At 36.0% G+C, this 72,089-nt stretch overlaps 2 protein-coding genes across 6 annotated transcripts; both read left to right on the forward strand.

The window, feature by feature from the left end:
- The first annotated feature begins 19,521 nt into the window (after nucleotides 1-19,521).
- On the forward strand, nucleotides 19,522-34,855 carry LOC121969842 (probable E3 ubiquitin-protein ligase HIP1). 5 transcript variants are annotated; one of them, XM_042520114.1, is made up of 8 exons: nucleotides 19,529-19,870; nucleotides 20,505-20,616; nucleotides 26,744-27,559; nucleotides 27,640-28,538; nucleotides 32,253-32,303; nucleotides 34,201-34,299; nucleotides 34,374-34,517; nucleotides 34,588-34,855. In XM_042520114.1, the coding sequence occupies exons 3-8, from the start codon at nucleotides 26,833-26,835 to the stop codon at nucleotides 34,717-34,719; spliced, it is 2,052 nt and encodes a 683-aa protein (XP_042376048.1). In that variant the 5' UTR covers nucleotides 19,529-19,870; nucleotides 20,505-20,616; nucleotides 26,744-26,832; the 3' UTR covers nucleotides 34,720-34,855. The 5 variants fall into 5 exon arrangements, with proteins under 5 accessions (XP_042376051.1, XP_042376048.1, XP_042376047.1 ...); XM_042520113.1 differs by having other exon boundaries at nucleotides 26,782-27,559; XM_042520116.1 differs by having other exon boundaries at nucleotides 26,839-27,559.
- Nucleotides 34,856-36,833: 1,978 nt separating this feature from the next.
- LOC121969843 (protein OS-9 homolog) lies at nucleotides 36,834-49,418 on the forward strand. The gene is made up of 8 exons (XM_042520119.1): nucleotides 36,834-37,045; nucleotides 43,067-43,143; nucleotides 44,481-44,690; nucleotides 44,767-44,838; nucleotides 48,548-48,663; nucleotides 48,790-48,856; nucleotides 48,938-49,044; nucleotides 49,195-49,418. Exons 1-8 carry the CDS (start codon nucleotides 36,835-36,837, stop codon nucleotides 49,307-49,309), a joined length of 975 nt encoding a protein of 324 aa, XP_042376053.1. The 5' UTR covers nucleotide 36,834; the 3' UTR covers nucleotides 49,310-49,418.
- Nucleotides 49,419-72,089: the final 22,671 nt, after the last annotated feature.

The raw sequence follows: 72,089 nt of genomic DNA on the forward strand, positions 1-72,089 counted from the left end.
TGAAAGTCCTAATGAGTGAAGCCAGACAGGTGGAAAGTCATAGTGAGTGAAGCTAGGCAGAAGAAAAGACCTAGTGAGTGAAACTAGGTGAAAGTCCTTGTGAGTGAAGCCAGGTAGATGGAAAGCCCTAGTTAGTGAAGGTAGACAGAAGGAAAGATCTGGTGAGTGAAGAAGACACGTGGAGATCCAGGTGGGTCAAGGTTGACCGAACACCTGGTGTTGGGAAGCCCAAGTAGGTCAAAGGATTAACCGGACACTTGCCACATGGAAATTTAGATGGGTCAAGGTTGACCGGACATCTGGTGGAAGTTCAAGTGGGTCATGGAGAATTAGACACTTGGCACGAGACGGTAAGTCCAAGTGGGTCAAGGTTAACCGGACACTTGGTATGAGGAGAAAAGTCTAAGTGGGTCAAAGGATTGACCGGACACTTGGCGAAGAAGTCCCAGCACGTCAAGGTTGACCGGATGCTAGGCATGAGGAGTTCCAACAGGTCACGGTTGACCGGATGTTGGAATTGGGGACCCTAGACTTGAGTTAAGCAAGTTAAAGAGAAGTCAATAGATCAATTGAACTGTGGTTCAATCGATCAGCTGATCGGTTAAAGGTGTGCTGCAAGAAGGTTGGCCAAATCGATCAATCGATCGATTGGGAAGTGAAATCGGAAGCACAAAATGCTCCCCAATCGATTGGTCAATCGATTGGGACAAGTTTTCTCGTGTAGACACGAGAGCACATAAGAAAGTTGAATCGATCAACTGATCGATTTAGTCTCCTCAATCGATCAGCCGATCGATTGGGAGACGACTGCTACGCAGGATAAAGCCGTTGGCGAGCGTCTTCCTCCGCATTTTGTTGGACCCCGTGATTGTTTTGATATGATCAACCAAGTTAGGTTAGGTCATGTTTGGTTTTGACCCATGTGTCTAAGTGTGTAGGAGCTTAGGAGCACAGGAAGTCGAGCAAAAAACGTAGCTAGCGAGAAGGATGGCACGGGAAGGGAGTCGACAGGCTCGGTGCATCTGAGGGACGAAAGGGCTGCGGAAGAGTACACCGGTGGATGAGAAGAGCGTATGTGATGTTCGAGGGATGAGAAGCTGGAGCGGAAGCCTGCTCGAGGAAAAGGCCAGAAATTAAGTTCGGGTGAGCCCTATTTTGGTTGGCCACAATCACCCAAGCGATCGGAGCAGCAGGAGAGCGAAAGGAGCTGAGCAAACCTACTGGAGGCGCCCTCAATAGAGGTTGAAGGCGCCTCCGAGGCGCCCCATGCGCCTCCGCTATCTTCAGGCAGAGGGTGCCCTCCATAAGCAAGGGAGGTGCCCTCCATGCCTATGGAGGGCGCCCTCGACCTGGCCAAAGTAGCCGTTGGCAGTGAATAAAGCTTTATTCGCTGCTGTCTTGTTGGAGGCGCCCTCCATCCACATTAGAGGCACCCTCAAGCTATGGATAGGATTTCCAGGAGCTATAAAAAGGCTCCTGGACCTAGGAAATAGGACAACAACTGATATAATCAATTTCCTAGTCTTTTCTAAGCTTTTCATATTGTAAGAGGATTCTCCGCCTACACGAAGGAGAAATTTCTAGTGGAGCTTTGCAACCATCTTGGATTAACAATCACCTAGGTTGTAACCAAGTTAAACCTGTTAGCCTCTTTTAATTGTATCAGTTGTTCATTTGATTAGTTGTTCATTTGAGTTTATAATTATTGTGATAGTGCTACTAATCTTGGTTGGAAAAATAGAGAAAGATTTTATTATTTTTTTAATAGACGTTGCGCCTGTTGGTGCAATCGACCTCCAAGGTTTTAATGTCAGACAAATATGTTTAAGTATGTTTAAGTATGGAGCTTGATCTAGGGAAGTCCTAGTTGTAGGCTAAGCAAGGGAAGTCCTAGTTGGAGGCTAGGCAAGGAGAGAAATCTTGGTATATCGTGGAAGCCAGGTGGATAGGTCTGGAGGACTTGATCTCTGGGTAGCCGAATACTAAGTCCTAGTTGTAGGCTAGGTAAGGGAAATCTCAGTATATCGTGGAAGACAGGTGGATAGGTCTGGAGGACTTGATCCCTGGGTAGCCGAATACTGAGTCTTGGTGAGTGAAGCCAAGTAGAGAAAATTCTAGGGGGTGGTAACCTTAGGTAACGAGAAGTCTTGGAGGAGTGAACTCTAAGCAAGGTTGATCGGATGGTTTCCGGTCGACTGGACCAGCGGATCTCGGTAAATCTAGGTTTAGGTTTAACATACTAGTCTGTGTTACTATTATTGTTGTTGGCTATTATGGTATTGCAGGAAAAGTCTTAGTGGATCGGGCGATCATACACTGAGCAGGCAAAAGTCCAAACAGGTCTGGAGGACTATGTTTGGCAGGTAAGTTGAGGTAAGCAACTGGAGGAGCGACAGTGAGATCGAGTTCCCGAAGGGAACAACCTAAGGTCGTTGATCCAACTGAAGCAACCGGGAAGGTTTCCAAGTTGAGATCAAGACAGTTCTACTGTCTAATATTACTAATGCATAATATATTATTACTGTTCTAACCTTTGTTTTGCAGGAATATTGTTTAACTCTGTTTTACATATTTGGCCTAATCGGTCGACCGAACAGGAGGATCAGTCGACCGAACTAGCTTGACTCAGACCAGAGATCAGTCCGGTCAAAGCTTGATCGGTCGATCGAACCATGGAGACTCAGCACTGGACAGCTCATCAGCAGCGATCAGCAGAAAAGGGAAAAAGGGTTGATCGGTCGACCGAACCGGAGGACCGGTCGACCGATCCAATCAGAATTAATTGCAGCATTAATGAAGATCTCGGCTGATTTCGACGAACAGGGAAATAAACTGTTCGATCGACCGAAAAATAGGTTCGGTCGACCGAACCATTTATGAGCATTTACTACAAAAGATCGAGCAAGCTTCTGTTTTCGGCGAGGAAGGAATGGAGCCGGGTTCGGTCGACCGAACAGAGGGATCGGTCGACCGAACGCTTAAGGAACTTATAAAAAGTGTTTGAAGTCAGAGGCTATGATAAGACTTTCTGATCAACTCAAGTTCTATTCTGCAAGCTGTTCGTGCTTCATCAACTCTACAAGTCATTCCGATAGTGTCGACCGAGCTTCGACTTTCAAATCTATTGTCCGTATCTTTTATTTTGTATTGCACTTAAATTCATTTAAGATAGTAGGAGTATTACTATCTTAAACATCTTTGTATTTGTACGATCTGCTTCTTTCCGAGGGTTTCGAAAAGAAGGATTATAGTGCTTTGCCCATCGGTGCGGTCAAGGACCGCGGGCTTTCGAGTAGGAGTCGAGCTAGGTTCCGAACGAAGTAAATAACCTTGTCTCGTTTTCTTATTTCCGCTGCACGACTTTGGTTTCAAAAGGTTAAAGAAAAAGTTTTAAACACGCGATATTCACCCCCCCTCTATCGTTCCAAACGATCTATTAATTGGTATCAGAGCCTCGTTAGCTCTGAAATAACTTAACCGTTTTTCAGAGCATTTTTTAAAAAACTTTTTCTTTTCTTTAATTCTCTTTTAGAATATTCTTTTCTTATTATTATTCAAGCACTACTAATCCCAAGATGAAAGTCTTAGAAATTGGTTTGTAATTTTCTTTCTTGCAAGAATGTCAATGACATATCAAAAAGGGCGAAGTACCTATGAACTTCCGTCGTACGACAAAACTTACTTCAACTCCTGGAGGCAAATGATGGAATGCTTCGTTGGAAGCAACAATTTCGACAACTAGATTGTGCTAAGACAACCTTCTCGAAACTCAGAACCTAAAACAAAACTTTTGTAAACTTAATTATAATCATGTACCTTTTAATTATGAAACTAATCAATAATAATAATAATAATAATAATAATAATAATAATAATAATAACAACAACAAAGTAATACTAATAAATAATAGCAATAATAATAAATATTAAATAATAACAATAATAAAACAACAACACTAAATAATAATAATAATAATAATAAATAAATAATAATAATAGTAATATTAAATAATAACAATTTAAATAAAACAACAATAACAATAATAATAAAACAACAATAACAAAACAAGAATATTAATAAACAATTTGTATCATGCATGACTTGTTTGAATTGCCATGATCATACTTATCTGTTATATACCATATCATGCATCTTCTATTAATTTAGAACGGTTAGTTAAAAAGGTTTACCAAACCCTACAACATAATATCGGAATGGATTAGGATGATAGTACGTCAAGGAAACTTTGTCGAAGGCATGTCTAGGCTGAATATGGAATTCTACCTGGTGCACTAGACTTAGTGGATCTGACCGAATCTACCCCAGTCAAATATGGGCTAATTAGATCAAAATTTAATATTAAGTTTTTTAGGCGGGAACAGTTTGGAAAGTCTTCAACAAGTGGTCTAATGATACACAAGTAGGTCATATGCCTCGCCACTGAACCGAAAGTTTATCCTTAGGACGCCTGCTTGATTAACTCAAAGCTAAGTTTGAATCTAACATGGGTTCAATAACCTTTCTCGAATAATTAAATTAAAACTTTAATTCAAACTTAATTCAAACCCAATTAAATTCAAACTTAATTCAAACCTAATTAAATTCAAACTTAATTAAATTCAAACTTAATTTAAACCTAACTTAATTCAAACCCAATTAAATTCAAACTTATTTCAAACCTAACTTAATTCAAACCTAATTTAATTCAAACTTTTTAAAAAACTTTTAAAAACTTATTTTTTAAAAAAAAATCTTTTAAAAACTTAATTAAAATTATTTTTAAAAAAACTTAATTATTTTAACTTTAATTAAAAAAATTATTTTTAAAACTTAATTAAAACTTAATTAATTATTTTAAAACTCTAATTATAATTTAATTCAAACTTCATTAAAACTCAAATTAAATTAATAAAACTAAAATAAAATTAACCTAGTTTAAAACTTAAACTTATACTAACTCAAGTGTTCTTCAAAAGCAAACAAAATCAACTATAAATTAATCTTTAATAACTTTAATAAATAAATAAATTAATCATTAACTTTACAATTTAACTTAATACACTTAATTAATAAATCTCAACTTGAAATCTTAATTTTAATCAACAAATAAATACTTTAACCTCAAACAAAATTAATTTTTCAAAACTAATTCTAAAATATTCCTAACTATTAATTGTAACACTTAATATGCAATAATTAATCAACTTTTTAATTCTTAATTAGCTAATAACTGTAAAATCTTTAAACTAAACATTAATAATGTTACCATTAATCCTAATAATTCATTTTAACTCAAAATTAACTTAACATAATGGAAGTTCAACTAAAATTCAATTTCAACATATTCAAAATCAATAAAGTCATCTCACAAAATTATAGGATTACCATACTTGAAAATTTAGAATGAGTGAGATGCTAAGAATGTCACAATTTAAAATATTTTCTTAAAAAGGATTTTGAAAACTTATAAATATATTTTTTTATGAAATATTTTTCAAATCTTGATTGATGATTGATTGGGTGTATTATATATAAATTATTATTCACCATCTAAGTCTTTAGATCTTTAAGTAAACCATGATTCATCCTTAGACACATCTAGGAATATCTTCCTTGTGGGTAACAAGGATATCTAACAAGAGTGTCTAGTTAAGGGGGAGAGACTTGATTGAAGGACATATTTTTTAAATTTGAAAACATATTTTCAAAATATTTTTTTATAAATACTTCTTTACAAATCCTTTTGAAAATTATCTTTAAAATCTATTAATCAAATACATTTTTGAAAATTACAAAACTCAAAATATTTTGAAATTAACTTAAAAATATTTTTGAAAAATTACTTACAAAACTCAAAATACTATCTTTCAAACATAGCTCAAGCATTATCTTTTCAAAATCATATTCTTCAAACTCATACTTGTTGAAACCTTTTTGAAAAATCATAGTTTAGAAAAATACTTTGAAAATTCCTTTATGCAAATCATTTTGGAAATTATTTTTATGAAACTCATATTTGATGCATGTTTGATTTGAAAACTCAATTACATCTTATTTTTCAAAAGAGTGAGGGAATACCTTAAGACCTATCCTGAAAATGTTTAAAAATATTCTATTATTGTTGGTGCAAAACTTAGGGATCCTTAGCAATTAAAGTCATTTATGAAAGGTCTTTTTGTCGTATGACAAAAGGGGGGGAAGAAGAATTTAAGTTAAATATATAGTAACCCCTAACTTAAACATATTTGTCAAACATCAAAAAGGAGAAGATTGTTGGTGCAATCGACCTCCAAGGTTTTAATGTCAGACAAATATGTTTAAGTATGTTTAAGTATGAAGCTTGATCTAGGGAAGTCCTAGTTGGAGGCTAGGCAAGGAGAGAAATCTTGGTATATCGTGGAAGCCAGGTGGATAGGTCTTGAGGACTTGATCCCTGGGTAGCCGAATACTGAGTCCTAGTTGTAGGCTAGGTAAGGGAAATCTCAGTATATCGTGGAAGTCAGGTGGATAGGTCTGGAGGACTTGATCCCTGGGTAGCCGAATACTGAGTCTTGGTGAGTGAAGCCAAGTAGAGAAAATTCTAGGGGGTGGTAACCTTAGGTAACGAGAAGTCTTGGAGGAGTGAACTCTAAGCAAGGTTGATCGGATGGTTTCCGGTCGACTGGACCAGCGGATCTCGGTAAATCTAGGTTTAGGTTTACCATACTAGTCTGTGTTACTATTATTGTTGTTGGCTATTATGGTATTGCAGGAAAAGTCTTAGTGGATCGGGCGATCATACACTGAGCAGGCAAAAGTCCAAACAGGTCTGGAGGACTATGTTTGGCAGGTAAGTTGAGGTAAGCAACTGGAGGAGCGACAGTGAGGTCGAGTTCCCGAAGGGAACAACCTAAGGTCGCTGATCCAACTGAAGAAACCGGGAAGGTTTCCAAGTTGAGATCAAGACAGTTCTACTGTCTAATATTACTCATGCATAATATATTATTACTGTTTTAACCTTTGTTTTGCAGGAATATTGTTTGACTCTGTTTTGCACATTCGGCCTGATCGGTCGACCGAACAGGAGGATCAGTCGACCGAACCAGCTTGACTCAGATCAGAGATCAGTTCAGATCAGGCAAAACAGAGTTCAGTCCGGTCAAAGCTTGATCGGTCGACCGAACCAGAGGATCGGTCGACCGAACCATGGAGACTCAGCACTGGACAGCTCATCAGCAGCGATCAGCAGAAAAGGGAAAAGGGGCTGATCGGTCAACCGAACCGGAGGACCGGTCGACTGATCCAATCAGAATTAATTGTAGCATTAATGAAGATCTCGGCTGATTTCGACGAACAGGGAAATGGACTGTTCGGTCGATCGAAAAATAGGTTCGGTCGACCGAACCATTTATGAGCATTTACTACAAAAGATCGAGCAAGCTTCTGTTTTCGGCGAGGAAGGAATGGAGCCGGGTTCGGTCGACCGAACAGAGGGATTGGTCAACCGAACGCTCAAGGAACTTATAAAAAGTGCTCGAAGTCGGAGGCTACGATAAGACTTTCTGATCAACTCAAGTTCTATTCTGTAATCTGGTCGTGCTTCATCAACTCTGCAAGTCATTCCGATAGTGCCGACCGAACTTCGACTTTCAAATCTATTGTCGGTATCTTTTATTTTGTATTGCACTTAAATTCATTTAAGATAGTAGGAGTGTTACTATCTTAAACATTTTTGTATCTGTACGATCTGCTTCTTTCCGAAAGTTTCGGAAAGAAGGATTATAGTGCTTTGCCCATCGGTGCGGTCAAGGACCGCGGGCCTTCGAGTAGGAGTCGAGCTAGGCTCCGAACGAAGTAAATAACCTTGTCTCATTTTCTTATTTTCGCTGCACGACTTTGGTTTCAAAAGGTTAAAGAAAAAGTTTTAAATGCGTGATATTCACCCCCCCCCCTCTATCGCTCCAAACGATCTATCAGCGCCCTCTTATCGGTCCCGTTGCGCCAACAAGTGGTATCAGCGCCCAATTGCCTCAGACGGACTAACCGTCGACTGAAGCATTAAGATCAAGACGATGGCCGGTACAAGCATTCACCCACCAAAGTTCGAGGGAGACTTCGCACAATGGAAACGCCGGATGGAGGTATTCTTCAAAATAGATTTCGAAATTCTATTAATAATGAAATATGATTTTATAGTGCCAAAAGACAAAGAAGAATATCAGTGGACGAAGAAGGAACAAGTCGAATTCGTGGCGAACGGTAAAGTAGAATTCCATCTGCTCAACATTCTTCCGCCCAGGAAGTCAATCGAATTGTCAGCTATGACTCCGTCAAAAATCTCTGGGAGAAGTTTCTAGAACTTCACGAAGGTACCTCGGAAGCAAAGTTAGCAAGGCGAGACATTCTCCGAACCCAACTAACAAACCTGAGGATGAATAATGGAGAAAAGGTAGCGCAACTCTAAGCATGAATCAAGGAACTGATTACTCAGTTAAACAATCTTGGAGAATCGGTAACAAATCAAAATTTAATCTGTTATGCGTTCAACGCCTTCCTGAGAACTTCAAAATGAGCGCCCTTAGTTGATGCATACTATCTTTCTAAGGATCTTGAGGTAAGTACGCTAGAGAATTTGTTTTCCACTTTTCAACTTCACGAATCTCGAATTGTAGATCCTAAAGAAATAGAAAAGATAAATCTCAATGTTGCCCTAAAAGCAAAGACAGAAGATCAAGACTCCGAAGCATCCATCGATAAAGTCGAAGTGACTCTTATGATAAAAAAAAATTCAATAAATTTATTAAATCTAATAAATTTAAATCGCAGACAAGAAATCATCTTCGAAATAGAAGGATTGTCCGATGCTATAATTGCAACGAAGAAGGGCACATCAAAGATGATTGCCCGAAATTGAAGAACAAAGACAAGGAAAAAAAAAAGAAGTCAGCTCGGCCCAAACATAATCTCAAAGCCACGTGGGACGAGTCGTCATCCTCCGAATCTGAAATCGAAGCATACGCTAGACTAGCCCTAACGGTGATCCATCATGAAGAAGATGAGACCAGCTCAAAGATGAGTATAGATGAAGGGGGAGGATCATCAGAAGAAAGCAGCGATAAAAGGGGGGGCATCAAAACTTAAGGTAAGTGAGGTATGTGCTCTTTCACCCGAGTATTCTTTTCAGTTCATTAAGAACTTTCGAAAGATTTAGTAAAATTGGAAAAAGAGAACATTGATTTAAAAAGATAGTTAGATAATTTAAAATCACAAAATGATAATTTAAAATTCAAATCAAAAGCTTGAATGACCATGCATGCTTGAAATTTAACCGTTGTCAAAAATCAAAGTATGGAAAGTATAGTAGATTAAATTGATATGTTAGACATCACCAAGAACAACTTAGAAGAATTCCCAGAAGATATATACCCCCAAATTCTTAATTAACCCAGTAGGAAGGAACCTATATTGGGTTCCAAAATCTTATTTAGATTAAACATTTTTTTGGATTTAAGGCTTTCAGAAAAATTAAATGTTTAAATTCTTTAAAAGACTTTGTCTAGAAGTGGTTGATGATCCAATAACAAAAAAGGTCTAGCACCTCGCCACAGCCTAGAAGCCAGTTACTGAATTGAATATTTAATTGACAAACTGATAAACTTTTGAAATTAATTAAGATAATGTTTTAAATTTTTATAAATTATTTGAAAATCTTCACAAACTTAGTAATTGTTTGAAATTTCTTTTACTTGTTTTATTAAATCAAGTTTTTCCCCCTAAAATTTAATTTAAAAATTTTTAATTTTTTTTACCTTCTTTTTGATATGATCAAAGGAGGGAATATGTATACGTTTACGGGGAGTAGGGGGAGTTAGGATTTTATTAAAATTCTAAATTTTTGCTAACTCTATTTTATAAGTCTGAATTTTGATAAATCAGTTTATTTCATACTTAGTGTTGTAATTTTTTTATTGCAAACTTTATACTTAAAATGTTTTATTTGTAAATTCTTTTATTACTATTTGTTTGTTATTACCCTAACTTGAACTTGGTTTGATACACATCAAAAAGGAGAAAATTGTTGGACCCCGTGATTATTTTGATATGATCAACCAAGTTAAGTTAGGTCCTATTTGGTTTTGATCCATGTGTCTAAGTGTGCAGGAGCTTAGGAGCACAGGAAGTCGAACAAAAAACGTAGTTAGGCAGAAGGATGGCGCGGGAAGGGAGCCGACATGCTTGGTGCATCCGAGGGGCGAAAGGGCTGCGGAAGAGTACACCGGTGGATGAGAAGAACGTATGCGATGTTCGAGGGACGAGAAGCTGGAGCGGAAGCCTGCTCGAGGAGAAGGCCAGAAATTAAGTTCGGGTGAGCCCTATTTTGGTTGGCCATAATCACCCAAGCGATCGGAGCAGCAGGAGAGCGAAAGGAGCTGAGCAAACCTACTGGAGGCACCCTCAATAGAGGTTGAAGGCGCCTCCGAGGCGCCCCATCCGCCTCCGCTATCTTCAGGCGGAGGGTGCCCTCCATAAGCAAGGGAGGCACCCTCCATGCCTATGGAGGGCGCCCTCGACCTGGTTAAAGTAGCCGTTGGCAGCGGATAAAGCTTTATTCGCTGCTGCCTTGCTGGAGGCGCCCTCCATCCACATTGGAGGCGCCCTCAAGTTACGGATAGGATTTTCAGGAGCTATAAAAAGGCCCCCGGAGCTAGGAAATAGGACAACAACTGTTGTAATCAATTTCATAGTCTTTTCTGAGCATTTCATAGATTGTAAGAGGCTTCTCCACCTACATGAAGGAGAAATTTCTAGTGGAGCTTTGCAATCGCCTTGGATTAACAACCACCTAGGTTGTAACTAAGTTAAACCTGTTAGCCTCTTTTAATTGTATTAGTTGTTCATTTGAGTTTATAATTATTGTGATAGTGCTACTAATCTTAGTTGAAAAAATAGAGAAAAGTTTTATTTTTTTAATAGACATTGTGCCCTCTTACCGGCCCCGCTGCACCAACACTTCTCTTCCTCTCCACTTCTTGCGACGATTTCTCATAGGTTCATGCCAGATCTTGAAGCTTCTTGGAGTAAAGTGTTGCTACACTTCCAAAGTCAAGAGGTGTTCCGCACAAGGAGAAGCAAGCTAGGATTTTGTAAATCTTATAAGATTTGTATTGTATAAGCTTATTTTTCTTTCTTCTTGTATTGAGAGGTTGTACAAGGCTTCTCTGCCTTCGGTAGTTACCGAGAAGGAGTGTTTTATTAATGGATGAGTGAGTGAGGGTCGGATTCTTGGATTAGTCACCTCTTGAGGTGGATACCAAGTAAATGTTAGCGTTAGCGCTGTGAGTGTGCTTTGTGTGTATTTTCGCTGCATATCATCATCATCAAAGCAAGACAACGAAGCGCGATGAGCTATTCACCACCCCCCCCTCTAGCTACAAATCGACCCTAACAATTGTAAGTACCCTGTGATAGTTTTGATGTAATCAACCAAGCCAGGTTAGGTCCTGTTATGTTTTAATGTCTTGTGTCTAAGTGTGCAGGAACTTATGAGCACAGGAAGTCGAGCAAAAGATTCAGCTAGCAAGAAGGATGATACAGGAGAGAGTTGACGGGCTCAGTGCGTCCGAGAGATGAGGTGCTGCGGAAGAGTACGCTAGCAAACAAGATGGGAGCGCGCGGTGTTTCTGAGGGACGAGAAGCTAGAGCAGAAGCTTGCTCGAGGAGAAGGTTGGAAGATGAGTCCGAGTGAGTCCAATTTCGGATGGAAGAAATCACCCAGGCAATCAGCACAGCGGAAGAGCTAACGAGGAGCTGCGAAGCTGCTGGAGGCGCCCTCAATGTGGTTGGAGGTGCCTCTGGGCCTTTCTGTGGGAAGACGCCTTCAACATGGTTGAAGGCACCTTCAATGACCCATGGAAGACACCTTCAACCCTTTGAAGGTGCGTTAGACTGGGCAAAAATAACCGTTAGTGAAGATAAAATCTTATCTTCGCTTGCCTTGTTGAAGGCGCCTTCCAGCCTCAGATAAAATTTTTCAAGGGTTATAAAAAGACTCCTGGACCTAGGAAATATAGAATAACACTTGTAATCAATTTTCTTTCTGTTTAGCTTTGTAATTGAGTACTTCAACTGCTGTAAGAAGCTTCTCCGCCTGAAGGAGATTTTTTAGTGAGCTTTACTTGCCTTGGATTAATAATCACCTAAGTTGTAACTAAGTAAACGATCTGCATCTCTCTTTCTTTAATTAAGTTTCTTTTTATGCAAGTATTTCTTAATTTAGCTTGAAAAGATGAGAAATGTTTTATTTTTATTTCAGGCTATTCACCCCCCTCTAGTCGGTCGACAAGTGACCAACATATTCTTCCTAATGGACAATTGCATCTGCAATCTCCATATATTGTCAAATATCAAAACTCAAGCTTGAGTCAAATTGGTCAACTTTGACCCAGGGACAATTGCACCAACAATCTTCTCCTTTTTGATATTTGACAATACATTTAAGTTAGACTCATCCAATAGCGTCAACTTCTTCTTCATGCCAAAACATGGATGAGGATTTTACATTCTCCTCCTTTGAATATGGAGAATTTTCTAACTTAAACCCTACATTCTCTCCCTTTGACATACATCAAAACTCTTCCCTTTAAGGATCCATCTTGTCACCGGTACACAATAAAAGTCTCATACATTTCATTGTATCCTATGCTCATCCTTGATCATATATCACATGCTCAACCTTGAGCCTATGCTCACCTTGAGCATATGTCATATGCTCACCCTAGAGCACCTATACATCGACAATGAAGATTTCCTATCTTCCATTGTTTCCAATGCTTATCTTTAAACACTCATAACAATGAAGGTTCTCAACCTTCCATTGTTTCCTTGTCTAAATAAAAACAATTAAAAACATGTCTTTTTAATGAAAACTCCCCCTCAAAACATGCACCAAACCTCTATCATTTCACCAACAATGACTTAGAATTCGTAAACCTTTAGGAAACTCAAAATTTGAAGTTTTGATATTCAAAATTCAACATTGAAACTAAGTCTCCTCTTAAACTCCAAGTTAGTCTTCTTTAATCATTCCATTCTTGTTTTTATCAAGAAAAGTTTCCTTAAATATTTATAAATATATTTCAGAGGGTTAAGGATGGTTAACTTGACTAAACGTAGTTTAATGGATCGAAATCAGACTATTTTAGCCAAAATCATCATTCTGAATTGATTGGTTTTAGCTACCAATCAATTACAAATTCTCTTAATCGATTGAAGTTGGGATTCAATCGATCACTGTGTGCTAATCGATTGTCCTAATTGATTACGACGTTGGTAATCAATCACCTGATCGATTCCGTGAGCCTCTATACTCGTGTAAATTCACTCCAACTGATTGCCCTAATCGATTGCTATGTGGTAATCGATTGATCTAATCGATACCACATCCTAATCGATTACCATAACTGAATTTCTAATTTTGATTTCAGACTGATTTTCAGAAATACATAAATAATTCTACAAAATTTTAGAAATCATAAAATATTATGTAGACATTACTTAGTCATATACTATTAGAGAAAAATAATTTTCTATGAAAATAACCCCCATTTTCAAAGATTAACACGCAATTGAAAATCATTAAAAACTTCAATGTTTCTCTTAAGTTTGTGTCCAACTATTTAATAGTGATTATTGCTATCAACAAATATTCTTCACTAAGGTTTTTAAAATTATTTTTCAAAATTAATTTCCAACCATGATCTTTTGGCTAAATGCACTTGACTTATATACTTGCTTTTTCCATGATTGGATAACACATAATTTATATATTTTGATGAAACTAAAACTCGAATAGATGTACTAAATCAACATCTTTAGTTTTGTTCATCCTCTTAACATCTCACTTATATCTATATGCATCAAAACACATATAAACCAACTTATTATCCTTGTGAGATTTAGATATTGGGTTTTCTTAATCTAAATGATTATGCATTTCTAACTAGGCATTTTAAATTTTGATCATCCACATAGGATGTTATTTGACAATTCATATCATTGTTCTTAATTATAAGAAATTAAAAAATATATATATGAAAATGATTATGACATACATCACATGCATACTTTTCAAAAATGCACTATAAATACATCATAAATAAAATGAGTCAGGTATGAGATGTATCAAAAATCATAGCATTTTTCATAATAAAATATGAATGTCAAATATGGTGTCATGATAACATGACATGTGATAGAGCAAATAAAGCATAAAAATTTAGCATAAATAAAATACCTATATTTTTATTTAAGTTTTGTCCTTAATCTATTTTTGCTAAGTTAAACCTAATTTAACCTAAAAGCCCCCTTTTTCTTTAAATGTGCAAAAATCCCAACTTAACTCATTTTTCCTTTTATCCTAGTTGTGTCAATTTAATTAAGCTCAATTCTTCAAATATTTTAATTGACACATACTTACTCTTCAAGAATAAAAATCAAGTTTTCATTTTCAAAGTGTCCCAACACCTTGAAAATATCCTAAGATGTCAACTTTTTCATGATTAGGTTAACTGCCCTTTCAATTAAGGTTGACATCCTTTAAACCCATCTAGGGTGTAGAGAACACAATCTTAGGAATCCAAAATCTATTGGTACTCCTTTGGTGTTATAGGTATTCATTAGAGATAACTCCCCTTAATACCTTCTTGATGACCTTCGTAGGCTTCTTAGAACCCTTGGTTACACTAGACTTTTCATGGTCAACTTTAGGGATAACTTCCCTTGTAACTTTCTTAGTGGCTTTCTTAGGCTTCTTAGAAACCTTAGTCACACTAGTCTTCTCAAAGTCAACCCTAGGGTTTGCTTTCCTTGTAACTTTGACTTAATTCCTAGACCTAGGGTTAATTCCATAAGTATATGGAACTCTATGATATGTGGGCACATTCTCCTTACTTTTGGTTTGTATCTCAAACCTCTCTTGCCATTGAATGAGTCTTCCCTATCTACCATTTGATCTTGTTCATTTGATCCCTTAAAGATATTTTTCATTTTTTAAAGGGTATTTTCTAATTTATCAAGTGTTGACCTCAATATTTGATTTTTTTCTCCTTAAATCTTTAGATTTGAAATTTTCTTAATTTCCTTAGACATTTTTATTTTTAGACATATAACTAAAATCCTTAGAGTACTTGCCTAAATTGTTATCCACCTTCTTAGCCTTAGGTGAGGTAGTCTTAACATGATACACTACATATTTTTCCTTAATCCTATCACGCTTCTTATTTTCATGATAAATAGTATTAAAATGATATAAATTATTTCTAACATGCTTTTTATCATTTCTTAAAGGAATTGCATCAATAAATGATACCTTGGGTTTACTCTTAAGAGCTCCCCCTTGAATTGACCTTCCTTCTTGGCTCTTGATTGAAATCCTCCCCCTTGAATTGACCTTCCTTCTTGGCTCTTGATTGGAATTCTCCCCCTTGGACATTGATTCTAGTAGTGACCCTTTTGATTGCAAGAGAAGCATCTAATATGCTCCTTGCTTATACACACCAAGGCTTGTATCTTCTTTGACTTCTCCTTTGCCTTGAGTGTTATTTAACTCTTCCTCTTGGTCAATTTAGGACACTTACTCTTATAATGTCCTTTTCCCTACTCTCAAAGTAAATAATATGATCTTTATTTTTACAAGTTGAAATTGTTATACCTTTGCTTATAGGAGTAACACATGATCTTCTTTAACTTGTAGAGGTGACACTTTCTTCATTAGATTTGAATGTAGATGCTTCTTGTTGCTCCAGTGCCAATGATCTATGCTCCCCCTTCAATTCTTGAGGTGGATGCCTTTTCATCTTCATCCTTAGATGTTGAGCATCTCTCAACCTCTAAATGCTCATGTACATAACACAAAGAGTTTCCCTCTTTGCCTTTGTCTTTGCTCTTACTTGAGGATGGATCTTCATGGAGCTTCACCAATTTGCTCTATAGCTCTTTGACATCTTCATAACCTCTAATTTTGCACAAAATGTTGCTTGGCAATAAATTGACCAATAATTTGGTCACTTTGTCATTGACCTCACATCTCTTAATTTATTCCTCGTTCCAATTGCTCTTCTTTAGGATTTTTCCTTTGTCATCCGTTGGAGCTTGAAACCCCTCCATTAGAACAAACTATTTCTCTATCTCCATCATTAAGAAATTTGCGATCCTTAATTTTCAAAGACCAAAGGTTGTCAATATGAATGGTGGAAGCACTCTAGTATCATATCCGAGTCCATCTTAGAAATCTATCTTAAAATTGAGCTCTTTAGATGAAATCTTTGACTTGTTAACTTTAGGGCTTAAAATTCTTATTCTTCCTGTAACTCGTTGCCCTTTCCAGCAATGAGTCTGGTGAAGAGTGGTCTCACTTTGATACCACATGTTAGGACTAAGGGGAGATGAATAGCTCACTCGCTTCAATGAAGATGATTTTGCAGCGGAATACTTAAAGCAAAGAACTTTCCAATACTAACATAAAGATTTACTTGGTATCCACCTCCTTGAGATGGTTGATCCAAGAGTCCGGTCCTTTATCACATATACACTATGAAAGAGCTCCTTCTCGTAATAATCTGGAGGCGAAAAAGCCTCATATAAGCTCACATATGAAGAAATACAAGAAGAAGAGGATGAGAAGCTAATACAAATGAAATCTGATAAGATTACAACAATGAAACCCTAACTTGCTCTCTTCTTGCTTGAAATCACTTCTTGATCAACTTGGAAATGCACCAGACTTCACTCTAAGTCTCCAAGAACTTGTCATATATAGTTGAGTTGTTGTGAACGAGAGTCTTGTTCGAAAATGTCCACGAAAACTCTTTTCTAGGGTTCTTCGACGCCTCCCAATCGATTCAATTTTTCCCTAATCAATTGTCACGTCATCCGATCGTCCAACACTTGGAGAACGACTCTTTTTTCAACCCCTAATCGATTGGTGAACCATCCCAATCGATTTAGAAAGCCTTAATCGATTACCCAATCGATTCCGTAACTCTCTATTCACTCACAAAAAGATTTTAATCGATTAACCCAATTGATTAAGCCTTCTTAATTGATTTCCTCAATCGATTCCCTCTTCTTATGATAAAACACTGCCTAATCGATTGACCTAATCAATTAACAGTAATTGAATCGATTTAGCCTTGTTTTTACAAATTTCTTCTTTGCAAATCTCTAACTTTAATCTATTGATCCAATCGATTAGGCTCGGCCCAATTGATTAACCAATCGATTCAGACCCTTTCTGTTTCTCACAAAAACCTCCTAATTGATTACCTAATCAAGTAGCTTTGGGCCAATCGATTGCTCAATCCTAACTTGCTTCATCCAAGTTTAGGATTCTCTTACCCAACATCCGGTCAACTGTGATTTGTTGGAACTTCTCCACCAAGTGTTCGGTCAATCCTTTGACCCACTTAGACTTTTCTCCTCATACCAAGTGTCTGATTTTTTTCCTACCTTGCTTTACTCACCATGACCTAACTTCACTTACCAGGTTTTCCTCACTACCTAGCTTCACTCATTAGGGTTTTCCAATTGGCTAGATTCACTTATCAGAACTTTCTCATTGTCCGATTTTACTCATCGGGACTTCTCATCTGTCTGGCTTTACTCACCAGAACTTTCCAACTGCTTGACTTCACCCACTAGAACTTTCCATTTGCCTAGCTTCACTCACCAAGACTTTCCACACCTAGTGTCCGGTCAACATTAATCCACTTGAATTTTCTTCTTCTGCCAACCATCCCATTGGTCTTGTCCTTACCTAACCTCCAATTAGGACTTTCCCAGTCAAGTATTCAGTTAACCTTGACCTACTTGAGTTTTCTCTCACTTCAAACTGATCAACCTTTGACCAAAGGAGACTTGCATCAACATTCTCCCTAATTGACAATTGTACCTACAATCTCTATATATTGTCAAACATCAAAACTCAAGCTTGAGTCAAATGGGTCAACTTTGACTCAGGAGTAATTGTACCAACAGGTTCAAGCTTGAATTGAGCTTGGTTTATTTAGATGTTATCGAACTCACAATTCAAGCTTATTTAATTGTTTGGAATTTTTACATTTTAAACTTATTTGACTGGTTATTGAGCTTGATAATATAAATTTATCTATTCATTTTAAATTTTTTATTTATGTAGCATGTTGATAAGAGTTTTATTAATAATTTACAAATATTGTTTATAAATATTATTTACGAATATTATTCACAAGCATTGTTCATGAATATTAATGAGCTAAACATATATGTATTCAACCTTTAACATTGTTCAAGCTTATTCAATTAGTTGATCTTGTGTGTATTGAATGAATATAAACAATCTCTTACCAAATTAAATATCAATCTTTTTCATGAACATTTGGTTCATTTTATCGCCTAGTTGTAAAGAATGCAAGGATCCAATTTGACCTCATGAGAACTAAATATGTTGGTGAAAGATTCTCATTGTATTCAAATTTGGGGTATACGAGAAGCAAATATGTTAATGAATTTATTTTATTATAATTTCATATAGGAGGTGAAGAATCAAACATGATGGTAAAAAATAAATACGTTCATCCCTGTCAATCTGTCTCTCTCTGGATTAACAAGGAGGAAGATCAACATCCAAACATGAATTTACCTTAACAAGCATCCACAATTAACTGGTGATCTACTGTTGGGCGACGCTTGCATTGGGATTAATTCGGTTTGTAAAAAAAAAAGTTTACATTCAATTAATATTTAATTAAAATTCAGTTTAATGTCACTAAGCCAAATGCTATTTTTTTAATATATTTAATGGATAATTGGAACCATCTAAATAGATGCCAAAAGATAAATAATTAAATTATCCACTTTACTTTCTCATACTTTATTTAATACTTACCATATAGTGTTATCAACGTCAGCTATGACTATTATTGATTTCACACTTAAAAATGTACATATATAAGTCTTAATCCTAAAATATATTAGAATAAAATACTTAACTATTAATTTATAAAAAAATGTCTTTTAAGGAGGCAAAAATTAAAAATAAAATCAAATAAGGATTCCTTTTAATGTAATTGTGTTTTTTTTTTTTAACTTTATTGTTTCATTTTCATTTTAATGAATTTACCAAATTTAATTAATAGAAAATACAAAATGCTTTCCATTATACATATCACAAATATATATATATATTTATTTATAAAAAAATATTAAAATATTATTATACTTTTGGAGATTAAAACTGTTCTAAGATGGTATAATTTTAAGTAAAAAAATTATCTGTATCTTTTAAAATAATATATCTTTTAGATAGAGTTTTTGGGTAAAAGTTATTCCAAGGTAGTATAATTTTGATTAAAAATATTCTAAAATAAAGAATAAAAAATATTTTAGATATTAAATTATGAATAAAATATTATTTAATTGTTGTAGGTGAAGAAAATGAATGCAAATATGCCATACCTCTCTATATCACACACCCCTTGGCATTTACGTCAGAGCGCTCATCACTTTGTTCTCCACATTTTTTTTTAATTTTTAATTTGTTTTTTTATCTTGTAAAATTGGTAGTGGGAAAAGCCATCGAATTCTGCCCCCAATCCTCTCTTGCTCTGGTCCTCCCCCTTTTCCACCCCAATCCGCAGTTCCGCACCGCTTTCGTTTGCTTCCCAATCTGATTCCTTCCCTTCGTGGTTGCTCGCCTGCTCTTCCAAGGGCGTCCACTGCCTTGTTGTTTTCGCTGCGAGGCAGGCAGCGAACGGAGGCGGCGGCGTGGTTTGTGTGATATTCCGGAGGGGAAGCGCAAAGAGAGCTTCTTGCTGGCCGATCTTTGAGATTTCTAGATCGGTTGGTGTTCCAAAGGTGAGGCCTTTAGGATCGCCGCGTTCCGAACTTCTGACAAGTTTCAGTTTCTGAGAAAAAAGAATGATTTTGTGGTTTATTTATGAGGTCTGTTGGGTCGTGATTCAGCGTTATTTCTTGTTGTGTTCTACCTGTTTTCCTTTTTTTTTCCCCTTGTGTTCTTAGTTGATTTGTTTCTGATATTCTGAGGTAATTAGCTCATGCCAATTTGTATGCTAACTTTGACCTAAGGCTCTTGATTTTCGGGACTTATTTTGCAGAAGATGAATCGTTGAAGCCAGGGGACTGTCGATGTTTAGATATTGTCTTTTTTGTTTTTTGTTTTTTTGGTGCTCTTTTATATACGAATGGAGGTTCTATCTTCCATCCATTAATTTTTTTAACATGATTGTTTGCCTTGCTGTCTTTCCATTTAGCGAAATGTTCCACCAATGAAAATTGCTGGTTTAACCTGTTGCATGACGGTGTTTTCTGGAGTTCCTGACCACTGTTGTAGATCTCATCCTTACAAGGCATGTTAGATAAAAATACTTCTTGTTTGAGCACTCACCATTTTATGTGAGAAAAATGTTTGACTAGCTGCCTTGATGGTTAGCATAGATGAAAACCAACACTTACATTATCTTCATCTCAGGGAGGATGCATGGTCAACCTTAGTATTCTCTGATTTACCCATATCAATTATGTGATGTATAGAAGTAGAAGATAGAAGCTATACACTTGATGAATCGGGGAAAAGCAAACAGGTGAACTGGCTTTCTTAGGCTTTGGCTGGTAAATTAGAATGATTGATTTTGCTATTAAAAGTAGGATTATCTAAAATAAAGTTTTTATCACATTTCTGGCCTGGAATAGTAATAATGCACATGTGATGATTCATATTGACACACGATACAAGTTGATGACATGCATTTTTATTAGTGTTCACAATATATGAATTCCTATGGGTGTAATTTCTTGACTCTCCCATCAACCATACTCTCATCTCTCTTAAAAATTTACTTTCTTGTGTTAATCTACCTTCAATTAGATTATATTATTGAGCTTTTATTATTTATTCTTTATCTACACTATTAAATTGCCACAATCATCTAACAACTTAAGATATCTGGCTGCCAACCTCACTGATTTTCCACAGGAAGAGCCTTGCACAATACTATCTTAATTTGTTTTATAGTTGTTGCAAATAAATTTATATTACATCTGCATAATAAAGTAATTAGACAACCTCTTTGTTTTTATTGAATATTGCTATAAACAAATAATCGAGAATTCTTATTATGATGTTGACAACCTTGTAGAGATCCTGAAATGTGAGATTATTTCATGCTTTTGTCATAATTTCTCTAATTTAATGCAATGAAAGATTGTTATGTAATCAAATTGGAGATTGTTAAAGAATCTTCTTCTAATACTTTTCTCTCTTTTAGTTGATTTGACTACAATAATTTATAATTGACCCAAATAAGTTGATCGTTGTTAGGGCAATGGACTTGTACTCTGGGTTTGCACTTGATCTACCTACAATAATTTACTTTTCACAATTTCAAAAAATCAGAAACCTAGAACCTCCTAAAAAGAACACAATAGCATGATGTGAATCATCTATCCATAGGAGAAGTTGCCCAATCTACATTAGTGCACCTCACAATCTAAAGATAACTTCAATTACAAAATAAGGGTTCTTTAAAGAATTGTGGTATCATAGAATTCTCAAGGTCACTTTCCAATCATCATATGGGATGTTTATAAGCAGGTTGATCACTCTAATTGCAAATAAGATGTTCTATCTAGTAACTATAGGGTAGTTTAGCTTTACCAATCTTCATTTTTTGTACTTTCCAAGATTAGATGGTGGCTCTTTTAGTCCATATACATTTAAGATTTATTAGACCATCAACTGGTTTGGTCCACTATCCAACTATCTTACTAATCTTGGGGTGACCGGCTTGGTCCCACGAAAGTTTCCCAAAGGCCACCAAAGTAAATCGGGAAACGCTCATGGAGGCACATCCAAGCGGTCAGTGTTCTTAGGTTCGCTTCTCATTGGATGAGAAATCCCCTGCAGTGCGAGACTCGAATCTTAGATCCCTTGGTTATCCGTTGGAGGGTCAAACCATTGTACCATTGCCTCGGGGGCAAACATATCACGTTTATGCTTATATAGAAAGATGTAGATATCTCCCATTGAGCTAGCAATCTTTATATTAAAGAAGTATTTGAGGTCACTGAAGTTTATAATTTCAAAATGTTGACAAAAGTGCTCCTTCAATAATATGATCTCAATGCAATCATCATCGGTGATGATATTGTTATTCATATAGCCAATAAAAAGCACCACCCTTTTTAACTGAGAGATAAGGTGAAATCTTGAGTGATTTACTACATTCCTTGTCATGCCATATTGAAGAAGAGTAGTGCTAAATTTTTCGTGCGAGCCCTTAGAGTTTGAGACTTCTTCAACTTGTCTAATGATTTCTTTAGCTTGCACACCAATTGATCTCCCCATGAGCTGAAGATAATCTTAGTAAGATTTCTAACAAAAGATAGTGACAAGACTGAGAAAAATATAAATTGAAGTGATTTCATCCATTGGGGAAAATGTATCATATGAGTGTACCCACTAAGCTACTTGGCGAGCTTTTAATTAGGCTACGATACCATTCGGTGAATATTTAATGATGGAGAAATGTGTCAAGGTAGTATGTATCTTTAATATGTGTACCACTTAAGTCATTATGAGAGCTTTTAATTGGTCTATCGTATTACTAGGTGAGCATTTACTGATGCAAACTCATGTAAAACATAGTGTAGACTTTCCTTGTAGGGGAAGAGGAATTAATTCCCAAGTGTTATCGAAGTGGAGAACATCCTCTCTTTGAAATAGTAGGATCTGAGATGACTGTAGGCAATTGAAGTGCAAAGAATTTCTAGAAGATGCCAGGGCATGCTTATATCTCATTCTTTAGTTGTACACCCATAGAGGTGGGTCATCAGGAACATGTAAAGTGACAGTAAGATAGAAACAAGAAAAATCACCTAGACTAATTGAGATAGAGAAGGTCTAGAGTTGAAGAATAATCAACTCAAAGAAGGCCACTCAATAGAGTTAAAGACTCGAGAGTAGCAATGGTAGTCCTTTAGAGATGAAAATAGTAAAAGAAAACACTTGATAAAATGTGAGGATAACTTATCTTATCTAGGAAATGCTAAATAGACAAATAGATTTGTCTAAATATATGTCGTTAGAGAGAACACAAATTATTTATGGAAAGAAAAATGTTAAAGGAATGTAGAAAGAGAAACATTAAAGGGTTCTAACCATTGAAACTAAAGGATGATATGTGATTTACAAGATAAGTTACTTTAAGAAGTGTGTCACTCCATAGAAAAAAGGATCTTAGATATATAAGACTGGATGTTGGGATTGTGAGGTTTACATGGACAGAAGGTCGAGAGGGCGGAGGGGGGTGAATAGTTATTTATTTTTCATGGTTAGCTTACCACAAAGAATATGTAGCGAAAATAAAAACTAAATGACATTACCAAGCAAACACATTTATTTACGTGGTTCAACTGTCCCAAGACATTGCCTATGATCTTTTGATGGATTACTTTTGAAAGCTCTATATTTCCTCCTTCTCGGTCAAGTTTTGAAAGCTCTACATTGCCTATGATCTGACCAATGTTTTGCAGCCTTTTCCCATTAATAGCTCTTTTTAGCTTTTCTATTGTAACATTAATCTGATATCAGATTAGTCAACTCGTTTGTCAACTGGGCTGCAAACAAAAACATTATGTATGCTAGATGTCAAGCTTGAGTTAATTGACCAGTTGACTCAACCATTGCTAGTCTATTTGACTCAATTATTACTAGTTGATTGATGTCCATTATTAGATTTCAGAGTATCAATTTTTTTCGCCACGAAACAATTGAGTCCATCACTAATCAATTAGATGGCCATTACTAGTCTGTTTGACTCAATCATTACTAGTAGTTGATTGATGTCCATTATTAGATTTTAGAGTATCAGATTTATTTAGCCACCAAACAATTGATGTCCATCACTAATCAATTAGATGCCCGATTACGATCAATTCTAAGGACTGAGTCTGTTTAGGTTGAAATCTACCTTCTCTCCTTGAGTACAAGTCTCTTAACACTCAACTCACAAAAAGGTTAGCTATGCAACTTCTCTGCCATATGGCTATCTCCTATTAGTCTTCTCGTTCCTTAGATGTATCCGAGCCTCAACTTGCTCTGTGTGCCATCTTTCACACTTCGATTACATAGTTTGCCTCCCATTGGTCCCCTGGATGACCTACACCATCTTTCTTTGATCTCCATTGACCTCAAGCCATCAAGTATTCATCGACCTAGGCCATATCAAGTCCTCTCCATTTGTATTTCTCTATACCTTGTATGACTCAAATATTTGCCCACACATCATACAAAAAGTAATATTAACTTAAATTATTTTCCAAACATCAAAACCCATGATCGATCCTTATCACCAAAAAGGCTGATTGCACCAACACTAGAGTACAAGCAATCTTGATTAAATGCATAGAAAGATTGCTGAAATATATTGTGGCTCAAAAGAAATGTCTGAAAGGTATAAGAAATTTATTCTTTAGCATTATCAATGTAAAGGACTGTAATAGTAAGACTAAATTAGGTTTAATGTCAATATAGAAAGAAGAAAATACTGGGAAAAACTCAATTGTCTTTCATTAGGAAATACCATGTTACTTGAGAATAGCCATGAACGAAACTTTTAAAGTATTCAAACCTAAGAGTGTAATTAGAAGGAATTAAAGCAAAGGGAACAAATGCTCTTTTGTAGACACTATTAGAGAACGAGGGCCTACTATATTTACCTATGTGACCAGACCTACATTAAAAATAAATGAAAGACACGACATACTAGGAACAATTTATTTTAAACACTTAGGTGATCAAAATAACTGTGTATCTAAAGAGGTATGGAGTCATTGGAAAAGCTGAAGATGATGGAGATAAGTGTATTTGGTACAATCTGTAAGACTTGTACCCTAAGATAATTAGCTTGCTCGTCCTCAAGTCTAAATGAAAATAGAAGTGACATCAAAAGTGACATGCAAAAACAATGATTTTGTGAGACTACAAATTGGTAACAAAGTCAATCGAAATTAAGGATATAAAACACAAAAGATAGATGCAATGAGGATGTAAGTAAGAGAAATGCTTCATATATTGACTTTGTCACATTGAAAGGACATAGTGGCTTAAGAGTAAAGAAAGAGTATGTGTTACCTAAAATGTGCTCTGAAGCTCCTGAAATCTCAAATATAAAAGATTTATTTTTATGAGCTAATGAGGTAGGTAAGGCAATGATTATAGTTGTAGTTTGTAATTGAGGAACCACATATATTCTTAAGAAATGCAATACTCGAACCAAACTTACTTGATGGATCCTCTTGTGAAGTAGCATACATATGACGTATTTCAGAAGGATGAATAGTTGGATAACCATCATGAGAGTAGCAGGCATCCTTAATATGCCCAATTTTTCCATAATGGGAATACTTGGGCTTTCGCTATCTAACAGTACAACTACCATGACCATGCTGTTGACCTCCTTGACTGCAACATGATCCTCTAGATTACAGCTGAACTACCTAAGTTGATACCGTACATAAGTCACCCATTTTGCTTCTATGACTTAGCCATTGGTCTCCAACTTGTCCCCACATCTCTTCTCATCTGGTTGATGTAGGCAATGGCATCAAATCTGGTTCTCCACATCAACAAAGCCTTGCCTCATCACTATTTGTTCTTTCTCTTTCTGCTATGCCTTCTCATCCTCTCTATGCCACTATAGCTCGAGGGACTTTTCTCTCAGATTTCTACAGATTTGGGGTTTTGATGACCTTCTCTAGCATCTCATCTATGCCTTCTCTTCAGCCTCTAGGGCTTCTCCTATTGTTCCATATTTAGTTATCTTCTCTCTGATCAACTTCTTAGTTCCTTTCAAATCTGCTCTTGAGACCTCCAATCTTTAGTACTAGTTCTTGTCCATAAAATTTACTACTCTTGTGGGCCATCGCCATCTTTGACTTGCTTTTCAATAAGCTTTCTTTCTCCATACCTGTAGTTTTCAGCAACTTTTTCTTTTCCACTTCTTGTTTCCTTCCTACTACAACAAGCAATTTTTTCCTAGTCCTTGTCCAAATTCCTGTTCTCCCTTTTTTTTTCCCTTCTTTGTAGCATGTTGTTGTATGTGCCGCCATAGAGAGAAAAGTACCGGAGCCTCATCTTCCATCAAAGTTTGGTTTTGCCTTCATGTGATTATTATGTTTTTGTTTAATCGGTCACATTTTAGTTTATGTTGAGTTCTCTAGTTCATACAACAAGCTGGAAATAGATAGCATCAATTCTCCAGGTTGAGTAATAGTATTAGAGATATTAAAGTAGGGTTATTAGTCTGGTGGGTTTAGTCCCATGTTTGTATGTTATGTTTAGGATTTATAGTAAGTCCTATAATTACTTTGCAATTGTTTCTATTCAACATGAATACAATTATCTTTTCTCCAAATTCAACAGATATGTAATTATATTGGTGGCAAATGAGCATTTGTATTAAAAATAGAGTTGGAAATTATGTCCTGTTGATTACAAACTTAATCCCACTTTAAGAATTTGGATATATACACACACACACATACATATGTGTATATGTATATATAATAATTAGTTTCATTTTTGTTCAAATTTTATTTTATTTCTCTTTGCTGTTTGTTATTGTTTACTAAATCTGTTGTTTTTTCTACTGAAGAAGTTGCCTTTTGTGTGCCCCTGAAACCCTAAATCCATGTGCATTTCTCTTTTAGTGTAATTGCTGAGTTGTGCTGTGTTTTTTGGTTCCAAGATACATTGCTCCAACTTGCAAGGGTTGCAAGGGGATAATCTACAATACCTGATGCAGGGGGAAAGGAGTACTTTTCAACCCTTCTGTGAGTCTTTTGATATAGATCGACCATCCAGTTCAAGTACTTCTGTCATGGATCAACCATTGCTCTGGAATGACCTTGTCCCTGCTTCAGTGGAGAACCAAGACTTACCTCATAATCCAGCGTCTTCAAGCGGAACTGTTTCCTGTGGTAATGTAGCTAGCCAAGAAGGTGCTAGTTTTAATTTCTGGAATGCAGTTAGTCCTAGCTCTAGCATGCCCCTGCTAAATCAAGGCACTCACAATGAAATAAAACTTGAAAATAGTTGGATGGCTTCTGCTCTTGGTAGTAGAGGTGGTGGACCAAGGATACAAGATAGTCAACCTGAAGCAACAAACAATCTTTCTTTTGAAACTGATACTGGTGACCACAACTCCCATCTTGTCAACAACAGACAACAATTATCTCAGTTCCTTGACTTTAATGACAACAGTACAGAACATGTTGAATTGAGTAGGGAGATTCTTGGATCAGGGTTTCATTCAGGACAGAGTCATCTTAGCTTAACACCATATCAACATGTTTCCTTCTGTGGAAGTTCTTCAGGAGGGAGTTCTTCCAGGGCTATTGATTTCTTTTCCAACAATGATGGGGGCAAACAAAAAGTAGCAGAATGCTCTTCACAGAAGAGAAAAAGCATTGAAAGAGACCATGGGGAATGCTCAGCAAGTGGAAATTCTGGTAATTTTAATGAAGGTAAGGACAATTTGGTGCATTTCATTTCCTCCGTTTTTCTTTCCTGCAAGGATATCTGGCTGATCTATGTAGTTAAACAGGTGTACATCGCGTAGAGGAAATAAATGCAAGAGGCAGTATAATACCAAGAGCTGCAGCATCTGATCACTATCAGTTTGTGAATTCAGCTGGAAATCGTGAAAGCTTTCAGAGGAACGCTCGAATGAGAACCAACCATGCAGATGAAGCTTATGCTTTTGCGCCTGATCTTTGGCCCCAAGATAATAATGTTTCTCGTTATAATGTATGGCATGCTCAGCCATCATCTGCATCAATTCCGCATAATCAGTTGTCAGATTCGAGGTATATTGGTGGCAATTTGGGGTCACATAGGCAACATCACGCATGTGCAATTCCTGTTTTGTCTCCTGACCTGTACCCTTTCACACACAATGAAATTTCCACCACGGAAATAGGCAGTTCTTCAGACTCTCCAGCAGTTGCTGTTGATGGTGCATCTGCAGAACTGGAACCTTCAGGTGTTTCTATCAATATCCCAGAGCAAATGTTTGTTCCTCCAATTAGTACTAGAAATATGTTGCAAGACCAAACAAATTGGGGTTCGGTCAGTGGCAGCACAGTTTTGCCTGGAAGTTTGGCACCTTCATCACAGGCTGGCACCAACTTAGGAGGTTATCAACCACTAGGAGCAAACTGGTTAACTCATCAAAATCGACGACGCATATCAGAAGCTGTACATAGATCCCTTCTTTCTTCTGATTCTGAACACCGAGGTCGTAGCATGGGCCGACCTGCATGTCAAAATAGTTCCTCTGCATCTCAGGAGGTTGGACATCAATCAGGAGCTGTTTCCCGTGTTCATCAGCATCCATACATGAGATTAAGTATGTTGCAGAGGCAGAATAGTGATGCTTTGAGCATCCCATTGCCTACACGGACTCTTGCAGCTTCCAGAGAAGGGAGAAACAGGATGTCAGAGGTATGTAACGAAGTTGCCTTTAACAAAATTGCCATGGCTTTGTGCATTATCTTATACTTTCCGTTGTTGGAATTAGGGATGTAAACAAGCCGAACCGAGCCGAACAGTATTAGGCTCGAGCTCGGCTCATTTAAGTTATATTCGGGCTCGAGCTCGAATCGAGCTTTTATCACAAGGCTCGAGCTCGGCTCGTTTTAGAATTATCAAGCTCGCGAATAGTTTGAGCTCGGCTCGTTATTAGCTCGATTATCAAAGTTAACGAGCCTAACTCGTTAAGCGAGCTGGGGCTCGTTTTCGGGCTCGTTTAGAGCTCTTTTTTTTTTGCTCGTTTTAGAGCTCATTTTTTGGCTCATTTTAAAGCTCATTTTAAGGCTCATTTTTTTGGCTTGTTTTAGAGCTCATTTTTTTGGCTCGGTTTAAGGCTCATTTTTTTTGGCTCGCGAGCCTATAAACGAACATGTTCGCGAGCTCACAAGCCGAATATCCTTAAGCTCGAGCTCGGCTCGATAAGATAAACGAACGAACTTGAACAAGCTTTTTACCGAATCGAGCTCCGAATAGCTCGCGAACCATTTGGTTCATTTACATCCCTAGTTGGAATGGAAATAAATACCTCTATTTGCAAATTACTTATTATCTTATACTTTTAATTATTACTTATCCACTTTTAAATATCTTAAATTACAATACATGGTTCTCATCAATTGTAAACTTCTTATTTGTGGTTTGTATTCTCTCTACTATTAATCAACTGTGATCTCAGTAATATTCTGAATCAATTTTATAGACTCTTAATATTATATTTCCATTATCCAGTTTCTAAGATTGGTCGTCAGTTTTTTTGATGCAGCACTGCAATTGTTTACTTACAAATCTGATGATTTTCAAAAGCTAGATTGTTACATTGTTGCACAATTTTCATTGTTTCTTATGGTCATTGGAACTTAATGAGCCTTACTACAATAGATAACATACACTTGCAAAAGTCTTCTATTTCTTACCAGATTTTGTTGATTAGCACTTTGGGATTTACATTTACAACCTACTACCTTGGCCTTTTCTGCAGGATTTGAAGGCCATCTTAGTCTAGTAATTTGGTCGTTCTAATTTATGTTATTTGATAAATGTTATAGTTTGAAAGTCCTAATAGTTGACCAACCAATGCTGATATCTTGACAGTTATACATTACAATTACCATGCAACGTGCATGAATAACTGTGCTTGATATTATGGGATTGACGGGGTTGAGTTATGACCAATAGGATTGGTATTGCAGGTGTACCAAGTGAAATGAAGTAGATGGGTTAGTCCACTTTCTTATATATCTCTACAAATTATTTACAGATTTATGCATGATTAAGGTTCCATTTGTTTCATACAAAATTTCCTCCAAGAAAATGTTTTTCAAATCTCATTCACTCTATGCCCGCCACTCTCTACTCACGTTTGGGTAGGCCAGTCAATCTCAGTGGACTAGTCAATTGAGTGAGCTGGTGGGTTGAGTGGGTTGTATGTGTTTGACAATCGAGTAGACTTATGATGCTAGGCAAGCCGAGCGGGCTAGACAGGTTGTCCATGATAACCAATCAGTTTGAGTGGGTTAGTCAGTTTGGGTTGGCCGATCAGTCTAGGTAGGGTGATCAGACCTGGTGGGTGGGTTGTTGGATGTAAAGTTGATAGGTGAGGCGGCTTGCCTACCTTGCTTGATTAGCCTATCTAGTCCAATCAATTGACTGGCACCTTACCTGTAGAAAGGGAAAATATTTTCCTCTCTGTGCTCTAAAGACACGAAAATATTCTCTTACAAATTTTAGTATCACATCAAAACACTTTTGTTATTGTTATCCATTTATAGAATGCACAATTACTGCAAAAGAGAAACTTATGAAAAAGAAAAAATCACCTGATCATGTGGTTCTATCTTGTTTATCTCATGTGACAAGCCATATCTTTCTAAGATTTTTTGGATGGCTCTTCTCTATCTTTTGATATAGGTTTGTCTTGTAACATAACAACATTGGAATTTTCCATTGGACAATGTCGATTCTAAATGTGTGACAATACCAAACAAATAGTTTTTTCTTGAACATAAGAGTTTATGCTTAATTATATATGTTATCAACGATTAGGGATTCATAGGGTTATCCTTATTCCTCAGGTTTCTTCTTACTTTAGTTGGTACATTTGATATTTCTCGTCTTGCTTTAGTTTGTACATTTGATATTTCTCTTACAGAACACATCCATCTATTCTTTTCTTGAAACTTGTTGTGGTTGACATATCTAATGATTCCCAATATCCATATACAAATTTTCAAAACTTAGGTTAGCTCATATAAGTGGGATCTAAATTGGTGAAAATTTTCAAAAATAGTAATATGTATTTGCATATATATATATATATATATATATATATATATAGAGAGAGAGAGAGAGAGAGAGAGAGAGAGAGAGAGAGAGAGAGAACACAACAGCAATATTTAATGAATCAAATGACAAAAGGTATTCATAAAACATGAAAACTATCCATCTTATATTTGATTAACTAAAGGGGTAGTCTAGTACATGAATTTTCCGCCAAAGTGAGGTTCCAGAGGAGAGGCAGACCACATTGGATTTATTATTGGGTTTAACTATACCATTGCGCCAAGGCTCCCCTTCTTATATTTGATTAAGTATTAGCAATTTAATACAATGAGCATATATTTAATAATTATCAGTTGATAAGTATATTTTTATTAATATTTATCATTAAGAAGTATGTGTTTATTATTAATAAGTACATATTATAATATTGTTTATAACTACTATTTTTAATATCAATACTAGGCACAGATTAATATTCAGTATATAATATAGGCTATATAACATTATAAGTGTATCTTATTAATATAATCATTAATAAGTGACGTATATGAATATAGCCAACATACTAATGCCACCACGACTCACCTTCATGCCTCTTCCTTCACTGGTAGTTTTGTTTTGACAGCCGCAGTGAATGTCCAAGGCAGAGACAATGTGATCCTCTTTCTCTGCTAAATTAGGTTTTCCTTATATCTAGATCTAGTTTTTATCTTCCCTTTTCTCCCTTCTGCAAAGTAAAGCGGATCCTACCTTCCTAGGGATCTGCAGAAACAAGTGGGATTGACATAATCAATCAAATTTTCTCAATTCATCTGATTTCTTCTATTTCTAAATGATTTTCACCATTTGCACCAAAATCTCATAAAATTAAATTTGTTTTTGTAATATTTGAGAGACCAAAGAGTAGCTAGAAGCAAAAAATATTTTCTTTTCCTTTGTCAACCATTGTTGAGTGCAGCTTATTTTTTGACATATAATAATATGATTATTAATTGTCATCATTTCTTTCCAACACACTTACCTCTTCACAGCTCAGAAATTGGCACCACATGATTTACTTTCAATTCAATAATTATAGTAGTATTTAAGAACGTTTGGAATTTTTTATATGCAAATTGGAAATTCCAAGAAATTTATCTGCCAGAATTTTTTGTAGCAAGATTGATGCTTTGACAATCCTCCATGGGGTTAATACCTTCACAATGTTGCATGGAAATAATACCTTTGGAGTTATACTAGTTGATACGAATGGTTTATTGCTTTTTGAAAAAGAAAGCATGCTATAACTTTTTTTCTATTTTTTTTAATCTCACTTTGTATTGAAGGGAATTATTGTCATCGTAACAGATTCGGAATGTTTTTGAGCGTCTCCGACGGGGTGAAAATTTACTTCTTGAGGTTAGTTCTAATTTCCCAGTACCACAAGGTTTCACGCTCAAACCCTTATAACAGTGTTAATGTTCTATCTTCTATGCATGATTTGCATATGTGATGCTAAATTTTCTTCTTTTTACAATTTTGGCACTAGCTTCTTTGATAAATTTATCCAAGATAATTAGCAGAATTGTTTTAAATGCATTATTCTGTCGTTCTGCCAATTTTAAGATTAGAAGAAAAGACACTAGAAAGTAGCCTAATGTCAACCATTTAAATGTGAAATTGTAAATACTTGCTATTTACACGTTTTTTTGTTCTTTTCCTCAAAACAATTTTGTATGGTAGACTGACAAGAATCCCAACGCTCAAGGAGATAATATATTGTGAGAAAAGAAGAGAAAGAAACTGGGAAGGGTATGATACCATTATAACCTTCAGGGAGGATATATATACCTTGGCCTAACTCTTCTCTATTTGTTTCTGTTGATTTTTGAGGTTGCTCTACTTATCTCAGATGCTTTGCTGTGACACTATATTGGCACTAGGTATTCGTTGAGGAGGTTTTATGTATTGTGTTAATAAAAAGGTAAGCTATAGGACAGTAGCAATTAGCATTCGAATTCAGGGCTTAACCACATATGCCACAGAGTAAGCTGTTTCAATAGGATGTTAGGTAAGAGATAAGTAAATGGAGCTATCTTGGACTCAACTCTTAGTTTTCCAAACTCGAGAAGAATATGACTAAATTGTTATCTATGTTGTGCATGTTCTGCAGCACAAGGCTCATCATATATGGTTCTCCATTTTGTACTTCAACTTGCTTTTGCCAATTTTCCTCTACTAGAAGGTGAATATTCTTATTCCTTTAGAGAAATAAATTAAATAGGATCTGTATCTGCTTGTTGGAATAGTTAAATATCTATAATTTGTGGTTAATGTGGCTTGGAATATTCAGGATAATATGATTTTGGTATTTCATCTTACTCAGCTTTTTGATTCCTACCCAGAGGCAACACAATTGTCTATTTAGGACTTGTTTGCGTGTGGAAAGATCGGAAGGAGAGGGAAGGGGGAGGGATGGCAACACAAAATGTAAACCAAGCCATAAAGTGGCAATGAAAAATTAAGCAAATTATCTATATGTTTGGCCACTTTATGAGAGGCCAATTATAGGATATAGTGTGGTAAATAAGGCTTACCTTACTCTTAGCTAGGCTCTTTTTCTTAAACAGAAAAAGAAATAGTAAACTATCTATATTGCTAATGTTTAATAATTTTTTATTCTTGTTAAACAGTCGTCTGAGTGGTTCTCTTGTATCAATTGTTGGAAAGTAACTACAAATTACTAAACTTTTGTCCTTTGAGGAGATGTGATTTCTTGATCTTTCTCTGAGATTGCTTCTCTTCTATTTTTCTTGTTGTTGACTATGTTTGTTGCTAATATTAATCATCGCTTATTCTTATGCATGTTCTGAAAATACCATTTTAGCAGTGCCACCTTCTTTGAAGTATCACATATACCTAATATTTTTTGGGAGTCAATTTGGCATCTCAAATTCATGATTCCCTGACTGATGAGACTTAGGTTCATATTTACTATTAAAGATACCTTGGGATTCTTTAGTGAATTGTTTCTGAATCGTGGATTCTAGGCCAAGCTTTCTTTTAGAAGTGGGATGATGTAAACCTCGAGAAAACAACCTACAATGTTACACCATGAACCATGCTACAAAGCCTGAAACTTTCCTTGTAGAAATACCATCTGAATATCAAGTTGCCAGCAGAATTTTATGTGCTGTAAAATAATACTATAATTTTTCCTATTTCCGTTCGTTCATGCAGTCATCTATATAGTTTGCCTTGGTCTTGCTTTTCAGCTATTGTAAATTAGATTTGTACTCTTTATATATTTTGGCAGGATGTTTTACTTCTTGAACAGTCGGCATTTGCTGGAGGTGGCAATTTTCAGGACAGGTACAGAGATATGAGACTGGATGTGGATAACATGTCTTATGAGGTAACGAAACTTTTCTGTTGTCTTTGCTGGAGAAAGATGTGTAACTCGATGATCCTTACCACTTTGTCGATCAGGAACTGTTGGCACTGGGAGAACGTATTGGCAGTGTCAACACTGGACTCAGTGAGGAAAAAATCCTCAATTGCTTGAAGCAACGAAAGTACACATCTGTTGCTTCTGAACCACCCGAAGAAGTTGAACCATGCTGCATTTGTCGGGTGAGTCGATTTCTTGCGTTTACAGTTGTTTCGTTAACAGAAGAAAACTGAGAAGTGCGTCGTGTGGCAGGAAGAATACATCGAAGGGGAGGAACTGGGTCGATTGGATTGTAGCCATGATTTCCACTCTGCGTGCATCAAGAAATGGCTAATGATAAAAAATTTATGTCCCATCTGTAAAACAACTGCTTTGAGCACCTGAAAGAAGCCAAGATTCATCCTTGCATCTCAAATTAAGATGTTGGATTGAGCCTTGAATATCAAGACGGTGACTCTAGTAAACAACTCTCTTCATTAAATTATTACAATGATGGAAAACATTTCCTGATATCTTGATTTGTTTTTGATCCGGTTGCCTTTATGGTTATCTTTCATTTATATATATATCATTGTTGCAGCACATAGTTGAACACTCTTTTTAAGTTTGGTTTGGAACCTAACCTAGAGAGCTTGATAAGGGTGAGACTTCTGCACGCAAAGATCAAGTAACATGGTTTCTTAATGTTATTTCATGAGATGTTTTGGTGACTCCTACAGAATGACTGAAAGATGTGTATCAGGATGTGCATGTGTTAAGCTTTATTTATTTTTTATTTTTAATATTGTGCATCGAGTGTGTTGTCGCTTGGTAGGCTTTGCTTGAAGCTTACAAATCTCTTGAAAGGAAGATGATGTATGGAGCGCGGTTGGTTTGGAGGCGATTAGTGAAGGATGACATGAACTAGATGTGGAGGGTTTGGTGCAACATGAAGTGGTTGTTGGTTAGATGACTTTGAAGCACCAAAATGACAAGGCAAAGATTGGGCTCAGAAGTGTGAAACATCATCAATTTTGGAGATAGAAATGTATGCGAGTCGTGAGAGATTATGAGTCATTGAGATCTTGAAGTTGGTTCACATTTTAAGTAAAACATTATCAAGTGATGATGTTTATAAGGAGTATGAAGTTTGATTTCGAATAAAGTTGGGATCCTGATGAAATTCAATCAACTAGTAGTGATTCTTAATCGTCTGAAAGATTGAGTCGCATTGAGAGTTGATTGTAAACTCTTTGTTTGAAAATAAAATATTTCTATTGAGCTTTAGTTGATTGCATTTGGGTTTTAACTGATTGGATTGAATTCTAGACGACTAGATGCTTATTATAGTTGACTAAGTATTTGACTAGAGGAATAAATAATTATTTGTGATGTTTCTAATTACTGAAGCATAAATGTGGTTGACTAAAATTGTTAACAAAAAGTGGTTAAAAGATGAGATTGCTATCTTATCCATTGTAGTTAATTGGAATTGAGTTTAATCGATCGGATGGTTGAATAAGATGGATTCTTAATTAGTTGATTAACAAACTACATTGTGGTTGCTTCTTATATATTTAAATCATTTCACATTTAGACAACGTTTGGTAGGGTGTAATCTATTTTGTAATATAATCAAGATTATATTATAAGATTAATTATTTTATTTGGTTTAATTTTGAACTTGTAATGTAATGTAATCTGGATTACAAAAGGTAGTGAAGTTTTGTAATCTGGATTAGAAAGTAATACTATGTAATCCGATTATATTACGAGGTCATCGTTTAATCAAAATTTAAATGTCGAATATACCCTTAGTCCATCGTGGTTGTCGCCCGCCGTCGCCGCCCACCATCGGCGCCCATCGTCGGTCGTCGCCGCCAGCCACCTCGAGTTGCCTCCGCTGTCGTTAGCCGCCTCCGCCACCGGTCATCATCCGCCGCCTCTGGCCATCGTCGTCGTCGCCACCAACAACCGGCGACGGCGACAATCACCGGCAGTGGCGGCCAGCAGAGGAGGCCAATGACAGCGGCCGCTGGTTGCCGCAAGCTCCGGTAGAGGTGCAGCGCCCGTCAGTAGAGGTTGCAAGATATTTTTATCATTTTATAATAATACGAATTATATTACTTATAAAAAATAATGGACATCAAAAAAAATATAATGACCTTTGTAATCAAAGATTATATACATTACATTATCAAACATAGTAATATAATTAAGATTATATTACATTACATTATAAATTTAATTACATTATAAGTTGGATTATATTACATCAAATCCGTAGCCTTAATGTAATGTAATAATACAACATATCAACACACATTTAATAAATGAGATTTCTTTATGACAACACCTCATTAATAAATGAGATTTCTTGCATTGCATTGTGGTAGCCCATATCACCCATCCTTCTAGATATTTATTCATCCATAGCTCCCCGGCCCAAAAATGTACACGGGCCGTCGGCCCCGTCTTAAACATGCATCGTAGACCCAGCCGTCGGCCCATTTGACACTCATGGATCCTCCTTATAAGACGAGTATTCGCTTACCGAGGTCAGCGAAATCGCTGCCACGAAAAAGACGAGAGCATTCTCCGGCGATCGAGGTGGTTGCTTGCTCTCTGATGGCGCTCGCCAGATCCCTGTTCGGCTCAATCCTCCTCCTCCACCTACTCGGTGCTGTTTTCCTCGGCTCCGTTCTGGCCGACCAAATCTACACCGGTTCCGGTTGGTATCCTCTCTCGATTCCACCATCTTCCCTTCAAATTACGAAATTTTGTTTTCTTTCTCTGTTCGCCATGATTCGATTTTACCTTTCGCAATGGATGCTTCTGAACTTGAGCCCCTTATTTGGTCCCCACCTTCTGTACGTGTATACTGGAAGGATGTCATAGATTCCCTTCTGAGGTGTATCTGTTAGCCGTATAGATCTCTGACGATTTATCTGAAATATCAAAACTTTAGTTAGATGATCGCTTCTCAGAACAATAAGTGAAAAAGTGAGCTCGTTTCTAGAGCTTATGAGTAGGAGGAAAGCTGTTTCATGCATCAATTTTGTGATTTTGGTGCTCCCCTCTCCACCCAATTTCTGTTAAGACAGATGTATAACGAGTCTTCCAATTAGGAAGCTTTGATTTTGCAGCCATCTTGATTTTGATGGAGATGTGGACCTTTTGAAGTTGCAATATTTCATTTTCCTTAAGCATATAATTTTAGTTAAGATTTAAAATCTCAATTCGTAGCAATAGAGTCCAAGTTATTACAAGAATCTCAATCACCTTTCCAATACTAAAAGGGGTGCCATGTATCAGATAAGCGCATCAGTTCTTGTAACATACTTGAAGATCAACCCTGCAGGGATAGTCAGTTAGAACCATGTGTTTCAGACTTGTATTAGTGTTAATACTGACTCTTAATATCTCTAGTGTTATAATCATCATTTTGAGTTGCATGCATGTAATCTTACTCGCATGTCTAGAGGTCATGTGATATTCTTCATAAGTGACAAGACCACCCAATGCATCTTCAATGTCATCTCCCTCATTAGTAGTTGCATTGCTATAGGCATCACTATTAACATTTTTAAACTTCTTGTAAGATTGCAATGTTAGAAGGTGACAATATTTCATCACTTTTATCATGTACTTGCTCTCATCGATTGCATCAAGTGGAGTGCAACTGATTATCAATTGACCCTTTCCCTTGTTCGCTATTTTTGTTGAATAGATTTAAAAATTTCAGGATCTTTGTCTTTTTCTTTGTCTATGGTCTTTGGTAGTGTTTTGAGTTGTGATAGTTGAGAATATCAAGGTTGAGTTCCACACAATAAAAATTACTGGTTGAAAACTTCATCAACATCTTCTTCCTCATCAGCATCTTTGCTAGCTTACACTTTTTTAATTTGTTAAGAAATTTAGATGGTTATTTCTTACATCATAAAGTAATAAATTCTTAGCCTCAGTAGTACTCCACCAATTTTTTATTGGATCATCCATGAATCCAATATCAAATGAGTCTGCAACTCTGCATCACTAGACTTTTGTTTTTCTTTCTTCACTGTTATAACCCTTAGCTGAAGACTCATATCGTAGTGAATGTAGACTATCTTCTCCAAACTATGATAAGTGAAGTGATTTTGCATTTTTGTATAACAAGGGAGAAAGTTAATCAATTTCTTTCGCAGCCACTTGGAAATACCATCCGCAAGAGTATTCATGTTGCTGCACCATTTAGTTATAGCTAAACAAATAAAATTAAAGTAATTATCTACATGTGTTACTAATGGTTAATAATAAATTATTTTATATTTTATTGACACCTACTTTGTATCTTTGTGACACTACAAGAAGATCGTCGACAAATCCATATGCCTCAAAATATTTGACCTCATTAATAGCTTTAAAAGTTAATTCTCTATTACAATCAGAATAACAAATATGTATTAGAAATTTAATTACTCGTTAAGTAAATTAATTACAATAAAAATTATTGTTGTTATTAATAATTCAATTAAATTAGTATCAAAACTATATCCAATAACGTACAATATCGTTCCTCTCATAGACTGAAACTTTGACATGATTTGAAATTCTAAACTATGCATACAATTATAATTGATCTAAAATGTAAGTAATCTTTTGATTGCTGAAAATTTACCCTTGCAAATAGCTTAATTGCAAAAGTGGATTCATACAGCTAAACCATAAATAATGAGACTCTTGTACCTTTCAACAAGCAAGGTAATAGAATACGAAGTCCTATGTACTTAGTCATGTCATGTATTGAAATAATGCATCTCCAATTCAGTACATCTCTAATTCACTTCCATTCACAACCACGTAATGTTTTCAAGTAATTGATCATTGAATCAAATTTAACCCAAAGAAAGAGAATCTAACCTTGTGTTATTTCCAGGAGCTTAGTTGGTTGACCCTGTATGCAGTTTATATTTCTGTTATCTTTACAGCACATTTTCCGCACATTTTGGCACAATCCACCATTTTGAGGGCTCTTACAATTATACTAAAGAACACTGCACTTTGTTGTGGACTTAGCGACCTAACTATAAATTCCACATGGTTAGGTTGCAAAGTGTAGAGTTATTACCATGAATAAAGATACGAGGGAACTACCTAAGGTAGTAGGTTATGAATAAAAATACAAATTGAAATTAGTGGTGCCAAGAAGAGAAAATTGAAAACCTTAGAAATTTAAATGACAATTATAATTAATCTAATAAACTTTCTATTATTGAAAATTTACCTTTGTGCATAGCTTAATTGTAAAATAGGATTCATGCAACTAAACATAAACAGTAACTACAGTAACTTCAATTAACAAAGTAATAAAGCTCCTGTTTACCTACTCTTGTCAGGTAGTGAAGTAATGCATCTTTGTAGCCACTCAATATTTTTGAGTAGTTGATCACTAAATCAAATTTAACACCAAAGAAAGAGAATCTCATGTGCTATTTTCCAGGTGCCTTATTGGATGACAAACTGTATGCAAATTATATTCTGCAGACTTTGCAGCACATTTTCCATACAACTTAGTGAAATCTACAATGTTGAAGGTTCCAACAGCAATACTGATGAACACTGCAGTTTGCTATGGACTTAGCGACCTAATTGTAAATACCACATGGTTGGGTTGCAAACTGCAAAGTTGTTATCATGAATAAAGATACAACTAGAGGAAACTACTTAAGGCAAGAAAAAACTTTAATAATTCCCACTTAATTCATACATGATATAAAGCCATTCTGAACTTGGGACTTTGTCGTGTTCTCATTTGAAGAAACATTTATAATGCCTTTAATCCATAAGTGAAGCTTAATTATTCCCAAAGAGAAACTGCGATTGAGGAATCAGACCCAGAATTGGTGTAGGCTGATGGATCCTCATGGGAAATGCCGTCTAATTGTGTCACATGGGTTAGGTAGGTAACCATAGAGAAACAAACATCCTTGACATAACTAAATTTCCCATAGTGAAAGCACTTATGTCAGCTCTATGCACTAAAGTTCCTGCCATGATCTCACTGATGGCCTCCTTTATTCCCACGTGATCCTCTAGTTGGCAGTTGAATTGCTAGAGCAAATTGTCTGCTATGGGATCAATAAATGATAGGATTAAGATAAAAGCCCACAACATCCCTATGCATACATCTGGCAGAGGGGGAATAGAAGTGATGCAACACAGAGGTGGATTAAAACTTACATAGAGATCCAATATGTAGCGCAAGTGGTAAACAATTCACAGAGAATGATAACCAACAAAGTGGAAATTTTATCATGCAATGATGTTTAACATGAGATATTCGGTTTCTTTATTAAGACTCCAACATAAACAAAATTAAACATAATTAAAAATATCCAATGAAAGAAATAATCCTATACCTAAAAGAACTCAACCAAACCAAATTAGGAAATAAGTCAAATTACAAACTAGGTAAAATTGATGTCAAACGAATTGTCAATATTTTTCGTAAGCCCTCTCATCCAAGCATAAGGAGCAATTGCATCACTAATATTTTTCTTTAGTCACCCCTTCAATTTTATTTATGGTTGACCCTTCTAATGAATAAGAAAGTATCTCAATTGATCATGAACGAGGATGATGTTTTCATCTTTAATAATCATTGATCTCAACCTCGTGAACATCTTTCCTCTAGGACTTCCAAATGGCTTTCTTTTCTCTTAGTCTATTGTATTGTTGTGTGCATCAATTAAGGAAGAAGCCCACTCAAGAAGTTAGTTTTTGCAATTGTGTTTCAAACTTGTTCCACTTCATTCATTTTCTCGTTCTCCTCTATATTGGTTTGAGGGTAAAGACATTATAGGGTGTGTGGATATGAGATTGAAAAGATTTTTCGTTGGTTGATCCATCGATCGTCTTCAAATGTTTACTTAATTGCATTTTTCAAATTTTATAGTCATGGTCTTTATTTAACACGGTTTAAAATCTGGACCTGTTTTATGGTTTCCAGTGTAGCACGGACACTCCAAAAAATATTTTTTTGGAGGTGTTAGACACGGACACGACACGGACACAGACACGACACGCAAATACGCGTGTCGGACACGGCAAAAACCATGTCGTTGACTTTTTACAAGTTTGACAAGTCAGACACGGCTAGGACACGGATGAGACACGTTTCCGGACACGTTTGGACACAATTGCAAAAAAAATAAAAATTTTGAGGGTAAAATTGAAAAATAATAAAATTACGAGGACTACTTATTCAAATGGAAAAAAAGCCCTAACTTACTCTTCCCACTCCCAATTCTTTTTTTCCATCGCGATAGAACTGTTTCACGCAACCATCTCCTACGCTTTCGCCGCCAATGCTCTCCACTGTTCGCCAACGTCTTCGTCGTCTGCCGCTGCTCGCAGAAGTTTGCCACAGCGCCACTACTCTCAGAACCCAACAGCAGCTCGCCGCTGCTCGCAGAACCCAGCAGCAGCTCGCTGCTGCTCCAGAAGCCCGGCGTCGCCTGCGCTCTCTTCAACAGAAGCCCAGTGTCGCCGCCGCTGCTCACAGAAGCCCGGCATCGCCTGCTCAATAGCAACCCTCGCAGAAGCCAGTAGCAGCCCGACACTACTTGTAGAAGCCTGCCGCTGCTCGCAATAGCACGCCATCGCTCGCAACGGATATTATGGTTTATCTATTCTAGGATTTTTAATTTTTAATACGATATATATATATATATATATATATATATATATATATATATATATATATATAATATTTTTTTTTTTAATAATCGTCGTATCCTAGCCGTATCGTGTCTTATATTTTTAAAATTTTTCGTATCGCCGTATCCGTGTCGTATCCAATACGATACCCATATCCGTATCCGTGCAATATAGATGGTTTCAATTTACGACTGGAATGATACAGTTTCGGTTCCATTTTGTGCCGATATAATTCCGATTTTTTTTAAATATAAAATATTTTAATTAAAAATAATTTTTTTTAATTTAAATATTTAAAAATATAAAAAAAAAATTAAAAGAAAAAAATAATACGGGATCGCAGTGTCTGGGATAGTTCTATTAGTATTTAATTAAGTCTATTTAGATTATCCCTATTATAGTTAAGAGTTGATTGAAATTATTAACCTAACTTTAATTAAAACCTAAGTTTTCTACTCACCCGCACGCTTGCGCGACCCCACCATGCCTCCCACCACCGATGCCACCCTTTCATCCACGCTAGCAACGCCGGCGCCGCCTTCTTGTTTCGCACCACCTGCGACTGCATGGCCCGCGACGCCTTCACGACGGCTGTAGGCTTGTTGGTGTTCGTGCCGTTCGGTGGGCTGAATGAAATGTTTCTCTCGTGTCACCCTATACGACAAAAAATTTTAAACCATGTTTTTTAATGTTATCTTTTTTTAAGGGAGCTTCTCTAGTTTATGTATTAAGCTGAACATAGATTAAGCTCCAACCTAAAGGGGAGTAGTAGGAGCATTAATATAAGTATATTATTTGGTGTAGTGAATTTATTCCTGCATTTAATGGTTCCAAATTTAGGGATATGTGCGGTTTGAGTCATATAAATATTCCTACATTAATGCTTCAAGTGTATCTTATGACCAAAATGTAACACGTTTGTTTTTCAAACTTAACACATGCTGTATGTTTGTAATTGTTATGTTCATGATTTATTGGTTAAATTTTTATGATCACATCATCCTAAGTTTTTATTAAGTTAATGATTTATTGGTTAAATTTTTATTCATAGGTGGGAGATTTGGCCGGAGTTCTCGTGAGCCAAAATACAAGGTTGAGTTCCACCCAGAAAACTCTCCTTTCTATCCGGTAAGCATTGCTTGAAATAGAATCTTCTGCATGCTAAAACGAATTTACAATTTGAAAAATGAGATACACCTTCCACGTATAAAATCAATAATATATTCTTATATGTTTCCGATACCTACTAAAAACCTGTCTCATCATGATACTACGATAGGTTTCTGAATAGTTGACTTTGTGTATTATAAATCCTTTTGGAAATAAAGGAGATCTTAGAGATATGCAGAAAATTGACAATGAACGATCAGAACAACATTATGTTACTTTTTCTATATGATCATTTGATTCTAGATAGTTTTACTCAAATTGTTCATATTGAATGCGCTTCTGTTATATAAGTACTATAAGTCAAGTATAACAAAGTCTAACATAATGATGTTAGGTATTTTAGACATTCCCTGTCTAAAGATAGTGTAGGCACTCATATGAATTAAATTGGACTCTGGAATCAGTAGATATGAAAAACTTGGCTTGTTAGAAGCAATGAGATCCAAAGTGTACTCATGTGAGTGTGGAATGTTTTGATTAGGAATTTATTTTTTTGGAGCATATCAGATACTTGACTCCTTAATATTCCAGACTTGTTTAGATGAGAATTTAAGACATTTTAGTCTCATATTTGGAAACCTTAGCAATACATCCAAAATCACTTGCACCCATCTGGACTTCTAATAGCTATTTTACTTGATTTCTTAAATACAAGCCTAGTAGGTTCTGTCACATGTGTTCGGAAATGTAAATAAGAAATTAGTTTCTAGGAAGGAAGCTATAACATTGTTAGAAATTGATGCTTAGAGTACTTATAGGGAATTGAAGTTCCAACTCAGGCCTCCAGTAGATTCATGCTGCAATTTTTTTGATTAAATACACAATTTTAAGTAGAGAAATCACAGTACTATTTAAAGTATACTTCTATTCTGATTTATAGAATTTGTAGGGGTTCAATTTCAATATAAACCATGCAGGCAGCACTGTCCCATTGCCTAGGTAGTGAGAGAAACACGAATTTAATTTCATTCAGATTCTATCTATTGTCATGTGCTCTTGGCTAATGAAGACGTGCTATGAAGAAAGTTCTAATTATATGGTGTTTGTTTGTCATTAATCAATGGTTCCCTGTTTCAATTTGGTTAACCTATGCCATGAAGTTGTGCTCTTCTAGATTTTGGTAAAACTAAGGACCCTGCAGGATAAGGATGAGCATTTTTTTAAAAAAAAAATATTTGTTTTAAGATTTTATACAAGCTTCCTAATTCATCTCAAATTATTATGCAGCATTATCCATGTTCATCTCAATATTTAAATTCCATTAAATTCTTTAAAGCAATGGTATTTATCTACAGGTAGTTGGTCAGGAAGAAGTTGCAATGTCAAATAAGGAGGGCAAGAATTACAATTGTTACTTACCTATTGTTGAGGAAACAAAAGTTTTAAAAACAGTTACTCACGAGAATTCAAGCAGTTTAATAATGGAAAGTGAGCAGAAGATTAAGTTTAAGACTCCTGATGAGTTGATTGAGGGTTTAAAAGATGCAGACAGATGCTTTTACAGGGTAAAAATTAGTTTCTAAACATCGGACAACTATTAATGGAATTTTTCCTACTTTTCTCTGATTCTTTGACTTCCAGTTTGAAGGTTGGTGGACCTATGAATTTTGTTCCCATAAGCATGTGAAACAACTTCATATTGAAGATGAAAAGGTACGTTGACTTTAAGAATATCTGCTCTCTCATTTTCCTTGCACGCACAGGGAGATGATAAAACATGCAAGAATATCTGCTCTCTTATTTTCCTTGCACGCACAGGGAGATGATAAAACATGCAAATGCATCTAGTTCTGAATAACAAACCCAGAAAGTATAACCATCAACCTAACCACCCTTTTCTCTCATGATTGTGTTCTATTTTTGAAATGTCCTTACATTCTCAATACTTTTTTGAAGGGGAGAAAAAGGCTAGTAGTGGTGGAGTAGTTAATGGTATAAGAACAATCTTGATTAATTACCTCAATTTACGAAATGAAATGGAAAAGGTCAGAGAAGTAGTTGATTGAAAGGAGGGGTTTTATTTATCTTTGACATATTATGACCTGAGAATAAGGCTGAAGCCAAGTTGAACTTGACTATATTCAAGCTTGTTTATTAAGAAAATAAATGAGCTCGAGTTGAGCCCAATATTGACCAAACTCAATATTTTGAGATCAAACTTGTTAATTAAAAAGCTTACTAAATTCAAGCCAAGCTTCATCTTTTGCCCAGCTCATTAAAAACAAGATTGCTCTTTGGTTCGATAAATGAAACTTATTCATTTGATATGGCATAAATAAGAATACTATGATAATGTGCAATTACTGGAAAGGATAAAGTAAAAAATATCAATATTTGAGAGCAATAAGGTATAACTTATATATGAGGAAATGGGAGAAAATAAGTTGATATTGTATGGACTTATTAAAAAATGGCTCATTCTATAATTAGAAGAGTTGAATCTATTGGAGTAGGTGTAATGCTTAGAGAGATAAGAGATCATTATCCAATGTAATAAAAATGGTTTAGTTAAATAATATTATAGTGATGTAGTTTTGCATAGAACTTGATAGAGTCATAATGAATGGTCAAGATTCATGCAACCAAATTAGTAGACATAGAACTTTATAGATAATTTAGAACCTTAAAACTTATTAAATATCAAAAACATATAACTACATAAATAGTAGCATAAAATCCTCATATTATATATATGGTAATTAATATTACTAGTAATGTAGTCTTACATAGAACCTTAAGGGATAATGAAAGATAAGATTCATGAAGCCCACCTTAAATAATAGTGTGTTTGTGTGTGTTCAAGACCCCACAGGTCATCCGAGTTGGTATGTGGTGGGATGCTTGCCACATGAGGTCGCGGGGTCGAAACTCAGGGTAGTCGGGGCGTAAATCCCCGGTCCCTGTGCAACTCACCCCACCTGCCACATGCTCGCTCAGGATGCTGTGATTTACCTCCCTCGTGATGGCCTTGGGTCGGGTACGGCGGGGGCGTTGGGGGCGAGCGATTTCGCCTTTTGCCACGTGTTTGTGTGTGTTCAAGCTTCTTTATTGTATATTATTTCTTTATTGTGTTCAAGCCTTTTGCCAAATAAACATGCTCTTATTAGATTGTGTGCGTGCCAGGGTTTGAAGTGCCATGCCGCCTGAAACCATCGGAATTTACCGTTTCGGTGAGGAAGCGAAACCGGCACAACAGGCGGACAAATTTGGCCTATGTCATCCACCAGCGATCGACACCTTCATGTCGTCGGAAGCGTCGCCAGACGCTTTTGGCGGTGGCGGAGCCATCATGCGACGCTTCTGGTGCCCGTCAGAAGCGTCACGCGACGTCTCCGCCGGCGTCGGAAGCGTTGCGCGATTCCTCTGCCGGTGTCGGAAGCGTCGGGAGATGCCTTCGCCGTCGGCGGAAGTGTCGCACGAGCGCTGCTTGTAGGACTTGCGCGATGGGATCGAGACGGGATTACTGTTGCACAAAAGTAAAAAGATTTAATTAATTCCCAACTAGACTGTGATATTTTGAATAGGCTTTTATAAATCCTAATTAAATTATCCTTATAAAATATATAAAAATATATTTCAAATTTAAAAAAAAAAATTTAAAAATTATTAATTGATATTATAAAAAAATTCTTTTTTACTGTTTTAAATTTATTTTAAAATTTGATTTTTTTTTTTAAATTCTAATAAATCATATTTATATTCTGATAATTTATTATTATTTTATTTTTTTACTGTTTAATGATATTTTAATTTTTTTTACTATTTAAAGTATATAAGATTTAAACTAATAATTAATTAAATGAATAAACAATTAATTTATATAATTATGATATATCAATTTTAATTTGAGTAATTAATACATTTTTAAAGAAAATTATATTTAATTATTTTTTCTAGTCATGTTTAAATAACTTACATAAAATCAATATACAACTTATTTTTAAATTATACACAATAAACATATTTATCTAAAATTACTATATATAAATAACAAAAAGATCGAAACTGTATTGGCACGGCACGATACGATATCGAAATCGTATCATTTTGGTCGGGGACCGAAATCTCGACACGGGTCGAAATTTTAAACTTTGGTACGTGCACAATGTGTATATGCGTGCACTTGTGTTTGTGTGTATTTGAGTTGTAAACAAATTTGCAAACAAGTACATTCATCATCTATCGACAAACCATTTTTATGCTAATGAGCTGAGTTCACTAGTCAAGCTTGTCTATTTATCTTGTGGAGCTTGAAAAATATGTTCCAGCGTGTGTCTGTTCAAGCTTCTTTGTTTTATATTCTTTCCATATGAAACCAAATAAACGTGCCCTTATCAAACCACTCGTGTGCATGTACACGTAGGTGTGCATGCGTGAGTTGTAGACAAATTTTGTAAACAAGTTCCTTCATTATGTATTGCAATTTTTTTCATGAATGCTAATGAGATGAGTTCACTAGTTTCAGGCTCCATTTATCTTGTTGATCTTAAAAAAATGTGTTTAAGCTTCTTTATTTTATAGTTTTTCCATATTGAACAAAATAAACATGTTGTTATCAAACCAAGTATTGAACTTGCTTATGAACATTTGGTTTACTCACAACCCTAAGTTGCTAGAGAAAGAAGGAAATGGAGAAACAAAAAGCAAAATGTCTGATAAGTTGAAAAATGATGAGAGATGATGGAAGAGAGGAAAAGGATGTTTATGGGGGAGTTTGTAGGACACGAGGGATGTGGGTGGAAAATAGATTGCAGTAGTAGTTTTCTTGACAATTAGTAAAACTATTCTTGCTAAACAGTACGGTTATAAGGTATTACTGAACTTAGCAATAGCGTTGTATTGCTAGTTTTAAGATTCTGAATTTGGACATATGTGCATGTATCATAACTTTTTTGTCATTTTGTGTTTTTTTTTAATTTTTAATTTGTACTCTTGAAGGGATGCTCTATGTAAGTACAAGATAATTTTTGTTTGTATCTTCCTTAGGTTTGCCATTCTTTTATAAGAAATCCTATTGCCAACACCTTTTATAATATGGGTATTCCCTTGTCCAAATGGGCAGTTTGATTGACTTTTACGATTAATTTTAAAATAATTTCTAGATAACTTGATCTTCTTTATTGGTGCAAATATAACTTGATTATATGCAATTCGTTATACTCCTTTAACTCAATGTCATAATGCCTTGGTCTTCTTATGATAGAATCAGCATCCATCGTAATTTTTAACTTCAAAATATTTGTTTGTTATAGCATATTTGATATTATAAGTTCTGTAGCTTGAATTTTGATCTTGATGCTTCATTTGATCGCTATTTGCAAAATTTGATTCAATAAAAGGAAAGGTATGTTCTGACTTGCAGGCAGTTCAAGAATTTGTGTTGGGCAAGTTCGATGCAGATGCAACATCTGTTTTTAATGAGAATCATTCTGATACTTTTACAGTTAAGGATCCTCGCTCAAAAGATGCTTCCCAACGGTATGTTTTTCTTCATTGCCATAACAACATAAATGGTACTCTCATTTAGCTCAGCTAATTGACCAAGCTAACATATTTGTAACTTTAGAATACTGTCTGCAAATTACTTTTTTCTAAATTCTGCAGGTATCATGCGCATCAGTATACAAATGGAACCATGTGCGACCTGACAAATCAACCTCGAGAGACCGAGGTACATATCAGTCATGATCCTGCATAAGATATCTAGTTCCTTTAGCCGCTTCCTGAAACATGCATGCTCATTTGCTTGCAGGTTAGATTTGTTTGCTCAGAACAATCTGCCGTAATCAGCTCAATCAAAGAGGCTGCTACTTGCAAGTATGTCGTTACAATTCAGTGCTCTCTGCTCTGCAAGCATCCGTAAGTCCTGTTGCCCATGCGGCTGACTTTGTGATGATCTGAGAAAACAATTTGTATATATATAAGAAATCTTCTGTTCATGATCCACCCAAATTGACAGGCAGTAAAACCCATTTCAATGGCAATTCTAACTGGACTCGATATTGACAGGATGTTTCAGCAAGAGAGGCCAATGTGGCATACCATACATTGCAACGAGATGGGCGGAGACAGCAAGGACTCCTCTGTGGAGGATGGCCCCAAAGTCACAAAGGCTCCAACTTAATTCTTCATCAGCTAGAAACTTTTCAGCAATGTAGCTAACTTTTCAGCAATGTAGCTAACGTTACAGTTCATAGTTGAATTAAGTCATGGAGAGGAAGGATTTGAGAAGGTGATGGCTGCTGGGCCGTCTCAAAGTTTTATGAGGTCCTAGGCAAAAAAAAAAAAAAAAAAAAAAAAAAAAAAAAAAAACATTTAGGCTTTTAATATTTTTTTAAAAAAATTTCATCATTCTTCTTCATTCGGATTTGGGACCGACAATTGTGGATTTAATTTTTTTTTTAAAAAATAAAATGTTAATTTAAAATAAATTGTTATGTAAAATTTAGTTTTCTAACTTTTTGAGATACAAAATTATTAATTAAATTTTTATATTCAAGTTTTGATAATTTTTTTTCCCATTGATAAAATTGTTAGATTATCTAATTTTTCTTGAGATATTGTTTGAACGTAAATAAGATTTTATTAATTTTAATTTTTTTAAAAAAAAATTGCTAAAGTTACACTAACATGTATAGTTAATAATATTCTATAAGTTATTCATGTATTAGGAAAAGAATTTAATTTTTTTTTATAAGGTTCAATACCTCTAGTGCAGTTTTTGATTTTGGATATATTATTTCTTTTAAAACTTTTAATTCTAAAAATAAATCTAAATCATCAATATCATATAACTGTCATGTGTTAAAAAGTTTTTAAGATTTAAATATTTTTATTTTTAAAAACTAATCATCAAGTAATTTTAAATTAAAATTAAAATTATCTTCATATATTTTAAATTGTTCAAATTTATATTTTTTATAAATTATCTTCATATATTTTAAATTATTCAAATATACTTTAAAGTGAAAAATGATGTGGTCAATAATATAATTAAAGTAATTAATTTTAAAAGTTTCTTTAAGTGAAAGCTTCATTTTATTAATTTATTCTCATCAAATCGTTTATTTTTTTTAATTACATATTTTTCACGAAATGCTGGTTCTATATTCATTTCATTTGCAATATCTTTGGTAGAAATCATAGCAGATATAAATTCATTTTCTCTATAATCATTAAAAAAAAATAAGAACTTTTAACTGATCTAATGCAATAGGAATGTTCATATCTTTATATTATAAAAATTTACTAACAATGTTAATTGTAAATAATATATCATATCAAATAATCATACCTAGTAAAAATTTAAAATTTTCAAACTCATATGTTGTTAAAAAATTTGGTTCACTTTTTGTTTTAGGATCATCACTAGTTTATGCAAGTTTATATAAAGCTTCTTTTATCTGTGGAGCTTGATATTTTATTACTTTAACGCTTTCAAGATGACTTTCCCAACGTGTTTGTGATAATGGTTTAAGAGTTAAATTAGAAACATGATCTTGTAAAATTTTTCATCTTTTTGTAGAAGAAGAAAATAATGAGTAAATACGTTGTATCACATCGAAAAATATTATAGCACTAGGACAAGAATTAGTCATATCACATAATACCAAATTAAGACTATGACAACCACATGGTGTATAAAAAGTCCTAAAATTTATATCTAACCATTTCTTTTATACACCTGGTTGTTTACCTTTCATATTAGCCCCATTATCCAATTTAATTTTTTTTATTATATTAATAAGCGTATCAAAAAGACCTTTTCCTGATGTATCATCTACTTTTAAAAATTCTATAAAATATTCTTCTATTTTGATTGAACTTATTGAAATATCTACGCATCTTAATATAAGAGGCATTTGTTCTTGATGTCTTACATCATGAGTACAATCAAGTATAACTGAAAAACATTTTGCTTCTTCTATTTTTTTAATTATAATATTATTTACTTCTTTTCTTAATATATTTATTAACTCATTTAGTATATTAACTCATTTAGTATATTATGATCCAGATAATGATTATGAATTTTATCATTTTGAATACGTTTAAGATGTTTTTGCATTATAGGATCAAATTTTGCTATCATTTCAATTAAACCTAAAAAATTTTCATTGTTATTTTATTAAATTTTCTCATTTGTACCACGAAATGACAAATTATTTTTGCAAAATTTTTAATTATAGTAATAATTCTTATTAATACATTCTTCCAATGTTCTTTTTCTTTATTTATTTTTTCTTGTAAATTTTGATCAATGTTTAATTTTTATGAATTTTACCATTTTGAATACGTTTAAGGTGTTCTTGCATTATTGATCAAATTCTGCTTTCATTTCAATTAAACCTAAAAAATTTCCATTGTTATTTTATTAAATTTTCTCATTTGTACCACGAAATGGCAAATTATTTTTTGTAAAATTTTTAATTATAGCAATAATTCTTATTAATACATTCTTCCAATGTTCTTTTTCCTTATTTATTTTTTCTTGTAAATTTTGATCAATGGTTTTATTTTTATGAATTTTACCATTTTGAATACGTTTAAGGTGTTCTTGCATTATAGAATCAAATTCTGCTTTCATTTCAATTAAACCTAAAAAATTTTCATTGTTATTTTATTAAATTTTCTCATTTGTACCACGAAATGGCAAATTATTTTTTGCAAAATTTTTAACTATAGCAATAATTCTTATTAATACATTCTTCCAATGTTTCTTTTCCTTATTTATTTTTTCTTGTAAATTTTGATCAATGGTTTTATTTTTATGAATTTTATCATTTTGAATACGTTTAAGGTGTTCTTGCATTATAGGATCAAATTCTGCTATCATTTCAATTAAACCTAAAAAATTTCCATTGTTATTTTATTAAATTTTCTCATTTGTACCACGAAATGACAAATTATTTTTTGCAAGATTTTTAACTATAGCAATAATTCTTATTAATACATTCTTCCAATGTTCTTTTTCCTTATTTATTTTTTCTTGTAAATTTTGATCAATGGTTTTATTTTTATGAATTTTACCGAATATGTTTAAGGTGTTCTTGCATTATAGAATCAAATTCTGCTATCATTTCAATTAAACCTAAAAAATTTCCATTGTTATTTTATTAAATTTTCTCATTTGTACCACGAAATGGCAAATTATTTTTTGCAAGATTTTTAACTATAGCAATAATTCTTATTAATACATTCTTCCAATGTTCTTTTTTCTTATTTATTTTTTCTTGTAAAATTTGATCAATGGTTTTATTTTTATGAATTTTACCGAATATGTTTAAGGTGTTCTTGCATTATAGGATCAAATTCTGCTATCATTTCAATTAAACCAAAAAAATTTTCATTGTTATTTTATTAACTTTTCTCATTTGTACCACGAAATGACAAATTATTTTTTGCAAGATTTTTAACTATAGCAATAATTCTTATTAATACATTCTTCCAATGTTCTTTTTCCTTATTTATTTTTTCTTGTAAATTTTGATCAATGATTTTATTTTTATGAATTTTACCATTTTGAATACGTTTAAGGTGTTCTTGTATTATAGGATCAAATTCTGCTATCATTTCAATTAAACCTAAAAAATTTTCATTGTTATTTTATTAAATTTTCTCATTTGTACCACGAAATGATAAATTATTTTTTGCAAGATTTTTAACTATAGCAATAATTCTTATTAATACATTCTTCCAATGTTCTTTTTCCTTATTTATTTTTACTTGTAAATTTTGATCAATGGTTTTAATTATTTTTAAACAATCTCATTTCAATATAAAACCAAATATTCATATTTATAATATGTTCACTACTTGTTTCATGACTTTTAAACTTGACACTAAGATTTTTCCAATCACGACATCTTTCGTTTGCTAATTGAATTGTAATTGATTTTTCACTAAATAATTTACAACAAAAATAAAATACTTTATCTAATTCTTTTGAATATATTAATCATTTTCTGTCATATTTTTCTCCATTTGATAATTTTTTAATGTAATGAATCATAGAAATATTGGAAAAGAAATATTGATTTATCTAATTGGACCATTTTCAACTTATAAATCTATTAAATTTGTATTTATATTTTTCCATTGTGCTGGATCATATATATTTTGAATAATAGTTTCATCAATATTATTAAAAAAATTATCTTATCTATTAAGTTGTCTTTTTCTTCTTCTAAACTATAATTATTTTCTTCGTTAATATTAATATTTGATGAATTTGATTGGTGATCATTAGAAATTTTTTGATAGATTTCTTTTTGTCTTAAAGTATTATCTTCATGTGAAAATTCAATTAGTTTTCCATTTAAATTTTTAATTATATTATTTTTTGAGTTTTGATTTTGATTATTAATAATAAATCTATCAAGTGCGTCTTTTTTAGATTGAATAAATTCTTCTATTTTTTTTCATACGTTTCATATATCCAGAATCATATATTTTTATATACATATTTATATTAAAATAAAAAAAAGAAAATATAAGTCCCTAGTATTTTATCAAAATAAAATTACATAGAATTAAATGAATAATAAAACCTATGTAGTTTTAATTTGATGATATTTCAAACTGATTGCTGACTATTATATGTACAAATATAATAAAAAAATATTAAATATTAAATTTGATTTGAATCGATTAATTTAAGTAGTTTATATTTTATAATAAATTGTACTTAAGAAATATATAATAAATGAGATAAGTGCAAGTAAAGATTATTAAAAATATATGAATCATATTTTATGTTTTTTTAAGTGCATAAATCATGCTTATGATGATAGTAATTTGTTTGCATCGAGAGAGGAAAAATGAGAAAAAAAAAATTCATACAATTGCCAATAATCTATTTTTCCAACGATATTTGAGTCCATTTCATCCATAATTTATTATTTATACAAAACAATAAAGCACATTTCAAGAATGACGAAAAGATTAAAAAAAATATTACCCGGCGATTGAGGAATGCGAAGGGTATTTTATTGTATTCTGAGACGGAAAGAATCACCAACGAGACGATGAGGGATAGAAAATACAGATTAGAGAGGATGAGACTTAGAGAATGAAAATATGAGCAAATCAAATTCTATAGTATAGTTTTATATAGGATTCTAGGAGAATATAATGATTATAATTAATTGAACTTTCTTTTCCCGTTGGAATAGATGGCTGTACAGTGTGCATTATTGCACATTGAAATCAAAACGACATTCTTGAAATCGAAACATCAATACTAAATAGGGGCTCTAAATAGAATTAAGTTTCAATTATTCAATATATTTAAACAAATTTTAATATAATGGGCTCCAATTTTATTGGGGTCCTAAGTATAGGCCTTATTGGCCTATGCTTTCAGTCGGGTCTGGATGGCTAGACCTTATTCTACCATTTTGCCTTTTTAAAATTTTGAAAATTAAACAAAATTAAAATGCATTTTTTCCCCATTTGATTGAGTTTAAACTCAATGGATGATGATAAAATGCATTGCACTTGATACTCTAAAGGGGCATATCATCTTGCTGACCACAATGAATTCATTGGAAAGCTTTACCTTCATATCAATCAAACTTCTAACTAGGAAACACATGCAAGCCCGGTGAAACCTGAAAGAAGTTGGATTTAGTGCTAGTAGCATCATAACAGACCTTAGGAGATTGCAATGGATGTGATCTTCTAATCTCACAATTCAACTAATGTAGATGTAATATTAACTGAATTAAAAGTACTCACAACCATCAATTCAAGTTATATGTGTGTCTGACTTCCCACGTGGAAAGGACTATTGGGCCGTCTAAGTGAAATTGCAATTAAGCTAGAATTAGTTTGACAAGATACCTGCGATATTGGGCCGTCTAGGTGAAATTGCAATTAAGCTAGAATTAGTTTTGCTAGAAGGTGCATCAGAATAATCGATCAGATCAATATTACCAACAACCATTCACAACACGTTATATATATATATATATATATATATATATATATATATATATATATAATTACAAAAGTTTTGTAATTTGTAATTTGTAATTAATTTTCCAACAACTGATACAAGAGAACCACTCAGAAGACTGTTTGACAAGAATAAAAAATTATTTAAACATTAGCAATATAGATAGTTTACTATTTCTTTTTCTGTTTAAGAAAAAGAGCCTAGCTCAGAGAGTGAGGTAAGCCTTATTTACCACACCATATCCTATAATTGGCCTCTCCTAAAGTGGCCAAACATATAGATAATTTGCTTAATTTTTCATTGCCACTTTATGGCTTGGTTTACATTTTGTGTTGCCATCCCTCCCCCTTCGCTCTCCTTCCCATCTTAAAATTGGCAGTAGGACAGAATAATGCATTTAAAACAATTCTACTAATTTTCTTGGATAAATTTATCAAAGTAGCTAGTGCCAAAATTGTAAAAAACTCCAAATGTTCTTAAATACTACTGATCCGGTGGTAAGACGAGCCTCGTCCGATAGGAAATCCCGTCCGATAGAAAGTTAAAGTGGTCAACATCCAGGGCAGGCGGCCGATCGGACGAGCTATCTTCCTGAGTGGTAGGAAGAATAGCCGACCTGACATCTCAACAGCTCGACCTAACGCCGAGTTTCCGACGCTCATAAGGCAAAAGCGGGAAGAGACGAATACCGAGCGGTCATCCCGCTCGGCTAACGCGGGACACAACATCAACCCGGCAGTTAAGGCTCCCTCGCTCGACAAGGTGGATTCGGACATCAAATCACCGGTCGAGTGGACATCCAAGTCGGTCCGACCTTGGTATCGCCCGGAGGGCGGTAGCCGAGCGGTTCCTCCGCTCGGCTCCGGAAAAGCGCTAGCCGAGTGGTTCCTCCGCTCGGCCCGGTAAAGGACGAAGGGAGCAGTTGGCGATATCTTCCTAGGAACCAGCACCGCCGACAAGAGGCATGGTCAGACAGAGAATCGTACGGTGGAAACTTCCACTGTCATGTCAGAGATATGCTCGTGCTATTAAGGTATGACGTCCGACACACTTTCCTGACACATCCATTCCAGGTATGCTTTGAGGAGCGTGCACGCCTCAGGGAGCATGCACGCGCCTCTGGGGAGGCCCTATATAAGGACCCCCAGACTTCGATGGAGATATGATCACTTCTTTACTGTAGCTACAGTTTTCATTTTCCTCTTTGCTCTACTTTTTTCTACCGGAGATCTTACTTGAGCGTCGGAGGGCTATCACCGGGGAACCCTTCCCCGGCTCGGCATTGTGCTTGCAGGTTCACGTCGGCGGAAGATCTAGCTTGCAGAGTCTTCACCCAGTCAACGGGAGCGTCACATTCCCAGCGTCCATCGACTCAACTTTCGGACAGGAACAAATTTTGCGTCGTCTGTGGGAATGCACCTGAATCCGAGCTAAGGAGATGGAAGAAGCTGGACGTCAACACACTGTGACACTCTCCCAAGAGGAGCTCGACGTGCTCATATAAGCGCGGGCGACCAAGATAATAGAGCAGCAACAGAAGGCACTAGTTGATCGGATGGCGCAATAAGCAACCTTAGCATCGGGAGGTTGAGTGGCGCGTGAAGACTGGCCGGAACAGCTCTCCATATGAGGCCAAAACAAGGGTCCGACCGGCACGCAAGCAGAGGCGTCGCTCGCCCCGATTCCATTCCATCGGGCCTTGTTCCAGACGCCATCTGAAATCGCGCAAGCAAATCGAGACCGGTCTTCCTCTGACGAAGCTCCCGCTCGAGACGCGAGAAAGGGTAAGGCGCCCCGAGCTGATTCCTCCCCTGAATGGATCTACCGCCAATTCTCTGAGGCAATTCTACAGGATCCTCTGCCAAGGCATTACACACACTTGGTAATCGACGAATACAATGGGTCGACTGATCTAGAGGACCACCTCGATAAGTTCGATAACGCCGCAACCCTTCATTAATACACAGATGGGGTTAAGTGCCGAGTCTTCCTCACCACGTTATCCGGCTCGGCACAACGTTGGTTTCGAAGATTACCGGATGGATCGATTCAGAGCTTCAAAGATTTCCAAACGGCCTTCCTCCACCACTTCGCGAGCAGCAGGCGCTATCAGAAGACCAACGTCAGTCTGTTCTCTATGAAGCAAGGGCCGAGAGAGACTTTACGAGCCTATATTCAACGCTTTAACCAAGCGGCCATGGATATCCCACGGTCTCATTTGAAACTATGATGCATGCCTTCACCCAAGGGCTCATCGATGGGGACTTTTTCCGCTCGCTCATCAGAAAGCCGCCTCGTGATTACGACCATATGCTGAGGAAGGTCAGCGAGTATATCAATGTGGAGGAAGCTCAAGCGGTTCGAAGGATGGAAACGCCATCAGAGCCATCGGTGCACGCCGAATGGAGGCAGCCGATCGGCCACCAGAAGTAAGGCCACACGCCGTCCAACACGTGGCTACCGAACGACCGAGGCCCAAGGGAAAGATATGGACCCCTATGTTCTGTGCTTTTCACCAATCGGTAACCTACAACACCCATGATTGTCACGGAGTCCCTGCGGTCGCTCAGCCGACTCCCAGAAGTTACCGCTGCCGATCGCCTTCCCCTGAACTGCGATATAGGTGGCCGAATACTGGACGGCGAGAGGAGACCAGAAGGTCACCCGAGTGGCAACACCATCATCAAGCAAGGAGTGATGACCACGCCCAAGCCTCACACGAGAGAATTAGACACTCCGCTCGGGAGGAGGAAAACCGAGGCAACGCCGCTCGGGGTGAGATCAACATCATAACTAGCGGACCAACCAGCAGAGACTCCAACCGAGCCCGAAAGTCATATGGTCGGCGATTGGAAATCCATGCTGTGGGGTGCAGCCAAGAGAGGGCAAACGGGCCTGAAATTAGCTTTGGCCCCTGGGATCTTGATGGGATTGAAGTGTCGCACGACGACACCCTCATCATCCGTGCGGTAATCGCCAACTACACTATTCATCTCATATTTATAGACACAGGGAGCTCGGTCAACATTATCTTCAAGAAGGTCTTCGACCAGCTCCAGATTGACCTGGCCGAGTTGCTACCGATGACGACCCCTTTGTATGGGTTCACTGGTAACGAGGTCCAGCCGATCGGTCAGACAAGGTTGGCCATATCACTCAGAGAGGAGCCGCTTCGAAGGACCAGGACTACCACTTTCATCGTCGTGAACGCCCTCTCAGCTTATAACGTCATTCTGGGCCGACCGACCCTCAATGAATTCCAGACGGTAGTCTCCACCTATTGTTAGAAGATCAAGTTCCTCGTGGAGGATTGGGTCGGAGTGTTGGGTTTTTTGGGCCGCGAAAACCGCTTTTTCGCGTCGCGGAAACCCCGAAGCCCCCATGCCACCGGATCCGTGCAAAGTAAAACTTTCGAAAAACATTACGAGTACGAGTTTTATGCTAGTTCTAAATTAGGAGAAGGAATTGCCCTTGACGCGAAGCCCTTCGCGTATCCCGCTCTTCCAAGTGATGCCGGATCTCGAGGTTGTCAAGTGTACAACCCTCTAGAAGTATCCACATGAACAAATAGGTGGAGAAAACCTAACACAAAGGTGTGCTAGTACCTTGGTAAGGTTCGGCCAAGAGAGGAGAGGGAGAGCAAGAAGAGAGAGCAAGGAAGAAGATGAGTTGAATGAGCCTTGAATGAAATCAAAATTCCATTCATCACACAAAAGTGGCCGGCCACTATATTGTAACTCCTCTCATTTAATGTGGCCATTAAAATGAGGAGGAGATTTGTAACCTCCATGAGGTGTCACACACATGTTCTAAACATGATGATGCGTAACATCATTATTGGCCACTTAATGCCAACTCACAAATAAGGTGGCAAATAGTCAAGTCAAACTTGACTCTTCCTCTTCCTCTCAAGTCAAGTCAAACTTGACTTAATCTCTCTCATGGTTGATCTAATCCAATCATTTAATTCAAGCCAATTTAATATAATGAATCTAATTTATTTAATTAAATTGATTCAATGAGTCATTTTCTAAATTAGACTCATTGAACACATGAATCAACTTGAGTCCAACTCAATTAGCTCAATTAGGATTACTCTTAATCCAATTTGATTCATCACATGAATCTTATCCTCTTTGTTCATCATATAAACCTAATCTCCATCTAATTGTCCTTAGTGTGTGACCCTATAGGTTCTTGTAACGTTGGCAATGCCCCTAAACCCATTTAGGAGCATAAGTAATGAGCGGTATCTAGCAACACATCATTACTACCCAAGTTACAAGAATGTTGAGATCCAACATCACCTTGTGACTACTAATTGTGACTCCTCACAATATATGACAAGTGTCTTTCTATCCTAGACATCTAGATTGCTCAATGTGAGGCATAGACCGTGTCATCCTCTGACCAATCTAAATCTTGATCTCTAAGTAGACTCACTAAATCAAATGAGCTCAATATCTCATATTGACTTATTTGGGCATGGCCATGCACTTCATGGTCTCACTCTATCAAGAATATCGATGTCGCTCCCGTCATATAGGAGGGATAGATCTCATCTACATCACTCACATCCCTCTGCATAATTCGTTACATACCCAGTAATCGCCTTTATAATCCACCCAGTTACGGGTGCCGTTTGACGAAACCAAAGTACATAACTCCTTATGTAGGGAACCATGGTGACTTCAGGTCTAAGGACTAGTAGTCATACTAATAGTCACATGAGAAAGTATATGACACTCATATAACGATCCATGATACTTTCTCATGGCGGGTCATTCAGTATACATTCTCCAATGCATACCCATGTGTCAACTTGATATCTCCATATCCATGACTTGTGAGATCAAGTCATCGAGTTGACCTACATGCTAGTCTTATTGCATTAACATTATCCCTGAATATTAATACTCGACTATGAATGATTAAGAGTAGTGTTCCTTATATCATCTCACTATCGATTTAACCAATCGATTGATATAGTTAAGAACCTTCTACTCAAGGACGCTATTATACTTAGTTTATTTGGCACCAATACAATTAAGTATAATAACCAAAACAAATGCCTTTATTTATATAAGAATATGATACAACAAGTCCATAATACAATCATCAAATGATTGGATCTAGGGCTCTAACTAACAATCTCCCACTAGCACTAGTGCCAATCAGTGTAGGCTCTAAGCCCCAATGACCTAGTGTGACCATCATGCTTCCTCTGTGCCAAAGCCTTGGTCAAAGGATCTACGATGTTAGCCTCTGTAGGTACTTTGCAAATCTTCACATCTCCTCTCTCGATAATCTCTCGAATGAGATGGAAGCGCCGTAGTATGTGTTTGGTCCACTGGTGTGAGCGAAGTTCCTTAGCCTGTGCTATAACTTCATTGTTGTCACAATAGAGCTCAATAGGGTCAGCGATACTAGGAACCACCCCAAGTTCAGTGATGAATTTGCGGATCCAAACTGCCTCCTTTGCTGCCTCTGTTGCAGCAATGTACTCGGTCTCTGTCGTAGAATCAACTACTGTGTCCTGCTTTGAACTCTTCCAGTTCACAGCACCACCATTTATGCAAAACACGAACCCTGGCTGTGATCGATAATCATCCTGGTCGGTCTGGAAGCTGGCATCACTATAACCCTTTACAGCTACCTCATCATTGCCTCCATATATCAAGAAATATTCTTTAGTCCTTCTTAAGTACTTAAGAATATTCTTGACCGCTATCCAATGACTTTCACCAGGATCAGACTGGTATCTGCTTGTCATCCTCAAAACATACGAGACATCAGGACGAGTACATAGCATGACGTACATGATAGATCCTATGACTGAGGCATAAGAGATCTGATCCATGCGGTCTCTCTCCTCTCTAGAAGAGGGACCTTGAGTCTTCGAAAGACTCACACCATGTGACATCGGCAGAAATCCCTTCTTGGAGTTCTGCGTGGTAAACCGAAGGAGTACCTTGTCAATATATGTACTCTGACTTAGGCCAAACAATCTCTTAGATCTATCTCTATAGATCTGTATCCCTAGAATGAGGGATGCCTCACCTAAGTCCTTCATTGAGAAACATGTCCCTAGCCAAGTCTTGACAGATTGTAGCAAAGGGATGTCTTTCCCAATGAGTAGTATGTCATCCACATACAATATGAGGAAGACAACTATGTCCCCTACAACCTTCTTGTAGACACAAGGTTCATCTTCATTCTTGATGAAACCAAACTGTTTGATTACATCATCGAATCGAAGATTCCAGCTCCGAGAAGCTTGCTTTAGTCCATAAATGGACCTATGCAGCTTGCATACTCTACCAGTATGCTGTGGATCTACAAAACCCTTAGGTTGTGTCATGTACACATCCTCGAGCAGGTTTCCATTCAGAAACACGATTTTGACATCCATCTGTCATATCTCATAGTCATGGTATGCTGCAATAGCAAGCATGATCCAAATGGACTTAAACATCGTTACTGGTGAAAAGGTTTCATCATAGTCAATACAATGAATCTGCTTGAAACCTTTAGCTACCAAGCGACCCTTATAGATAAGTCCATCTATGTCAGTCTTTCTCTTAAAGACCCACTTACACCCTATGGGTTTTACCCCTTCAGGTGGATCAACCAAAGTCCATACTGTTGGTTGCTACTCGGAAAACCTATAGGTTCCACTGTACAAAAATTTTGTACAAAGATCTGAACCTTTTCCTAGCTACCATGTGTTCTTTTAAATTAAATTTTGGATTGCCTGCGGAACTTAACACGTTTGATCCAAAACTTAATCTATTTGTTCTTTTAGGTTTTGACTTGGATCTCCTGCGGAACTTTACACGTTCGACCCAAGTCTCCTTAAGTTATTAATTCCATTAAATATTAATTTCCATAATTGGTTCCCAGTACTGACGTGGCGAGGCACATGACCTTCATGGATATGGGAGCAACCACCATCGACTAGACAAAACCTTTTATAGAAAGCTAATATTTAATTTCCTAAAATAACTTTAGGTTAACCAAAGAGAACAATCAAATCACAAGGAAAAGAAAAAACAAAAGAACACAACATCGAAAAAACATATTCGAAATTCTAGAACGTAAGCCTCTTGTATTTGGTATTATTTCCATAAATAACTAGCATGATGCGGAAATAAAAATTACTAGTTATACCTTGTAGAAAAACCTCTTGATCTTCTACCGTATTCCTCTTCTAACCTTGGACGTTGTGTGGGCAACGATCTACCGAGATGAGAAACCACCAACCACCTTCTTCTCCTCCAAGCAAGGTTCGGCCACAAAGGAAAAGCTTTACCAAGGAGAAAAACCAAAATACTAACCAAGCTCCAAGAGATGCTAACTTTCTCTCCTTCTTCTTCTTCTTCTCCAAGTAGTATCCGGCCACCACAAGAGCTCCAAGGAAGGGAGAAAGGTTCGGCCACCACAAGAGGAAGAGAGGGAGAGGATGGCCGGCCACACCAAGGAACAAAAGAGGGAGAGAAAATAATAGAGGTTGTGTCTCATGAAGGCACCCCTACCCCTTCTTTTATATTCCTTGGCCTAGGTAAATTAGGAAATTTATTTACAATAAAATTTCCTTAATTTCCTTGACATGATTTATTTGAGAAAAATAAAATAAAATTTCCCAAATAAACTCTAATGGCCGGCCACATCAAGAGGAAGCAAATTGGACAAGTTTCAATCAACAATTAAAACTTTCCTTATTTGTTTCCGGAAATTTTAAAAATAAAATTTCTCTTTAAAAATCTCTTCATGGTTAATAAAAGGAAATTTCTATAATTTTAATTTTATTAACATGTGAATAATTTTAAAGAGAAAAATAAAACATCTCTCCAATCTACAAATAAGGAAAGAGATCTAATCTCTTTCTTTAATCTTTTGTAGATCTTTTACAAGAGAGATATTTTAATTTTAATTCTCTTTAAATTATATCTTTCACATAATAATAAAAATTAAAATTAAATTTCTTTTTTAATTTAATTTGGCCGGCCCTACTAGCTTGGGTTCAAGCTAGGGCCGGCCACCCAATTTTATACCTAGGCCGGCCCTAGCTTGTTCCCAAGCTAGCTTGGCCGACCCCTATTGGGTGGGTATATAAGGTGGGTATAGGTGGGTATAGAACTCTATAAATAAGAGGCTATGATAGGGACCGAGAGGAGAAATTGGTTTTGGTCTCCCGATAAAATTAAGCATCCCGTGTTCGCCCCGAACACACAACTTAATTTTATCAATGATAATTCATTCCACTAGAGAACTATCATTGAACTACCGCACCAATCCCAAATTATATTTTTGGGCTCCTTCTTATTATGAGTGTGTTAGTCTCCCTGTGTTTAAGATATCGAATGTCCACTAATTAAGTGAGTTACTGACAACTCATTTAATTAATATCTTAGTCCAAGAGTAGCACCACTCAACCTTATCGTCATGTCGGACTAAGTCCACCTGCAGGGTTTAACATGACAATCCTTATGAGCTCCTCTTGGGGACATTCTCAACCTAGTATCTCTAGGACACAGTTTCCTTCTATAATCAACAACACACACTATAAGTGATACCATTTCCCAACTTATCGGGCTTATTGATTCATCGAACTAAATCTCACCCATTGATAAATTAAAGAAATAAATATCAAATATATGTGCTTGTTATTATATTAGGATTAAGAGCACACACTTCCATAATAATCGAGGTCTTTGTTTCTTTATAAAATCAGTATAAAAGAAACGACCTCAAATGGTCCTACTCAATACACTCTAAGTGTACTAGTGTAATTATACAGTCAAGATAAACTGATACCTAATTACACTACGACCTTCTAATGGTTTGTTCCTTTCCATTTTGGTCGTGAGCTACTGTTTATAATTTATAAGGTACTGATAATATTATCTTCTGCATATGACACCACATGCTATGTTATCTACAATATAAATTAATTGAACAACTACAAACAAATGTAGACAATTTGACCAAATGTGATTCTTTATTCATAATGAATGTTTACAAAGCTTAGGCTTTCAGTATACACTCCAACAATCTCCCACTTATATTAATGACTAAGCTGCAATATCTTCTACCATACATCTGATTCCCATTCCCTCCACATGCCGATCGAAAGCTTTCGCCGGAAGGGCCTTATTGAAAGGATCTGCCAGGTTATCCGCTGATGCAATCTTGGCGATGACAACTTCTCCTCGCTTCACGATATCTCGTATCAGGTGGTACTTGCGCTCTATATGTTTACTTGCCTTATGAGCTCGTGGTTCCTTCGAGTTTGCAACTGCACCGCTATTATCACAATAAATTGTGATGATTTTGGGCAAACCAGGAATCACATCTAAGTCCATTAGAAAGTTCCTGAGCCATACTGCTTCTTTAGCCCTCAGAGGTTGCTACATACTCGACTTCCATGGTTGAGTCCAAACGCATTTTTAACACTCCTCCATGAAATGGATCCACCTCCTAAAGTAAACACATAGCCCGATGTAGACTTCATCGTTATCCCTATCCGATTGGAAATCAATCCGTGTAACCCAGTGAGGCGATCGTCTGCTTGGTAAACTAGCATATAATCTCTAGTCCTTCTCAGGTACTTCAATATATGCTTTACCGCATTCCAATGTCCTTGTCCAGGGTTACTCTGATATCTGCTGACCATGCCCACGGCAAAACAAATATCAGGTCTCGTACATAGCATTGCATACATTAGGCTTCCTACAGCCGAAGCATAAGGAACTGCTTTCATGTCCTCTATCTCTTTCGACGTCTTTGGAGACATCTCTTTAGATAGAGCTACCCCATGTCTAAAAGGTAAGAAACCTTTCTTGGAATCCTGCATGCTAAAACGAGCAAGGATTGTATCTATATATGAAGCTTGGGACAGACACAACATTCTTTTCTTACGATCCCTTATAACTTTGATCCCAAGAATGTGTGCACAATCTCCTAAGTCCTTCATATCAAATTGTTTGGACAACCATACCCTTACGTCTGATAATACCTTGACATTGTTGCCAATTAACAAAATATCATCTACGTATAGTACAAGAAATACCACCACGTTTCCGTTACACTTCTTATATACACAAGACTCATCCGGACTTTGAATAAATCCATATGATTGGATTACTTCATTAAACCGGATGTTCCAAGACCTTGAAGCTTGCTTCAATCCATAAATGGACCGATTGAGCTTGCACACTAGATGCTCTTTGCCTTTTTCAATGAACCCTTCTGGTTGCTTCATATGGATGTTCTCTTCAAGACTTCCATTAAGGAAAGCTGTCTTGACATTCATTTGCCAAATCTCATAATCCATATGAGCAGCAATGGATAAGAGTATCCGGATAGACTTAAGCATGGCTACCGGTGAAAAGGTTTCCTCATAATCGATTCCCTCTTTCTGAGTGTACCCTTTCGCAACAAGCCTAGCTTTGAAGGTTTCTACCTTCCCGTCTGTCCCTCTTTTCCTTTTGTAGATCCACTTACATCCAACGGCTTTTACACCATCAGGTGGTTCTACAAGCTCCCAGACCTTATTAGAGTACATAGACTCTATTTCAGAATTCATCGCCTTTTGCCAAGATGTTGTACATCTTGGAGTGCTTCATCATATGTCCGGGATCAGTCATGTTTACCCGGGATCAAATCCAAGATTCTCCCAAAACATGAATCTTTCAGTTGCCTTAGAACCCTCCCACTACGACGAGGCAATGCGTGGTTGTGTATCATGTGTGACACGTGTTGCGTCTCTTGTGGTACTTCATCTTGTATCGTTGGACTGAAGTAGACGTGTCCTCTCTAAGTTCTTCTAAAACAACTTTGCTACTGGGCTTGTGATCCATTATATAGTCTTCTTCTAAAAACTGGGCATTGGTGCTAACAATGACCTTCTGGTCTTTAGGACTATAGAATAAACCACCTTTCGTTCCTTTGGGATATCCTACAAACACGCGAACTTCTGTACGGGATTCTAACTTATCAGCATCTGGTTTCAGCACATGTGCTGGACTACCCCAAATCCGAATATGTCTTAGACTGGGCTTTCGCCCATTCCACAATTCTATGGGAGTAGAAGAAACAGATTTAGAAGGTACTAAGTTCAGAACGTATACTGCTGTTTCCAGGGCATATCCCCAAAACAAATTTGGTAATTCTGAATAACTCATCATTGATCTAACCATCTCCATAAGAGTCCTATTCCTTCGTTCTGCTACACCATTCTGTTGGGGTGTTCCAGGTGCAGACATCCGGCCTCTGATAAGTAATTCCTAAACTCTCCTAAGAGGTAGTCGCTACCACGATCTGACCGTAGTGTCTTGATACTTTTACCTAGTCGTTTCTCCACATCAGCCTTGTATTCTTTGAACTTATCAAAGCACTCGGACTTGCGGCGCATTAGGTAAATGTATCCATATCTTGAATAATCGTCTATGAAAGAGACAAAATATTCAAAACCTCCTCTTACCTGGACAGACATAGGACCACACAAATCAGAGTGAACCAATTCTAACACTTCTTTGGCTCTATACCCCTTGGCCTTGAATGGCCTCTTGGTCATTTTACCTTCCAAGCAAGATTCACAAGTTGGAAAATTTTCCAACCCAAATGAACTCAAAAGTCCATCGGCTATAAGCCTCTGAATCCTACTTAAGTTAATATGACCAAGCCTTAGATGCCAAAGATATGCTTGGTTCATTTCCGAAGGTTCTTTTCTCTTATTAGAGTTAGAAGATGAGTTATAAATTTCCATGTTTTGCTTTGTGGAAGAAATTGGATTTAAAGTATACAAATTGCCAACTAATGCACCAGAACAGATAATCACTTTATTTCTTTTAATAACTACATCGTTACTGAAAGAAACTGAATATCCATCTAAAAACAGTTTTGAAACTGAAATTAAATTCTTTCTAAAACTGGGTACATAAAGACAATTTCTTAAAATCAAATTTCTATTTCTACTAAAAGATAAGTACGTCTCCCACTGCAACATCCGCCACCTTAGTAGCATTGCCCATGTAGACGGTAATTTCTCCTTCAGATAGTCGTCGGGTTTCCTCGAACCCTGCAAGGAATTGCAGACATGATCAGTGGCTCCGTATCTACACACCGGTGCTGGTAGATAACACCGCTAAACATGTTTCAACAACTAGAGTATGAGATATACCTTTGTTTTGGTTCCTACGAGGACATCCGCCTTCCAATGTCCTGCTTACTTGCAGATGAAGCACTTGCCCTTCTTCTTCAGCTTTAAATCCCGTACTCCGAGATTTATTCACTTTCTTTCAACCCACTTGTTTCTTCTTCTTCTTTCCTTCGGTTTAGAAGTAGAACCATTTTAGCATAGTGAATTTGAGCATTGTGACGAAATAATCCTTCTGCTTCTTGTCAATAGTTCCGCTAATGAATAAACCCTCTTATTCATATTATAGTTCGGAACCGCTCAAAACTTCTAGGTAGCGTTGAGGATCATATCGATCTGGGTTTCCCATCAATTTCTCCTCCAAGGATCTCTATCGTTCGGATAAGCCATCATCTTTAGGATATGATCCCACAGAGTACCCTCTTGCATGGTGGTCGTCATTATCTTTCTCATGGCTTCTTGCCTAGAAGCCCTATCTTGATGACCAAAGAGTTCCTTGAGATTGTTCATAATATCATAGTCTGTTGGTAAATCTTGATGTTGATGTTGCAATACATTTGACATTGAAGCCAAAATGTAACACCGCGCCATCTCATCTCGCTTTTACCCATTTCCTATGATATTCAATCTCCTCTTGGGTAGATTCACCAGTGCATCAGTCAGTACATATTTATAACTTTCAGCAGTAAGAACAATGCCCGGTTTCTTTTCCAATCTATGTAGTTTGGTCCAAGAAGTCTATTCTGTTAAGTATGATGGACATGGGTTGAAAGACATCCTAAGAATCACAAATAACTTTTGGTCAGAACTCTAAATTTAGAATAATATTGATTCCTCAAACAATACTATTTTAAATTAACCAACACCTTATAACACCGTGAATTTTGTATGCCACGTTAGTGTGGACGTATACAAAATCAACATTTGTAAAAGGAGGGTTTTTAACCCATTAATTTTATTATCTTGTCAACCTAACTTTTTGACAAATAAAATTAATAGTTGGTATCATTTGGTCACACAAATAATAGCAGTGACTCCGTTGGGGAGGATACTATTAGATGTGTCTAAGTGTATACCATTACTTGACACTAAGTCCATTAATAAGATTATGCCTCTTCCGTTGGGGAAGATCACACGCTCTTAATTAACTTCCTATAGTCATCCAAAAATGGAAGTCTGTTCTAGTGATCCGCAAATAAGCTCATCCGTTATGGAGGAAGGCACTCAGAGCCAACGCGCAAGCTTGTTTGCATCACTTACAAACCAGTAATGGAGACCATGAGATTTTTTTTTTTAAAAAAAAATCCCCCTCCCACTTAGTTATTTATAAATGAGGAATTTTAACTATGCTAGCCTACTTTACTTGTAAACTAACATGCACACACAGCATAATATAAAAGTAATAGAGAAACTAATTTTCAACTATTATGGCTTTTATCTCTAGTTGTCCTCCGTGTGTTGTCATCCCAAGCTGCTGCCATATTTGGCCACCGCCACCGGGTCTAGCTGTCGCATCCATCTTGCTCCTTGTTCCGCTGCGCCTCTGGTCCTTAGAAGGTTCCACGCTTTGCAAGATTCGATCCGCGACATAAATAGAATTTTACATTTTGATCCTATATTCCATAAAAGGAATGTACATGTATCTAGATCAAAAATAAAATCCTAATAAAACTAAATCCCCTCCTGTATTTTAATACAATCATGCACACACATATAAATGCCCTTGACATGTCCAAGGGTCCAATCACACACATAATAACTAAAAGCCATAATAGTTGGATCCTGCATCCACAAAGTTAGCACATCCTACTATTAACCTGCCTAAATTATGTATGACATGTGCATAATTAAACTAAATACCAAATACATAGAGGCAAAACCCTAGCTCTGATACCAATTGTTGGTTGCTACTCGGAAAACCTATAGGTTCCACTGTACAAAAATTTTGTACAAAGGTCTGAACCTTTCCTAGCTACCATGTGTTCTTTTAAATTAAATTTTGGATCGCTGCTGAACACGTTTACTCCAAAACTTAATCTATTTGTTCTTTTAGGTTTTGACTTGGATCTCCTGCGGAACTTTACACGTTCGACCCAAGTCTCCTTAAGTTATTAATTCCATTAAATATTAATTTCCATAATTGGTTCCCAGTACTGACGTGGCGAGGCACATGACCTTCTTGGATATGGGAGCAACCACCACCGACTAGACAAAACCTTTTATAGAAAGCTAATATTTAATTTCCTAAAATAACTTTAGGTTAACCAAAGAGAACAATCAAATCACAAGGAAAAAAAAAACAAAAGAACACAACATCGAAAAAACATATTCGAAATTCTAGAACGTAAGCCTCTTGTATTTGGTATTATTTCCATAAATAACTAGCATGATGCGGAAATAAAAATTACTAGTTATACCTTGTAGAAAAACCTCTTGATCTTCTACCGTATTCCTCTTCTAACCTCGGACGTTGTGTGGGCAACGATCTACCGAGATGAGAAACCACCAACCACCTTCTTCTCCTCCAAGCAAGGTTCGGCCACAAAGGAAAAGCTTTACCAAGGAGAAAAACCAAAATACTAACCAAGCTCCAAGAGATGCTAACTTTCTCTCCTTCTTCTTCTTCTTCTCCAAGTAGTATCCGGCCACCACAAGAGCTCCAAGGAAGGGAGAAAGGTTCGGCCACCACAAGAGGAAGAGAGGGAGAGGATGGCCGGCCACACCAAGGAACAAAAGAGGGAGAGAAAATAATAGAGGTTGTGTCTCATGAAGGCACCCCTACCCCTTCTTTTATATTCCTTGGCCTAGGCAAATTAGGAAATTTATTTACAATAAAATTTCCTTAATTTCCTTGACATGATTTATTTGAGAAAAATAAAATAAAATTTCCCAAATAAACTCTAATGGCCGGCCACATCAAGAGGAAGCAAATTGGACAAGTTTCAATCAACAATTAAAACTTTCCTTATTTGTTTCCGGAAATTTTAAAAATAAAATTTCTCTTTAAAAATCTCTTCATGGTTAATAAAAGGAAATTTCTATAATTTTAATTTTATTAACATGTGAATAATTTTAAAGAGAAAAATAAAACATCTCTCCAATCTACAAATAAGGAAAGAGATCTAATCTCTTTCTTTAATCTTTTGTAGATCTTTTACAAGAGAGATATTTTAATTTTAATTCTCTTTAAATTATATCTTCCACATAATAATAAAAATTAAAATTAAATTTCTTTTTTAATTTAATTTGGCCGGCCCTACTAGCTTGGGTTCAAGCTAGGGCCGGCCACCCAATTTTATACCTAGGCCGGCCCCTATTGGGTGGGTATATAAGGTGGGTATAGGTGGGTATAGAACTCTATAAATAAGAGGCTACGATAGAGACCGAGAGGAGAAATTGGTTTTGGTCTCCCGATAAAATTAAGCATCCCGTGTTCGCCCCGAACACACAACTTAATTTTATCAATGATAATTCATTCCACTAGAGAACTATCATTGAACTACCGCACCAATCCCAAATTACATTTTTGGGCTCCTTCTTATTATGAATGTGTTAGTCTCCCTGTGTTTAAGATATCGAATGTCCACTAATTAAGTGAGTTACTGACAACTCATTTAATTAATATCTTAGTCCAAGAGTAGTACCACTCAACCTTATCGTCATGTCGGACTAAGTCCACCTGCAGGGTTTAACATGACAATCTTTATGAGCTCCTCTTGGAGACATTCTCAACCTAGTATCTCTAGGACACAGTTTCCTTCTATAATCAACAACACACACTATAAGTGATACCATTTCCCAACTTATCGGGCTTATTGATTCATCGAACTAAATCTCACCCATTGATAAATTAAAGAAATAAATATCAAATATATGTGCTTGTTATTATATTAGGATTAAGAGCACACACTTCCATAATAACCGAGGTCTTTGTTTCTTTATAAAATCAGTATAAAAGAAACGACCTCAAATGGTCCTACTCAATACACTCTAAGTGTACTAGTGTAATTATACAGTCAAGATAAACTGATACCTAATTACACTACGACCTTCTAATGGTTTGTTCCTTTCCATTTTGGTCGTGAGCTACTGTTTATAATTTATAAGGTACTGATAATATTATCTTCTGCATATGACACCACATGCTATGTTATCTACAATATAAATTAATTGAACAACTACAAACAAATGTAGACAATTTGACCAAATGTGATTCTTTATTCATAATGAATGTTTACAAAGCTTAGGCTTTCAGTATACACTTCAACACATACTTGGTTGGTGTACATGGATTCCATCTTGGATCTCATGGCTTCTAGCCATTTCTCAGAATCTGGTCTCATCACAACTTCCTGATAGGAGGTGGGCTCATCCTCTATAAGCATAACATCATCATGGTCAGACAAGAGAAATGAGTATCTCTCAGGCTGACGGCGTACCCTATCAGACCTGCGAAGAGGTATGTCTATTTTAACTGGTTGTTGTTCCTCAACTCTTTGTGGAACAACATCATCCACAACACTTTGTGGTTCCAGTTCAACTTCCATCGAGGCTTCAGTGCTATGGTCCGCATCTTGAACTTCTTCAAGATCGAACGTACTCCCACTAGTCTTTCTAGAAACCAAGTCCCTTTCTAGAAAGACCCCAGTCTTTGCGACAACTACCTTGTGCTGACTGGGAATGTAGAAGTAATATCCCTTAGTTTCCTTGGGATATCCAATAAAGTAGTACTTGTCGGATTTGAGTCCTAATTTGTCTGAGACTTGACGTCTAACGTAAGCCTCA

Source organism: Zingiber officinale, chromosome 4A (assembly GCF_018446385.1).
Source record: "Zingiber officinale cultivar Zhangliang chromosome 4A, Zo_v1.1, whole genome shotgun sequence".
NCBI lineage: Eukaryota > Viridiplantae > Streptophyta > Magnoliopsida > Zingiberales > Zingiberaceae > Zingiber > Zingiber officinale.

Excerpts from the sequence above, each read along its gene's own strand:
- LOC121969842 (XM_042520114.1), top strand. The coding sequence starts at position 26,833 with ATGCAGGGGGAAAGGAGTACTTTTCAACCCTTCTGTGAGTCTTTTGAT. Across the intron at positions 27,560-27,639 it reads TTCTGGTAATTTTAATGAAG|GTGTACATCGCGTAGAGGAA; the intron begins GTAAGGACAATT and ends GTAGTTAAACAG. Across the intron at positions 32,304-34,200 it reads GTGAAAATTTACTTCTTGAG|GATGTTTTACTTCTTGAACA; the intron begins GTTAGTTCTAAT and ends ATATTTTGGCAG.
- LOC121969843 (XM_042520119.1), top strand. The coding sequence starts at position 36,835 with ATGGATCCTCCTTATAAGACGAGTATTCGCTTACCGAGGTCAGCGAAA. Across the intron at positions 44,691-44,766 it reads CAGACAGATGCTTTTACAGG|TTTGAAGGTTGGTGGACCTA; the intron begins GTAAAAATTAGT and ends TTTGACTTCCAG. Across the intron at positions 48,664-48,789 it reads TCAAAAGATGCTTCCCAACG|GTATCATGCGCATCAGTATA; the intron begins GTATGTTTTTCT and ends TAAATTCTGCAG.